Here is a 63,754-nt window from a genome sequence, read left to right as displayed (position 1 = left end):
AGGAGGAGAGGATGTAAGCGTGCGCGCGACACAGAGGGAGAGCTGCGAGCGCGCGACACAGAGGGAGGGAGAGGCGATGGCGCGCGACACAGAGGGAGGAGAGCGAGTCGAGCGCGCGACACAGAGGAGGAGAGAGCGAGCGCGCGAGACACAGAGGGAGGGCAGGGAAGCGAGACGCGCGCGACACAGAGGGAGGGAGAGCGAAGCGCGCGTCGACACAGAGGGAGGGAGAGCGAGCAGCGCGACACAGAGGGAGGGAGAGCGAGCGCGAGCGACACAGAGGGAGGGAGAGTCGCGAGCGCGCGACACAGAGGGGAGGGAGAGCGAGCGCGCGACACAGAGGGAGGAGATGCTGAGCGCTGCGACACAGAGGGAGGAGGAGAGCGAGCGCGCGACACAGAGGGAGGGAGAGCGACGCGCGCGACACAGAGGAGGGAGAGCGAGCATGCGACACAGAGGAGAGCGAGCGCGCGACACAGAGGAGGGAGAGCGACGCGCGCGACACAGAGGGAGAGCGAGCGCGCGACACAGAGGGGAGGGAGAGCGAGCGCGCGACACAGAGGGAGGGAGGCGAGCGACACAGAGGGAGAGCGAGCGCGCGACACAGAGGGAGAGGAGCGCGACCAGAGAGGGACGCGCGACACAGAGGGAGGGAGGCGCGAGCGCGCGACACAGAGGGAGGGAGAGCGAGCGCGCGACACAGAGGGAGGGAGCGAGCGCGCGACACAGAGGGAGGAGTGCGACGCGACACAGAGGAGAGCCGCGACACAGAGGGAGAGCGAGCGCGCGACACAGAGGGAGGGAGGGCGAGCGCGCGACACAGAGGGAGGGAGGGCGAGCGCGCGACACAGAGGAGGGAGGCCGAGCGCGCGACACAGAGGGAGGAGGCGAGCGGCGCGACACAGAGGGAGGGAGGCGCCGGAGCGCGCGACACAGAGGGAGGGAGGGCGATGCGCGCGACACAGAGGGAGGGAGGCGAGCGCGCGACACAGAGGGAGGGAGGGCGAGCGCGCGACACAGAGGGGAGAGGGAGGCGAGCGCGCGACACAGAGGGAGGGAGGGCGAGCGCGCGACACAGAGGGAGGGAGGGCGAGCGCGCGACACAGAGGGAGGAGGGCGAGCGGCGACACAGAGGGAGGGAGGGCGAGCGCGCGACACAGAGGGAGGAGAGGCGAGCGCGCGACACAGAGGGAGGAGAGCGAGCGCGCGACACAGAGGGAGGGAGCGAGCGCGCGACCAGAGGGAGGGAGGCTAGCGCGCGACACAGAGGGAGGGAGCGAGCGCGCGACACAGAGGGAGAGGAGCGAGCGCGCGACACAGAGGGAGGAGAGCGAGCGCGCCACAGGAGGGAGAGCGAGCGCGCGACACAGAGGGAGGAGAGCGAGAGCGCGCGACACAGAGGGAAGGAGAGCGAGCGCGCGACACAGAGGGAGGGAGAGCGAGCGCGCGACACAGAGGGAGGGAGAGCGCGCGGACACAGGGGGAGCGACACAGAGGGAGGGAGAGCGAGCGCGCGACACAGAGGGAGGAGAGCGAGCGCGCGACACAGAGGGAGGAGAGCCGAGCGCGCGACACAGAGGGAGGAGAGCGAGCGCGCGACACAGAGGGAGAGCGAGCGCGCGACACAGAGGGAGGGAGAGCGATCGCGCGACACAGAGGAGAGAGCGAGCGCGCGACACAGAGGGAGGGAGAGCGATGCGCGCGACACAGAGGGAGGAGAGCGAGCGCGCGACACAGAGGGAGGGAGAGCGAGCGCGCGACACAGGGGAGAGAGCGAGCGCGCGACACAGAGGAGGAGAGCGAGCGCGCCACAGAGGGGAGAGCGAGCGCGCGACACAGGGGGAGAGCGAGCGCGCGCGACACAGGGGGAGAGCGATGCGCGCGACACAGGGGGGAGAGCGAGCGCGCGACACAGGGGGAGAGCGAGCGCGCGACACAGGGGGAGAGCGATGCGCGCGACACAGGGGGAGAGCGACGCGCGACACAGGGGAGAGCGAGCGCGCGACACAGGGGGAGAGCGATGCGCGCGACACAGGGGAGAGCGAGCGCGCGACACAGGGGGAGAAGCGAGCGCGCGACACAGGGGAGAGCGAGCGCGCGACACAGGGGGAGAGCGAGCGCGCGACACAGGGGGAGAGCGAGAGCGCGCGACACAGGGGGAGAGCGAGCGCGCGACACAGGGGTGAGAGCAGCGCGCGACACAGGGGGAGAGCGAGCGCGCGACACAGGGGGAGAGCGAGCGCGCGACTACAGGGGAGAGCGAGCGCGCGACACAGGGGGAGAGCGAGCGCGCGACACAGGGGGAGAGCGAGCGCGCGACACAGGGGACAGCGAGCGCGGCGACACAGGGGGAGAGCGAGCGCGCGACACAGGGGGAGAGCGAGCGCGCGACACAGGGGGAGAGCGAGCGCGCGACACAGGGGAGAGCGAGCGCCGACCAGGGGAGAGCGAGCGCGACACAGGGGGAGAGCAGCGCGAGACAGCAGGGGAGAGCGAGGCGCGCGACACAGGGGGAGAGAGCGAGCGCGCGACACAGGGGAGAGCGAGCGCGCGACACAGGGGGGAGAGCGAGCTGCGCGACACAGGGGGAGAGCGAGCGCGCGACACAGGGGGAGAGCGAGCGCGCGACACAGGGGAGAGCGAGCGCGCGACACAGGGGAAGCGAGCGCGCGACACAGGGAGAGCGAGCGCGCGACACAGGGGAGAGAGCGAGCGCGCGACACAGGGGAGAGCGAGCGCGCGACACAGGGGGAGAGCGAGCGCGCGACACAGGGGGAGAGCGAGCGCGCGACACAGGGGGAGAGCGAGCGCGCGACACAGGGGAGAGCGAGCGCGCGACACAGGGTGAGAGCGAGCGCGCGACACAGGGGGAGAGCGAGCGAGCGCGCGACACAGGGGGAGAGCGAGCGCGCGACACAGGGGGAGAGCGAGCGCGCGCGACACAGGGGAGCGAGCGAGCGACACAGAGGGAGAGCGAGCGCGCGACACAGGGGGAGAGCGATGCGCGCGACACAGGGGGAGAGCGAGCGCGCGACACAGGGGGAGAGCGAGCGCGCGACACAGGGAGAGAGCGAGCGCGCGACACAGGGGAGAGCGAGCGCGCGACAGGGGAGAGCGAGCGCGCGACACAGGGGAGAGCGAGCGCGCGACACAGAGGGGAGAGCGAGCGCGCGACACAGAGGGAGAGCGAGCGCCGCGACACAGGGGGAGAAGCGATGCGCGCGACACAGGGGGAGAGCGAGCGCGCGACACGGGAGAGCGATGCGCGCGACACAGGGGAGAGCTGAGCGTGCGCGCGACACAGGGTGAGAGCGAGCGCGCGACACAGGGGAGAGCGAGCGCGCGACACAGGGGAGAGCGAGCGCGCGACACAGGGGAAGAGCGAGCGCGCGACACAGGGGGAGAGCGAGCGCGCGACACAGGGGAGAGAGCGACGCGCGCGACACAGGGGGAGAGCGAGCGCGCGACACAGGGGAGAGCGAGCGCGCGACACAGGGGGAGAGCGAGCGCGCGACACAGGGGGAGAGCGAGCGCGCGACACAGGGGGAGAGCGAGCGCGCGACACAGGGGAGAGCGAGCGCGCGACACAGGGGAGAGCGAGCGCGCGACACAGGGGAGAGCGAGCGCGCGACACAGAGGGAGAGCGAGCGCGCGACACAGAGGGAGAGCGAGCGCGCGACACAGAGGGAGAGGCGAGCGCGCGACACAGAGGGAGAGCGAGCGCGACCAGAGGGAGAGCGAGCGCGCGACACAGAGGAGAGCGAAGCGCGCGACACAGAGGGAGAGCGAGCGCGCGACACAGAGGGAGAGCGAGCCGCGACACAGAGGGAGAGCGAGCGCGCGACACAGAGGAGACGAGCCGCGACACAGAGGGAGAGCGAGCGCGCGACACAGAGGGAGAGCGAGCGCGCGACACAGAGGAGAGTCGAGCGCGCGACACAGAGGGAGAGCGAGCGCGCGACACAGAGGAGAGCGAGCGCGCGACACAGAGGGAGAGCGAGCGCGCGACACAGAGGAGAGCGAGCGCGCGACACAGAGGGAGAGCGAGCGCTGCGACACAGAGGGAGAGCGAGCGCGCGACACAGAGGGAGAGCGAGGCGCGCGACACAGAGGGAGAGCGAGACGCGCGACACAGAGGAGAGCGAGCGCGCGACACAGAGGGAGAGCGATGCGCGCGCGACACAGAGGGAGAGCGAGCGCGGCGACACAGAGGGAGAGCGAGCGCGCGACACAGAGGGAGAGCGAGCGCGCGACACAGAGGGAGAGCGAGCGCGCGACACAGAGGGAGAGCGAGCGCGCGACACAGAGGGAGAGCGAGCGCGCGACACAGAGGGAGAGCGAGCGCGCGACACAGAGGGAGAGCGAGCGCTGCGACACAGAGGGAGAGCGAGCGCGCGACACAGAGGAGAGCGAGCGCGCGACACAGAGGGAGAGCTAGAGCGCGCGACACAGAGGGAGAGCGAGCGCGCGACACAGAGGGAGAGCGAGCGCGCGACACAGAGGGAGAGCGATGCGCGCGACACAGAGGGAGAGAGCGAGCGCGCGACACAGAGGAGAGCGAGCGCGCGACACAGAGGGACGAGCGAGCGCGCGACACAGAGGGACGAGCGAGCGCGCGACACAGAGGGAGAGCGAGCGCGCGACACAGAGGAGAGCGAGCGCGCGACACAGAGGGAGAGCGAGCGCGCGACACAGAGGGAGAGCGAGCGCGCGACACAGAGGGAGAGCGAGCGCGCGACACAGAGGGAGAGCGAGCGCGCGACACAGAGGGAGAGCGAGCGCGCGACACAGAGGAGAGCGAGCGCGCGACACAGAGGGAGAGCGAGCGCGCGACACAGAGGGAGAGCGAGCGCGCGACACAGAGGGAGAGCGAGCGCGCGACACAGAGGGAGAGCGAGCGCGCGACACAGAGGGAGAGCGATGCGCGCGACACAGAGGGAGAGCGAGCGCGCGACACAGAGGAGAGCGAGCGCGCGACACAGAGGGAGAGCGAGCGCGCGACACAGAGGGAGAGAGCGAGCGCGCGACCACAGAGGGAGAGCGAGCGCGCGACACAGAGGGAGAGCGAGCGCGCGACACAGAGGGAGAGCGAGCAGCGCGACCACAGAGGGAGAGCGAGCGCGCGACACAGAGGGAGAGCGAGCGCGCGACACAGAGGAGGAGCGAGCGCGCGACACAGAGGGAGCGAGCGAAGCGCGCGACACAGAGGGAGAGCGAGCGCGCGACACAGAGGGGAGAGCGAGCGCGCGACACAGAGGGAGAGCGAGCGCGCGACACAGAGGAGAGCGAGCGCGCGACACAGAGGGAGAGCGAGCGCGCGACACAGAGGAGAGCGAGCGCGCGACACAGAGGGAGAGCGAGCGCGCGACACAGAGGGAGAGCGAGCGCGCGACACAGAGGAGAGCGAGCGCGCGACACAGAGGGAGAGCGAGCGCGCGACACAGAGGGAGAGCGATGCGCGCGACACAGAGGGAGAGAGAGCGCGACACAGAGGGAGAGAGAGCGTGACACAGAGGGAGAGAGAGCGCGCGACACAGAGGGAGAGCGAGCGCGACACAGAGGGAGGCGAGCGCGACACAGACAAAGGTCAGGGAAGTGTAAAAGAGAATGGGATGGGAGGGGGCATACTAGCAGGTGACTTTTTACCCAACTGGAGCGCAGCATCAGCATGCATCAGTGCAGAGGGATCTGGGGGTCCGAGTGGACAAATCAGAGGACAGCTAATAAGGAACGGAATTTTGCCCTTTCTTGTGAAAGGACGGTTGAAATCCCTTACCGGTGCACTTGGGGAGTTGCTGTGACTCGGTACTTGACCACTGACGAGCCCGCTTTCTCACACGAAATCCTCCTGTGTGGCGTGACCGTGGCGAGACCTTCTTCAAACCCGTCCGTCTCTTCATCTCCAGTGTCATGCTCGTCTCCTGGCAGAGAACCCAAGTTAGTCAGTCGCTCGGTCAGAACGCGAGGGCAAAGGGGCACCAGGAATAGCTGGACACATATGAAGGGGCGAGGGTGGGGCGCAGGTTCATAGTTCCTCAAGGCAGGAAGAGTGGGGGGAAAAAAAAGCACGTCTCTGGCAAAGCTTGAGAGAATGACTGGTCCAGCCGGAAACTGGCAGAGACTGCACGGGTTCCACAGAGGGGAAGGAGCAGATAACTTCTGGAAAACGCAAGGGGCAACGGAGGAATTGACAGAAATGAGCAATCGGCCAATCACACCGGTGAAACAACTGGGGCCGAAGGCAGGCAATGAAAGCAAGATGGCGGACGGGCTCGGTTCTAAAGCCTTCCAAGTTTCCGTAGGTTCTCACACAGCGGACTGGAGAGGGGCAAACGTCATCCCATGACTCTGAAAGATACAACGTGGGGGAGGGGGCAGAACTGAGCCCTTCGGATCTGCCAGCCTGCTTCGCCATTCTGGAATCGAACTCCACATTCCCAACCATCCTGGCAGTAGCCCTACCTGACAAGATTCACCCAAGGCCAAATGCCCTACTCTTACGTTGGTTTGTATTTCTCTGCGCAGGACTGGCTCCGGAAGGTGCAGGAGAAAGGCCGCAGAAGGGATTCATGGGAAAGGGATGAGCAGCTCCAGTACCATGGTTAAACTGGAGAGCCAGGGAAGGACTTGAAGCAGACAACATTGGGACAGGAGATTTGATAGAGGTGTTCAAGATCATAAAGGCGTCTGGAGATAGCAGTTAGGTCCCAACATGAGCGGCAAGGTGGCTCAGTGGTCAGCACTGCTGCCTCACGGCGCCAGGGTCCCAGGTTCAATTCCAGCCTCGGGCGACGCTAAATAACCCCATCGTGCTCACCCTGACCTACACACCCCAGGGCACTATGGGTAATTTAGCACAGCCAATCCACCCTAACCTGCACATCCCTGGGCACTATGGGTAATTTAGCATGGCCAATCCACCCTAACCTGCACATCCCTGGGCACTATGGGTAATTTACCACAGCCAATTCACCCTAACCTGCACATCCCCGAGCACTATGGGTAATTTAGCATGGCCAATCCACCCTAACCTGCACATCCTGAGCACTATGGGTAATTTAGCATGGCCAATCCACCCTAACCTGCACATCCCTGAGCACTATGGGTAATTTAGCATGGCCAATCCACCCTAACCTGCACATCCCTGAGCACTATGGGTAATTTAGCATGGCCAATCCACCCTAACCTGCACATCCCTGAGCACTATGGGTAATTTAGCACGGCCAATCCACCCTAACTTGCACATCCCTGAGCACTATGGGTAATTTAGCATGGCCAATCATGGAATGATGTAGGTTAGATGGGCTTCAGATTGGTTCCACAGGTCTGCGCAACATCGAGGGGCTGAAGGGCTTGTACTGCGCTGGAATGTTCTATGTAAAACTGCACTTGTTGCATGCTCAGGCAAACTCAAGGCTGGCGCTGGATACAACTTAACAGGAGATTTGTGAGCGTTGTCGGAGGCGAACAAGCATAGGATTACCCGTTTGTTCGGAAAGAGACAGGCCCATCGCAAGGCCTGCACAAAGGGCCCCGATGACTCTGTTTGCAAGAACGCATTCGTCAGCTTGAGCATCTGGAGAGTATCAGCTGAAACAGTCGCTTCCCTCACACGCTGCGGCCAATTCCTTTACCAACTGACACAACCAGACTCTCTGGCCCCACTGTTTATCTTAAACGCAGGTCAGCACACTCTTTCACAAGACGGGAGGAGCAAATGACCAACGGCAGATTGAATCCATCTGTGAGCCGCACAGACCAAAATTCCCTGGAGGTCATCTGCAACAGAGCTCCCCTCCTCCCACACCGCAGGGAGTTTACACACACTCACTGGGACGTCACTGCTGGCCCACAGTCACCAAGTAACTGGGGCAAAAGCTGACCGAAGGCAGTTGGTCGCTGCCCAAGATTTGCTGGCATTTCTATGACACCGAAGAGGCCGACTGACCTCTCCAGTATGTGCTGGCCAATCTCATTTCCCAGCATTCAGCCCTGAATGCCCCGACATTTCCAGTGCTCACCTACCCGGTTGGAAACGTGAGCCACCTCACTCCTTTCGGAGCTGCGGTCTGATTTGCAGTCAAATCGGGGTCTGACAACAGCACAGCCGATTGTATCTGAAGCCCAGGAAGCCAGAGCAAGCAACCTCCTGAACAATTTATTCAATATTTGAGAAAGAGACGGCGGGGGAGAGAGAGAGAGAGAGAAAAAGAGAGAGAGCGAGCACGCGGGAGGAGAGAGAGCGCAAGGGGGGGGGGGGCACCCGGGGGGAGAGCGAGCGAGAGCGCGCACGGGGGGGGGGGGGAAGAGCGAGCGAGAGCGCGCACGGGGGGGGGGAGAGGGGGAGAGCGAGCGAGAGCGCTCACGGGGAGGGGAGGGGGGGGGGGGGGGGGAGAGCGAGCATGGAGGGGGGGGGAGAGCGAGCGAGAGAGCGCGCACGGGGGGGGGGGGGGAGAGCGAGCAAGAGCGAGCACGGGGGGGGGGGAGCGAGCAAGAGCGCGCACAGGGGGGGGGGGGGGGGGAGAGCGGGCGAGAGAGCGCGCGGGGGGAGAGCAAGAGAGAGAGAGTGAGCGCGTGCACGAGAGAGAGAGTGCGAACGCAAGAGAGAGATACGCCAGATACAAAAGATTCACATACCCAAAGTGCATTTGTCAGCTTCTCCATCCGTAGCCCTACAGGTTACAGCCCCTGAAGAGTAAATCAAAGTGTTGCTTCAATATGAGGAAGCTTTGTACAGTTTCAACAGAGTCTGGGCCCCTACCACCCAATAACGTTCCCTGTAGCCCGTCTCGCTAACCCTTCTTATCTACAGCCCCCTGGGCTACTTGTCCTTCAACTAATAGCAGGACATCCTTCTCTGTCCACGCACCCTCAGGAATTTCAGGCACCCAATTAGTCCTTTCCACTCAGCCACCCGGCTCCAAAGAAATTCCCAAGCTGGTCCACTCTCTCCCAACAACTACATTTTTCTTTTAAAAAAATCATTCATGGGATATGGAAAGTGAATCAATCCACTCCCGAAAAAATAGCGTTAAAGAGAATCCAAAGGGTTTTTATAAATACATTAAGGACAAAAAGGGTAACGAGGGACAGAATAGGGCCCCTCAAAGATCAGCAAGGCGGCCTTTGTGTGGAGCTGCAGGAGATGGGGGGAGGTGCAATACGAGTATTTTGCATCAGTATTTACTGGGGAAAGGACTGATTAGGGATAGTCAACATGGCCTTGTGCGTGGGAAATCATGTCTCACAAACTTGATTGAGTTTTTGAAGAAGTAACAAAGAGGGTTGATGGGGGCAGAGCGGTAGATATGATCTATATGGACTTCAGTAAGGCATTCGACAAGGTTCCCCATGGGAGATTGATTAGCAAGGTTAGATCTCATGGAATACAGGGAGAACTCGCCATTTGGATACAGAACTGGCTCAAAGGTAGAAGGCAGAGGGTGGTGGTGGTGGGTTGTTTTTCAGACTGGAGGCCTGTGACCAGTGGAGTGCCACAAGGATCAGTGCTGGGCCCTCTACTTTTTGTCATTTACATAAATGATTTGAATGTGAACATAAGAGGTACAGTTAGTAAGTTTGCAGATGACACCAAAATCTGAGGTGTAGTGGGCAGCGAAGAGGGTTACCTCAGATTACAACAGGATCTGGACCAGATGGGTCAATGGGCTGAGGAGTGGCAGATGGAGTTTAATTCAGATAAATGCAAGGTGCTGCATTTTGGGAAAGCAAATCTGAGCAGGACTTATACACTTAATGGTAAGGTCCTGGGGAGTGTTGCTGAACAAAGAGACCTTGGAGTGCAGGTTCATAGCTCCTTGAAAGTGGAGTCGCAGGTAGATAGGATAGTGAAGGCAGCGTTTGGTATGCTTTCCTTTATTGGTCAGAGTATTGAGTACAGGAGTTGGGAGGTCATGTTGCGGCTGTTACAGGACATTGGTTAGGCCACTGTTGGAATATTGTGTGGAATTCTGGTCTCCTTCCTATCGGAAAGATGTTGTGAAACTTGAAAGGGTTCAGAAAAGATTTACAAGGATGTTGCCAGGGTTGGAGGGTTTGAGCTACAGGGAGAGGCTGAACAGGCTGGGCTGTTTTCCCTGGAGCGTCGGAGGCTGAGGGGTGACCTTATAGAGGTTTATAAAATCACGAGGGGGCATGGATAGGGTAAATAGACAAGGTCTTTTCCTTGGGGTGGGGTAGTCCAGAACTAGAGGGCGAGAGGGGAAAGATATAAAAGAGACCTAAGGGGCAACGTTTTCACGCAGAGGGTGGTACGTGTATGGAATGAGCTGCCAGAGGAAGTGGTGGAGGCTGGTACAACTGCAACATTTAAGCGGCATTTGGATGGGTATCTGAATAGGAAGGGTTTGGGAGGGATATGGGCCGGGTGCTGGCAGGTGGGACTAGATTGGGTTGGGATATCTGGGTCGGCATGGACGGGTTGGACTGAAGAGTCTGTTTCCATGCTGTACATCTCCATGACTATGACTCCACGTGGGTGTTGCTGGCTGGATACAGCATTTACTGTCCACGCTCCCCCCAATTGCCCCCTTGAGAGGGTGGGGGAGAGCTGCCATCTTGAACTGCTGCAGTCCCGTGTGGTGTAGGGACCCTCCTCACACAGCACCCTCAGGGAGGGAGTCCCGGGATTCTGACCCAGCGACACTGAAGGAACGGCCGATATATTTCCGAGTCGCGGACGGTGAGGGGCTCGGAGGGGAACTTGCAGGGGGGGTGGTGTTCCCATGTACCTGCTGCCCCTTGTCCTTCCCGATGGAAGTGGCCGTGGGGTTTGGAAGGTGCTGTCTGAGGAGCCTGGGGGAGTTGCTGCAGTGCGTCTTGTAGATGGTACCCACTGCTGTTACTGAGCGTCGGGGGGGTGGAGGGAGTAGGGGTTTGTGGGGGTGGGGACAATCGAGCGGGGCTGCTTTGTCCCTGGATGGTGTCGAGCTTCTCGAGTGTTGTCGGATCTGCCTCCCATCCAGGGCAAGTGGGGATTATTCCATCACACACTCCATACTTGTGTGCCTTGTTGATGGTGGGAACAGGCTTTTGGGGGGGGGGGGGGGTGAAGTGGGGAAGAGAGTCAGGGCGTGAGTTACTCGCTGCAGAATTCCTACCATCTGACCTGCTCCTGCAGCTGCTGTGTTTATGTGGTGAGTCCGGTGGAGTGTCTGGTCAGTGGTAACTCCCAGAATGTTGGTCGTTTGGGAGGGGGGGATTCAGTGATGGTAACACCATCAAGGGGCTGTGGTTAGATGGTCTCTCATCGGTGACGATCATAGCCTGGCGTTTGGGTGGCACGAATATTACTTGCCACTTGTCAGCCCAAGCCTGGACATTCGAGACAAGGAAAAGCCTGCAGTTGTTGGAGTCCGAGGTGGACAGGCAGGAGGCTGGAAGGACCACAGCAAGCAAAGCAGCATCAGGAGGTGGAGACGTCAACGTTTCAGGACGAGCATTGGATATCGCCCAGATCTGGTTGTTTTTGAACACGGACTGCTTCCGTACCTGAGGAGTCGCGAATGGTGCTGAACACTGTGCAATCATTGACGGACATCCCCACGCCTGACCTTGTGACTGAGGGAAGGCCATTGAGGAAGATGGTTGGGCCTATGACCCTACCCTGAGGGACTCCAGCAGAGACGTCCTGGAGGTGAAACGACTGACCTCCAACAACCAACTCGCTGTGTGCCAGGTAGGACTCCAACCAGCGGGGAGCTTGCCCCCTGGTGCCCACTGATTCCAGTTTTGCCAGGGCTGTTTGATGCCACACTCGGTCGAACGCAGCCGTGATGTCAAGGGCCGCCACCTCTCCCCTCCCCTCTGGAATTCGGCCCCTTTTGTCCGTGTTGGAACCAAGGCTGTAATGAGGTCAGGAGCTGAGTGACCCTGGCGAAACCCAAACTGGGGGGGGGGGGGCGGTCACTGAGCAGGTTATTGCTGAGCGAGTGCTGCTCGATAGCCCGGTTGGTGATCCCTCGCTTTACTGATGACTGAGAGGAGACCGATGGGGTGGTAACTAACTGGCCAGGTTGGATTTGGTCTGCTCGCTGTGCAGTCTGCTCTGTCCCCCCCCCCGGCCGATGTGGCTTTATTTCCAACTACGCCGTCCACTTAGCTGCCAAGGGAAATGCCTAACCCTTCAAGTTGGCTCAGGTGGTCTCTCCCTTGTCCTCAGAAGCTGCAACCATCTCCGACACCCCCTACCCCCCCCCCCCCCCAAAACGGTTTCGGGCACGCCCGTGACGCAGCGGTAATGCTTGAAAAGAGAGGCGCCCCACTGTTGCCGGTCACTCTGACGGCCCGTAGCGCGGGCTCAGGGCTGCGGAGTTACCTGCAGAGGCCGACAGAGCGTTCGCGTTCCTCATGATGGCTTCCACCAGCGCAGACCGCAACTCTTCGACGGGCTGAAAGACAAGGCGGGCAGGGGTCAGCTTTCAGAAGGATGGCCAGTTTTAACAACTCTTCAGAAAAAAAATACATGGTGGGGGCGGGGCAGGGCGGGGGGAACCCTGGATCAGCAACAGCTGCAAACTGCTGCCCTGAAGTCTCGCTCCTTCGGTGCAACGGGTCAGTGAAAGCATGTGTCCCAGCCTCCACTCTCGGCAATGGGCCCTCCCCCACACAATGAAAAATTGGCCTTTTCTTCTGGCCCACTGATTCACACGCAGGTTAAGTGAACCACCCCGCTGCGGTTCAGTGCATCTTGCGACTGGAGAAGTGGCCGTGTTTACCCAGCCGACTTCCCACGTCGCTGCCTCGGGCTCTTCGTGGGAAGAGGTGCGGGCAGACCGATGACTAACCCTCTCCACCCCCACAGGCTTGCTGCCTTCAGGCACGTCCGCCACACACACCGCAGAACTCGAGGGTGAACCCGGGGGCAAGGTGCCGCAGAGGCAGGGGCCCGCTGGCTGTGTTGTGCTCACTCTGCTTTCGGAGGCACGAAGCCCCAGACATTTCTAAAGGGCCTCTGTAGAGTCTTTCAGCACTGACCTCCGCCCCACTGTGCACAGCCTGCTCATACAGTGCGATGACAGCTTCCAGCGGACCGGTCCTTTCCAGCAAGTGGGCCCGACAGATCCAGAACTTGGCGAACCTCTCCCCTTCCGGGACAGCCAGCAGCGCTGCGGCCACTTGCTCAGGAGGGGAGCCCTGTGTGCGCAAACAAAGCCAGACGGTGAAAGCTGCCCACTCCCCCCCCCCCCCCCCCCACACACCCCATCCGACAGGCCGTCTCCCCTACGCCGTGAGAGACCAGCGCCCTCACAGCCTGCCGCAGACCCAGTCGGTCAACCGTGTCCTCGAGGACGCCATCAGCTCGGTCAGTACCAGTGCTTCCAATGCCCAGCGTGTGCCTCCCCCGCCCCCCCACCTCCAGAGCCTTGGCATTGAGAGTGCCCCACCTAAATCCTCCTTTGACGTGATCAGGGTTTCTACTCAATCGATAGCCGCCCCACCCCCCCCCCCCCCCCCCAACCACTTTTCCGGAACATTGATCTCCAAAAGCGCAGCGTTACACACTTTCCTGGATTAAACTCTGGGTGCTATTTTGCCGCCCATATCTGCAGCTGGTCTATATCCTGCTTGACAACCTTCTACACCCCCCCCACAACTCCACCGATCTCGGTACTGTCTGTACACTTACTAACCCACCCATCTATATATACCATAAACAGTAGAGATCCCAGGACGGATCCCTGCGCAACACCACTAGTCAGGCACCTCCAGTCTGAAAGACACCCTTCCACCAGTACCCTCTGTCTTCTCTGGGCCAGCCAATAGCGAATCCACACACATTAATCCATCTCAATCACGTCCCCTCTCCATCTCCTTTGCTCTAGTGAAAACTGCCTCAGTCTGATCCCTCTTCACGAACTGAAACTCTCCAGCCCCCACCATGAGGCACCATCCTGGTAAATCTCCCTCCTATAACGTGGATGCCAGAACTGCCCGCAATACTCTCTCTGTGTGGCCTCACCCACCTGTGTAGAGTATCCAGCCAAACCCTCACTGTTCATAAACTCGACGCCTCGGTTAATGAAGGCAAGTATCCCATAATCCTGCTGAACCACTTTATTCCCCCCGCTGTCCCACTACGTTAAGGGACTGGTGTACATGTACACCACGCTCCTCTGACTCGGAGTGCTTCCCAGGGTCCTGGTGTCGGTTACCGCTTTGTCATGTTTGCCCCGGCCAAGCGACATTCCCACTGGTTCATATCGATTCAGCCCATCTACATTCTCCTGGAATCGAAGGCTATCCTCCTCATTGTTTACCACCCCCACCACTCCTGGCCCTCTCTGCAAACTCGCCGATCGACCGTCCAACGGTCAAGTCTACACAAACCACAGATGACAAGGGGGCCCCCACACTGAGCCCTGGGAGGGGGGGGGGGGGGGGGGGTGTAGGATGTTATACACCCTCCTCTCAGCCAAACCAGGGTGGGGAGGGGGGGGGTCTCACATGGTGGGGATCTGAACCGGCGTCTACAAGCCCAAGGGAGATCACCCAGTGATCCAGCAGGCGGCCCACCGTGAGGGAGACAAAGAGATAATGCCCCCCGGCCCCCACCAAACCCGGTGAAACAGCTGCATCCTCTCGGGTGCAGCAACAGCAGGCTGGCCAGGATGCTTTCCATTTCTCACACACACCACCCCCACCCCCCCAAACCCCTCGCATGGCTCTCGATCCTTCCACCATCGGGGGGGGGGGGGGTGGATTGGGTGGGGGAAGCTGCCATCTTATCTGCTGCCCAGAGCCCGTTTTGGAATACCGCCCCTTACTGGCTTCCCCTGTCAACCCCTCCAATTGACTCATGCAGCACAAAACATCGGTGTGGTCCGGACACAAACCTCATCTTCCACCTCGGCACCGTCCAACCCCAGGGCATCAATGTGGACTTCACCAGCTTCCTCATTTCCCCTTCCCCCCACCTCACCCCAGTTCCAACCTTCCAGCTCAGCATCGTCCCCATGAGCTGTCCTACCCGCCCCACCCTCCCCTCTGACCTCTCACCTCCATCCCCACCCCCACCCACCCATTGTACTCTATGCTACTTTCTCCCCCATTTCTCTCTCCATCCTGCAGGCTCTCTGCCTGTATTCCTGACGAAGGGCTGCTGCCTGAACCGTTGATTTCCCTGCCCCTCGGATGCTGCCTGAGCTGCTGTGCTTTTGCAGCCCCACTCTGATCTCGACAGTGGACACAAACCCCGCGGTGTGCCTCGATTGCAGGAGCCCGGCGACTCGGTGCGACCTTTCCGTCAGTTGGGCCATACTCGGGTCGCTAGCCCCGTACCTTCTGCAGTAACTGCAGGCAGCCGTCCAGTGCGTGATCCACCCGGGCCTTGAGGCTCCGCTGCTCGTCCTGCTCCTCCTCCTCAATCGCCTCCCAGAAGGACAGCTCCAAATTCTTCTTGACGGACTGGGCCGATCTGGTGAATGGGGTGGGCATGGCCGGTCGTTTGTAGGTCCTCCCTTTGGACGCCAACCACTCGTCCAGGAGTCTCCTGAGAAAGGAGACCAGGAGGAGGAGACGTCAGTGAAAACAGACACGGGGGCGAGCCTCCGAAACAGGGACCCGTGCACATGACCCCTCCCCGCAGACAGACAGAGACAAGCCCAGTTATTGCTTCAGGTCAGCGGCCTTACAGCAGGGAGGGCCAGGACGGTGAGGGGCTCGGAGGGGAACTTGCAGGGGGGTGGTGTTCCCATGTACCTGCTGCCCCTTGTCCTTCCCGATGGCCGTGGGGTTTGGAAGGTGCTGTCTGAGGAGCCTGGGGGAGTTGCTGCAGTGCGTCTTGTAGATGGTACCCACTGCTGTTACTGAGCGGTGGGGGGTGGGGGGGTTTGTGGGGGTGGGGACAATCGAGCGGGGGCTGCTTTGTCCCTGGATGATATCAAGCTTGAGTGTTATTGGAGTTGTCCCCCCCGCCCCCCCCAACCCCCACCATCCAGGGCAAGTGGGGAGTATTCCCTCACACACCCTCCTGACTTGTCGATGGCTTATCTTTTGAAAATACTGGAAATGAAATGAGTGTGTAAAAATGCAGAAACAAGTTTTGAAACCATGCAGGGTATGGTGGAGATAAATCCACGGGGCTCCATCGCTGCCCCCAGAATCAAACTTTGTTCGGTTCTGTATGTTCCTGAAGAAGGGCCTGTGCCCGAAACGTCGAATCTCCTGTTCCCTGGATGCTGCCTGACCTGCTGTGCTGTTCCAGCAATCAAGTTTCAACTTGATCTCCAGCATCTGCAGACCTCACTTTCTCCTCTGTATGTTGTTTGTCAACAAGACAGCGGATGCCAGGAAGACGGACGAACGTGAAGAGATTGTATCTCTGCATGCAGCAGCCTGATTCCATCTGGTGGGGGTGGGTTACAATGGTTTAAACTTTTGCCTCTCACAACACATTTGTGAGAACTTGTAAGAACTTGCCAGAACCAGGAGCTGAAACAGCACAAGTTATTTGGCTGAAAGGCAGAGAGGTAAACACATAACAGGAAAGCAGGTTGGAAGATTGCGCCGTCTAGCGAGACCGAGAGGGGGCGAGCGCGCGAGAGAGACGGGCTACGGAGAGCGCGCGAGAGAGACGGGCTACGGAGAGCGCGCGAGAGAGACGGGCTACGGAGAGCGCGCGAGAGAGACGGGCTACGGAGAGCGCGCGAGAGAGACGGGCTACGGAGAGCGCGCGAGAGAGACGGGCTACGGAGAGCGCGCGAGAGAGACGGGCTACGGAGAGCGCGCGAGAGAGACGGGCTACGGAGAGCGCGCGAGAGAGACGGGCTACGGAGAGCGCGCGAGAGAGACGGGCTACGGAGAGCGCGCGAGAGAGACGGGCTACGGAGAGCGCGAGAGAGAGACGGGCTACGGAGAGCGCGAGAGAGAGACGGGCTACGGAGAGCGCGAGAGAGAGACGGGCTACGGAGAGCGCGAGAGAGAGACGGGCTACGGAGAGCGCGAGAGAGAGACGGGCTACGGAGAGCGCGAGAGAGAGACGGGCTACGGAGAGCGCGAGAGAGAGACGGGCTACGGAGAGCGCGAGAGAGAGACGGGCTACGGAGAGCGCGAGAGAGAGACGGGCTACGGAGAGCGCGAGAGAGACAGAGCGCGAGACAAAGAATGCCAATAAAAGTGAGGGAGGTTTGAGGATAAGTGATCCAGAGGGGGTGGTGGTAGGTTGTAGGCTCCTTGCCCGTGAACCGACCATGTCTTTTGCGCATCACCAAATCCCAATAGCCTGTCAATCTTCTCCCTTTCAGATGGAGGAACAGCCTCTCCCTTTGTGACTGTATCCAGCTCACGCATGCTTTTGAAAATCTCGATCTAACCTCTTCTTCTCTCCAATGAAACCAGTCCCAACATTTGTAACTGACACGTTCCCGTTTATCAAACTGTCCGTATAAATGGCTCTCTTCCCCCCCCCCCCCACAATGCGTTCACTCTCCTGCTGTAATGTGGCACCCCCAACTGGACACAATCCTTCAGCTGAAGTCCCTCCAGCTCCCTGCTCTTGGGCTCCGTGCCCCGTTTCATGAAGCCAAGGACACTGGGTGCTTTATTCACTGCCCTCTCCTGCAGTCCTGCCACCTTCAGTGATCGGTGCAGATACAGAGGAACCTCTATTATCTGAAGGACAAAGGTGGGGAGCATTTCAATCGGTTCATCAAATATGAATGCCGGAAAGACAATCGAATGCCGGATAACACAATCAGCCAAGAATCGGGACGTTGCAAAGTTGTTCGGATCATCCGGAAATCGGTTCCTGAATGCCGGATAATCGAGGTTCCTCTGTGCCCCCTCAGCTCCCTCTACTCCCAAGTTCTGCCAAGACCTGGACCATCTGCACGCCGACACCCAGATCACCAACATTGAAAGCAGGAAAAACAGAAGGTCCCTGGGGAATTCCACCACAAACCGCCATCCATTGCCCGTCACCCTGGCTCCAATCACTCAGCCAGCTTTGGATCCATGCTTGCTACAGTGTCAACTGCGTTCTGAAGGGCCACACGCACCATTACCACATTACCGTCAACAAGCATCCAGCCTCATCAACCACCAGCAGAGTACAAAAGGGGAAGAGCTTGTTAAAACGACCCAACACACGGGGGCTCAGTGGTTAGCACCGCTGTCTCACGGCGCCTGGGACCCGGATTTGATTCCAGCCTCGGGCTTCGGGCATCTATCTGTGTGGAGTTTGCACGTTCTGCCCCCCAACACTGCCGCCACCGTGTCTGTGTGGGTGTGCTCCACTTTCCTCTAAAGATGTGCAGGTTAGGGAATTGTCCATGCTAAATTACCCATAGTGCTCAGGGATGTGCAGGTTAGGGTGGATCAGCCATGCTAAATTACCCATAGTGCTCAGGGATGTGCAGGTTAGGGTGGATCGGCCGTGCTAAATTACCCATAGTGTTCAGGGATGTGTAGGTTAGGGTGGATTGGCCGTGCTAAATTACCCATAGTGCTCAGGGATGTGTAGGTTAGGGTGGATTGGCCGTGCTAAATTACCCATAGTGTTCAGGGATGTGCAGGTTAGGGTGGATTGGCCATGTTAAATTACCCATAGTGCTCAGGGATGTGTAGGTTAGGGTGGATTGGCCGTGCTAAATTACCCACAGTGCTCAGGGATGTGTAGGTTTGGGTGGATTGATCATAATAAGCTGCCAATAGTGTTCAGGGATGTGTAGGTTAGGAGCACTAGTGAGGGGTTAACGTTGAGTAATGGGTCCGGGGAACAAGTGTGGGTAGGTTACCCATCGGAGGGTCAGTTTGGACTTGTTGGGCTGAAGGGCCTGTTTCCACACCGCATGCGGATTCTATGATTCCACTGGTCAGACCACCCCTGGAAAACTGACGCAGCTTTTGGGCCTGTTTAAGGATGTTTGTCAGGGCTGAGAACGACACATTCGGGATAAGGCCTGCAACATGGAGCTGGCGATAGTCAGATTGGCCGTGATCTCCTCGAATGGCAGCGCAGACTCAATGGGCTGAATGGCCTAGCAACCGTTTCGAACTGTAGCTTCAGTGATTTCCTACCTCCTCTCATCCTGTCCCTTTGCTGTTTTGCGAACAGTGCTTTCACCTCCCCGACATTTGGCGGTGCTGATTACCGACTTGCTTGCACTCTGTACTGCTCCTCTCCTGCCCCTCAGGCTCCTGGGCGCGGACCACAAAGCAGGATGTGCTTTCGGAGCAGACCTGGTGAAAGGTCGCCAGATTGGCGCCGGCTGGTTTCCAGTCGGACTCGCCCCATTCTGTGGCTTGGTTGTGGCGCTTGGCGCCCGTCGCGCGGATTTACTCAATCTCTGGTAGTCATCGTTCTTCACCGGGTCGGCATCTATCAACTGCTTTTGTACAATCACCACACTCGCAGGTTCCGCTGCACGGGGGCCTGGTTTCGCTGCGTTAGCGACTGGCTTTGCCAACCCAGCAAGTTTTGCTGCATTGGGGCCTGGTTTTGCCAATCCTGCAGGTTTCACAGCATTGGCGCCTGGTTTTGCCAATCCTGCATGTTTCACTGCATTGGCGCCTGGTTTTGCCAATCCTGCAGGTTTCACAGCATTGGCGCCTGGTTTTGCCAATCCTGCATGTTTCACTGCATTGGCGCCTGGTTTTGCCAATCCTGCAGGTTTCACAGCATTGGCGCCTGGTTTGGCCAATCCTGCAGGTTTCACTACATTGGAGCCTGGTTTCGCCACATTGGAGCCTAGTTTCACCAATCCTGCAGGTTTCGCTGCATTGGGGCCTGGTTTGGCCAATCCTGCAGGTTTTGCTGCGTTGGAGCCTGGTTTTGCCGCATTGGAGCCGAGTTTCACCAATCCTGCAGGTTTCGCGGCACTGGGGCCTAGTTTTGCCAATCCTTCAGGTTTTGCCGCATTGAGGCCGAGTTTCGCTGCATTGGGGCCTGGTTTGGCCAATCCTGCAGGTTTCGCTGCACGGGGGGCCGCTCTGACTACGCCAATAGCCCATATCGGATTGTAGGAAGCATTTGACGTGCTGACTCGCGTTTGAACTGCCTGGTCTGGATAAGGTTTAGTGAAAGCCATACCGGTGGAGTGCCCAGCGTTGGGAGCTGTGCCCACAGTGGTCTCTTGGCCGTCCACGTGAGGGCTGCTTTTAGCACAGACTGTGGGGCATTGTCCCGAACCGGCGTTCCGACCGGCAGTAGCGTTGTTGTTGGCGGGATTTGACTCCGCTGGGAATGAAGTGGAGACGCTCTCGTCGCTGGTGATGCTTCCTCGGGAAAAGGCAGGCAGAGCTTTGGCGAGGGTCTGCTCGGCTTCAGAGGTTTTCGCCTCGGGATGAGTTTTGGACCTTGTAGCCACTGAGATGGCATGGTTCGATGATGTGAGGTGACTGGTGCCTTTGTATTTAGCTGGCTTGGCCAGAGGACCAGCTTTCAGATTTCCCTTCTGAAACAAGACAAGAAGAAAAAAAAAGCTCGTGCAAAATGGATTCAGAGAAGCCAATTTCACCGCCCAAACACGTGGACTCCAACTAAAACTTTGAATGTAAATACTGAGCCTTATTCTTGTTAACAGGAAGTGAGGAGGTGGTGGGTGAGGAGGTGGTGGGTGGGTGAGTGAGGAGGTGGTAGGGAGAAAATGCTTGAATCTTTTGGCTACCTTAACAATTTCTGCTTTTCATTTGCAACGTCCCCCCCGCCCCAGCCGAGTCGAGAGAGTGTGGGGGCAGAGCCTAAATAAATGGCGTGGTGCAGAAATAGCCAGGAGGGACCCTGGCAAGGCTCAGCCAAGCGTCCCAGAAAGAGGGAGGGCAGCGGGACACGCTGGCCGGGGCACACCGGGCCAGGACCGGCTGCGGGATTCGCTTCGCTTCGGGCCAGTAAAGGGCGGACCGAACGTGTCGCCAGCAGGTGCCTTTCCCGAAAACCACCGCTCAAAGAGTCCATTCAACCGACACTTGGCTCCTTCTACCCAGGCACTCGGAGTGGCACGCCAACTCAAAAAGGTGTTTGCTTGGTTACATGGCGGGGGGCGGGGGGAGGACCGTTTGCGGAAAACATTGGGACTTACCGAGCCAAAGTCCAATGCTGCCGCCGCCACCGGCGGTGCTTTCCGGTTTGTCCTGTCTCCTAAGTAGGACCTGGGAAGAGAATCAAACCGGACTCAAATACAGACACGGGTTTCACTCAGAGATGGGGTTTAAATGTCTATTGGGGGGGAGAGGGGGGAAGAGAGGGGCGGGGGGGGGGGAAGAGAGGGGCGGGGGGGGGGAAGAGAGGGGCGGGGGGGGGGAAGAGAGGGGCGGGGGGGGGAAGAGAGGGGCGGGGGGGGGGAAGAGAGAGGGGCGGGGGGGGGGAAGAGAGAGGGGCGGGGGGGGGAAGAGAGGGGCGGGGGGGGAAGAGAGAGGGGCGGGGGGGGAAGAGAGGGGCGGGGGGGGGAAGAGAGAGGGGCGGGGGGGGGGAAGAGAGAGGGGCGGGGGGGGGGAAGAGAGAGGGGCGGGGGGGGGAAGAGAGAGGGGCGGGGGGGGGAAGAGAGAGGGGCGGGGGGGGGAAGAGAGGGGCGGGGGGGGGAAGAGAGGGGCGGGGGGGGGAAGAGAGGGGCGGGGGGGGGGAAGAGAGGGGCGGGGGGGGGAAGAGAGGGGCGGGGGGGGGGAAGAGAGGGGCGGGGGGGGGAAGAGAGGGGCGGGGGGGGGAAGAGAGGGGCGGGGGGGGGAAGAGAGGGGCGGGGGGGGGGAAGAGAGGGGCGGGGGGGGGAAGAGAGGGGCGGGGGGGGGAAGAGAGGGGCGGGGGGGGGAAGAGAGGGGCGGGGGGGGGAAGAGAGGGGCGGGGGGGAAGAGAGAGGGGAGAGAGGGAGGGAGGGGGGAGAGAGGGAGGGAGGGGGAGAGAGGGAGGGAGGGGGGAGAGAGGAGGGGGGAGAGAGGGAGGGGGGAGAGAGGAGGGGGGAGAGAGGAGGGGGGAGAGAGGAGGGGGGAGAGAGGAGGGGGGAGAGAGGAGGGGGGAGAGAGGAGGGGGGAGAGAGGAGGGGGGAGAGAGGAGGGGGGAGAGAGGAGGGGGAGAGGGGAGAGGGGAGGGGGAGAGAGGAGGAGGGGGAGGGGAGAGAGAGAGAGGGGGAGGGGAGAGAGAGAGAGGGGAGAGAGGGGGAGGGGAGAGAGGGGGAGGGGAGAGAGGGGGAGGGGAGAGAGGGGGAGGGGAGAGAGGGGGAGGGGAGAGAGGGGGAGGGGAGAGAGGGGGAGGGGAGAGAGGGGGAGGGGAGAGAGGGGGAGGGGAGAGAGGGGGAGGGGAGAGAGGGGGAGGGGAGAGAGGGGGAGGGGAGAGAGGGGGAGGGGAGAGAGGGGGAGGGGAGAGAGGGGGAGGGGAGAGAGGGGGAGGGGAGAGAGGGGGAGGGGAGAGAGGGGGAGGGGAGAGAGGGGGAGGGGAGAGAGGGGGAGGGGAGAGAGGGGGAGGGGAGAGAGGGGGAGGGGAGAGAGGGGGAGGGGAGAGAGGGGGAGGGGAGAGAGGGGGAGGGGAGAGAGGGGGAGGGGAGAGAGGGGGAGGGGAGAGAGGGGGAGGGGAGAGAGGGGGAGGGGAGAGAGGGGGAGGGGAGAGAGGGGGAGGGGAGAGAGGGGGAGGGGAGAGAGGGGAGAGGGGCGAGGGGGCGAGGGGGCGAGGGGGCGAGGGGGCGAGGGGGCGAGGGGGCGAGGGGGAGAGGGGGAGAGGGGAGAGGGGGAGAGGGGGGAGGGGAGAGGGGAGGGGAGGGGAGAGGGGAGGGGAGAGGGGAGAGGGGAGGGGAGGGGAGAGGGGAGGGGAGGGGAGAGGGGAGGGAGAGGGGAGGGGAGGGGAGAGGGGAGGGGAGAGGGGAGAGGGGAGAGGGGAGGGGAGAGGAGAGGGGAGAGGGGAGAGGGGAGGGGAGGGGAGAGGGGAGGGGAGGGGAGAGGGGAGAGGAGAGGGGAGGGGAGAGGGGAGGGGAGAGGGGAGGGGAGAGGGGGGGGAGAGGGGAGGGGAGAGGGGAGGGGAGAGGGGAGGGGAGAGGGGAGGGGAGAGGGGAGGGGAGAGGGGAGGGGAGAGGGGAGGGGAGAGGGGAGGGGAGAGGGGAGGGGAGAGGGGAGGGGAGAGGGGAGGGGAGAGGGGAGGGGAGAGGGGAGGGGAGAGGGGAGGGGAGAGGGGAGGGAGAGGGGAGGGGAGAGGGGAGGGGAGAGGGAGGGGAGAGGGGAGGGGAGAGGGGAGGAGGGGAGGGGGGAGGGGAGAGGGGAGGGGAGAGGGGAGGGGAGAGAGGGGGGGGAGAGAGGGGGGGGGAGAGAGGGGGGGGGAGAGAGGGGGGGGGGTGAGAGGGGGGGGGAGAGAGGGGGGGGAGAGAGGGGGGGGAGAGGGGGGGGGGAGTGAGGGGGGGGGTGAGGGGGGGGGGAGAGAGGGGGGGGGAGAGAGGGGGGGGGAGAGAGGGGGGGGGAGAGTGGGGGGGGGAGTGAGGGGGGGGGAGAGAGGGGGGGGGGAGAGGGGGGGGGGGGGTGAGTGGGGGGGGGGGAGAGTGGGGGGGGAGTGTGGGGGGGGGTGAGTGGGGGGGGTGAGAGGGGGGGGGAGAGAGAGGGGGGGGGAGAGGGGGGGGGGGTGAGAGGGGGGGAGGTGGAGTGGGGGGAGGTGGAGGAGAGGGGGGAGGAGGAGGAGAGGGGGGAGGAGGAGGAGAGGGGGAGGAGGAGGAGGGGGGGAGGGGAGGGGTGGCGGGAGGGGTGGCGAGAGAGGGGAGGGGGGGGCGAGAGAGGGGGGGGGGCGAGAGAGGGGAGGGGGGGGCGAGAGAGGGGAGGGGGGGCGAGAGAGGGGAGGGGGGGCGAGAGAGGGGAGGGGGGGGGGCGAGAGAGGGGAGGGGGGGGGCGAGAGAGGGGAGGGGGGGGGCGAGAGAGGGGAGGGGGGGGGCGAGAGAGGGGAGGGGGGGGGCGAGAGAGGGGAGGGGGGGGCGAGAGAGGGGAGGGGGGGGGCGAGAGAGGGGAGGGGGGGGGCGAGAGAGGGGAGGGGGGGGCGAGAGAGGGGAGGGGGGGGCGAGAGAGGGGAGGGGGGGGCGAGAGAGGGGAGGGGGGGGCGAGAGAGGGGAGGGGGGGGCGAGAGAGGGGAGGGGGGGGCGAGAGAGGGGAGGGGGGGGCGAGAGAGGGGAGGGGGGGGCGAGAGAGGGGAGGGGGGGGCGAGAGAGGGGAGGGGGGGCGAGAGAGGGGAGGGGGGGGCGAGAGAGGGGAGGGGGGGGCGAGAGAGGGGAGGGGGGGGCGAGAGAGGGGAGGGGGGGGCGAGAGAGGGGAGGGGGGGGCGAGAGAGGGGAGGGGGGGGCGAGAGAGGGGAGGGGGGGGGCGAGAGAGGGGAGGGGGGGGCGAGAGAGGGGAGGGGGGGGCGAGAGAGGGGAGGGGGGGCGAGAGAGGGGAGGGGGGGGGCGAGAGAGGGGAGGGGGGGGGGGAGGGGAGGGGGGGGCGAGAGAGGGGAGGGGGGGGCGAGAGAGGGGAGGGGGGGGGCGAGAGAGGGGAGGGGGGGGCGAGAGAGGGGAGGGGGGGCGAGAGAGGGGAGGGGGGGGGCGAGAGAGGGGAGGGGGGGGCGAGAGAGGGGAGGGGGGGGCGAGAGAGGGGAGGGGGGGGCGAGAGAGGGGAGGGGGGGGCGAGAGAGGGGAGGGGGGGGCGAGAGAGGGGAGGGGGGGGCGAGAGAGGGGAGGGGGGGGCGAGAGAGGGGAGGGGGGGGGCGAGAGAGGGGAGGGGGGGGCGAGAGAGGGGAGGGGGGGGGCGAGAGAGGGGAGGGGGGGGGCGAGAGAGGGGAGGGGGGGGCGAGAGAGGGGAGGGGGGGGCGAGAGAGGGGAGGGGGGGGCGAGAGAGGGGAGGGGGGGGGCGAGAGAGGGGAGGGGGGGGCGAGAGAGGGGAGGGGGCGAGAGAGGGGAGGGGGCGAGAGAGGGGAGGGGGGGCGAGAGAGGGGAGGGGGGGCGAGAGAGGGGAGGGGGGGCGAGAGAGGGGAGGGGGGGCGAGAGAGGGGAGGGGGGGCGAGAGAGGGGAGGGGGGGCGAGAGAGGGGAGGGGGGGCGAGAGAGGGGAGGGGGGGCGAGAGTGGGGAGGGGGCGAGAGTGGGGAGGGGGCGAGAGTGGGGAGGGGGCGAGAGTGGGGAGGGGGCGAGAGTGGGGAGGGGGCGAGAGTGGGGAGGGGGCGAGAGTGGGGAAGGGGCGAGAGTGGGGAAGGGGCGAGAGTGGGGAAGGGGCGAGAGTGGGGAGGGGGCGAGAGTGGGGAGGGGGCGAGAGTGGGGAGGGGGCGAGAGTGGGGAGGGGGCGAGAGTGGGGAGGGAGGGGGGGAGGGACGGGAAGGGGGGGGAGGGACGGGAGAGGGGGGGGAGGGACGGGAGAGGGGGGGGAGGGACGGGAGAGGGGGGGGAGGGACGGGAGAGAGGGGGAGGGACGGGAGAGAGGGGGAGGGAGAGGGGGAGGGACAGAGGGAGAGGGGGTAGTGAGAGGGGGAGGGACGGAGGGAGAGGGGGGAGTGAGAGGGGGAGGGAAGGAGGGGGGGGGAGGGAAGGAGGGAGAGAGGAGGAGGGGGAGGAGGGAGAGAGGAGGAGGGGGGGAGGGACGGGGGGTGTGGGGGGGGGAGAGAGAGGGGAGGGGGCGAGAGTGGGGAGGGGGCGAGAGTGGGGAGGGAGGGGGGGAGGGACGGGAGGGGGGGGGGAGGGACGGGAGAGAGGGGGAGGGACGGGAGAGAGGGGGAGGGACGGGAGAGAGGGGGAGGGACGGGAGAGAGGGGGAGGGACGGGAGAGAGGGGGAGGGACGGGAGAGAGGGGGAGGGACGGGAGAGAGGGGGAGGGACGGGAGAGAGGGGGAGGGACGGGAGAGAGGGGGAGGGACGGGAGAGAGGGGGAGGGACGGGAGAGAGGGGGAGGGACGGGAGAGAGGGGGAGTGAGAGGGGGAGGGACGGAGGGAGAGGGGGTAGTGAGAGGGGGAGGGACGGAGGGAGAGGGGGGAGTGAGAGGGGGAGGGAAGGAGGGGGGGGGGAGTGGGAGGGGGAGGGAAGGAGGGGGGGGGGAGTGGGAGGGGGAGGGAAGGAGGGAGAGAGGAGGAGGGGGAGGAGGGAGAGAGGAGGAGGGGGGGAGGGACAGGGGGTGTGGGGGGGGGAGAGAGAGGGGAGGGCGGGAGAAGAGAGAGAGAGAGAGAGAGAGAGACCAATTTACAAGCACAGCAGCTGTCGACATTTCTCGAAAGTATGTAAAAACCTATCAGTGAGAAGTGGAGATTCATTGTCTTGGTGGAGTAAGTAAGGGATTTTGTGGGCCCACAGCCAAAGCCTGTCCAGTTGGACATCTGCACCTTCTGTATTGGCATACTGAGGGTTTAGGGAGGGCCACTAGGGAGAGAGAGGGAGCTACCGAAAACCATTGGTCAAAGAGGATCAAGAAAAAAATGTCGTCAAGGAAAGAATGTACACTTTTTCTCAATAACGCCAAATAAATCCTGCAAAGACTGCAAATGCAGATACATCCCACCCGGACCTTCAGCATTTATAAACGTGGATAAAGGGTTAATGTTGGGCAATGGCAGGATTAGGTGATGAATAATGCCCTGACAAAGACTGTGACTGACTGCCCACACCCACCAATGACAGACCCACTTTGAAGCAGTGTTAACCATGCAATTAACCAGAAGGGTTGAAGCTGGTGACTGCAGCTCAAGGCGATGACAACTTTGTCACTCTGATCGGTAGGATTACGGTTTCCGTCCCAGACCGGGTAAGCTTTAGCGAATGACAGATTTCTGCAGAGTCAGATCCCAATTGGCAGCAGGTACTTGAATCGCTTCCTTTCCTCAAACCCTTCGTTCCTGGCCACATCAGGTCCCTCACCGGACAACCTGTTCTCATAACTGATGAAAAACAAACCTGGCATTGGGAGCTGGGTTCTTCAGCTTCCCTTTTCTGGAGAGATAGGCTTCAAGCTGTTGTCTTCGGCATTCTGTTTTCAAAGATAGAATTAGGAATCAACATGATAAGACATTGCTTCGATTCTCTCCGAACTCCATAAGACCATAAGACATAGGAGTGGAAGTAAGGCCATTCGGCCCATCAAGTCCACTCCGCCATTCAATCATGGCTGATGCGCATTTCAGCTCCACTTACCAGCGTTCTCCCGGTAGCCCTTAATTCCTCGAGACAACAAGAATCTATCAATCTCGGCCTTGAAGACATTTAGCGTCCCGGCTTCCACTGCACTCCGTGGCAATGAATTCCACAGGCCCACCACTCTCTGGCTGAAGAAATGCCTCCGCATTTCTGTTCTGAAATGACCCCCTCTAATTCTAAGGCTGTGTCCACGGGTCCTAGTCTCCTCGTTTAACTGAAACAATTTCCTAGCATCCACCTTTTCCAAGCCATGTATTATTTTGGAGGGTTATGTGACGTGCTGGAGACATCGTCCAAGTTTACAAACTCGCTCACAGAAAGCCCAACATTAAGATGTCTCAGTGAGATAGTGAAGTGGTTGTACACCTGGATTTACATCAGCTTGAATGTCTGTCCCCTCCATGCCCCCTCTAATGTCTGCTGGATTTTCCAAGCAAATAAGTGGCAGTTGAGTGTAGCATCATTTTCGAGTCAGAGCTATACAGCATGGAAACAGACCCTTTGGTCCAACCCATCCATGCTGTCCCAGATATCCCAACCCAATCTAGTCCCACCTGCCAGCACCCGGCCCATATCCCTCCAAATCCTTCCTATTCATATACCCATCCAGATGCCTTTTAAATGTTGCAATTGTACCAGCCTCCACCACATCCTCTGGCAGCTCATTCCATACACATACCACCCTCTGTGTGAAAAGGTTGCCCCTCAGGTCCCTTTTATATCTTTCCCCTCTCACCCTACGCCTATGCCCCTCTAGTTCTGGACTCCCCCAGCCCAGGGACATGGACCTTGTCTATTTACCCTATCCATGCCCCTTATGATTTTATAAACCTCTATAAGGTCAGCCCTGAGCCTCCATCACTGCAGGGAAAATAGCCCCCGGCCTATTCAATAGCCTCTCCGTATAGAGCCAGCCCTCCAACCCCAGCAACAACCTCTGATGTTATGTTGGCACAATAATTCCACAGGGAGGATGGTCAAATAAAGAATGTTCCACACGTTCAAGAACCACCTCCATTGGCTTTTCGGAATAATTTTGTTACGTTAGTTACCCATGGTGGTGAGAGACGCTTTTGTGAATTTTTATAGCCTGCATACTTTAGGTGAGGGCGTTACGGGGCACTGTTACAGGGGAAGTAACCAGATTTTTCCAGGAATATTTTTCCGAGTCACTGAAAGGTGTGGTAGGGCTGTAGTGTTTCACCCACTGACTGTCTTTGACCTTCTAAGTAGAAGAGGTCATGGATCTGGAAGGAGACTCAGTGAGCTGTGACAGTGTATCCTGCAGGTGGTACCCACTGCTGCTCCTGAGCGTCAGGGCTGGAGGGAGTGGATGTCGAAGGTGGTAGACAGGGTATTGATCAAGCAGGGGCCGCTTTGTCCTGGGTGGTGTCAAGCTTCTCAAGTGCTGTTGGAGCTCTATCCACGTGGGGAGTATTCCATCACGCTTCTGACTCGCACCTTGGTGATGTTGGGGACAGGCTCTGGGGAGTTACTGGCTGCAAAGTTCCCAGCCCTCTGACCTACTCCTCCTTATCTGGCTGCACCTCTCAGTTTGAATACCGGGGCAATTCAGAGATGGCAACACCTTTGAATATCGAGGAAATGATAGGCAGATTCTCTCTTGCAGTGTAAACGTTTATTGCAAATGATCAGTTCAAGCTTGAATGCTGTATGACGCTACCGCGTTTGGACACTGACCACAGAAGCAGTCTATGGTGTTGAGCATTATACAACCAGGAGCATATATAGATCACAGAACAATACAGCACAGAACAGGCCCTTCGGCCCTTGATGTTGTGCCGACCTGTGAACTACTCTCAGCTCGTTCCCCCTACACTATCCCATCATCATCCATGTGCTTATCCAAGGATTGTTTAAATCTCCCTAATGTGGCTGAGTTGACTACATTAGCAGGTAGGGCATTCCATGCCCTTACCACTCTCTGTGTAAAGAACCTGCCTCTGACATCTGTCTTAAATCTTTCACCCCCCCTCAATTTGTAGTTATGCCCCCTGGTACAAGCTGACATCATCATCCTAGGGAAAGGTCTTTCACTGTCTGCATTCTGACGTTATAATGGAGGGATGGTCATTGATGAAGCAGTTAAAATGCTTCAATCTCAAGCATCACTTTGAGGAATTCCGACAATGAGGGGCTGGCTGCTGAGGTGATTGGTTTCTAACAACTGGAACTATCTTCCTTTGTACAAGGTATGGCCCCAACCAGCAGAGTGTGTTCCCTTGATGGCGAGAGCTCGCTGACCCACATTCAGTCAAACTCATGTCAACGGCAGTCAATCTCTAGCATTCAGCTCTTTTGCGCATGTTCAAACTGATGGGATCAGGAGCTGAGCGAGGCGAGTGGAAGCCAGACCAGGTTTCGGGGAGGTGGTTATTGCTAACACTGATTAAGATGAGACTGGAGGGCTGCAGGTTAGCTGGGATGGATTTGTCCCGCTTTTTGTGCACCGGTGATATCCAGACTATCTCCTACATTGTCGGATAGATGGCCATGTTCGAGCCGAGCCGAGCCGAGCCGAACCGGAACAGCTTGGCGAGGGGCACAGCAAATTCCACATCACACGTCATGAGTACCATCACTGGAATATGGTCAGGGCCCAGCGCCTTTGCAATACCAAGCTGCCAACTGATCCTGCTCACAGCACCTCATGGATGGCCAGCCTTCTGTCGCCACATTTGTTTGTTTTCTATCCCATCCTGACAGGGTTAGTAGATCCATCACACCATTAGACAGGGAGCTCCATGATTTTGACAGGTTGGTGAGTGGCGTTTGGGTGGGGGGGGGGGCGGTGATGGTGGTACAGAGAGACTGGCAAGGGCTAATCTTCCTTCTATCTGCTGCCCGTGCCCTTCTAGATGGGAGCAGTCACCAATCACAACTTCTCAGCGACTGCACCAATCCATGCCAGCACACAGAAAGACCTGAACAACACTCAGGCGTGGCCTATTAAGACCAAATGCCAGGCAATGCCAATCACCAAGAACAAACCGCAAGACCTTCCTGTGAGCAAGGTCCTTTGAGTTATCACTGAGCTGAACTGAACTACCACTGAAACTGAAGTGAACTAGCCGTATAAGCACTGTGTCGAGAGCGTGGTGCTGGTGAAGTCCACATTAATCCTGTGGAGTTGGAGGGTCCAAAGGTGGAAGATGAGGCGTTCCTCCTCCAAGCATCTGGTGGTGAGGGTTTGGCGATGGAGGAGGCCCAGGACTTGCATGTCCTTGGCGGAGTGGGAGGGGGAGATAAAGTGTTTGCCCACAGGGCGGTGGGGTTGCTTTGTGCGTGTGTCCACCAGAGATGTTCTCTGAAGTGTTGTGCAAGTAAGTATCCGGTCTCCTCAGTGTAGAGGGTTCCACATCGGGAGCGATGGAGACAGTAAATGCCATGTGTGGAAGAGCAGGGAAATCGAGGGTGGATGTAGAAGGCTCCTTTGGGACCTTGGGCAGAGGTGAGGGGGCAGGTGTGGGCGCAGGCTTTGCAATTCCTGCAGAGACAGGGGAAGGGGCCAGGAGGGGACGGAGGAATATGACATGAGAATTGCAGAGGAAATGGTCTTTACAGAATGCAAGTAAGTGTGGGGAGGGTAATAGATCACTGGGGATGGGGTCAGTTTGTAGGTGGCCCCTCCCACAGCGACCAGGGACCGCCCTGCCCCTTACCCCACCCCTCCCACAGCGACCAGGCACCGCCCTGCCCCCGTACCCCGCCCCTCCCACAGCGACCAGGCACCGCCCTGCCCCCGTACCCCACCCCTCCCACAGCGACCAGGCACCGCCCTGCCCCCTGACCCCGCCCCTCCCACAGCGACCAGGCACCGCCCTGCCCCCGTACCCCACCCCTCCCACAGCGACCAGGGACCGCCCTGCCCCTTACCCCACCCCTCCCACAGCGACCAGGCACCGCCCTGCCCCCGTACCCCGCCCCTCCCACAGCGACCAGGCACCGCCCTGCCCCCGTACCCCACCCCTCCCACAGCGACCAGGCACCGCCCTGCCCCTTACCCCACCCCTCCCACAGCGACCGGGCACCACCCTGCCCCTTACCCCACCCCTCCCACAGCGACCAGGCTACACCCCCACCCCTCTCACAGCGACCAGGCACCGCCCTGCCCCCGTACCCCACCCCTCCCACAGCGACCAGGCACCGCCCTGCCCCCGTACCCCGCCCCTCCCACAGCGACCGGGCACCGCCCTGCCCCCGTACCCCACCCCTCCCACAGCGACCGGGCACCGCCCTGCCCCCGTACCCCACCCCTCCCACAGCGACCGGGCACCGCCCTGCCCCCTTACCCCACCCCTCCCACAGCGACCGGGCACCGCCCTGCCCCCGTACCCCACCCCTCCCACAGCGACCGGGCACCGCCCTGCCCCCGTACCCCACCCCTCCCACAGCGACCGGGCACCGCCCTGCCCCCGTACCCCCCCCTCCCACAGCGACCAGGCACCGCTCTGCCCCCTTACCCCGCCCCTCCCACAGCGACCAGGCACCGCCCTGCCCCCGTACCCCACCCCTCCCACAGCGACCGGGCACCGCCCTGCCCCCGTACCCCACCCCTCCCACAGCGACCGGGCACCGCCCTGCCCCCGTACCCCGCCCCTCCCACAGCGACCAGGCACCGCCCGGCCCCCTTACCCCACCCCTCCCACAGCGACCGGGCACCGCCCTGCCCCCGTACCCCCCCCTCCCACAGCGACCAGGCACCGCTCTGCCCCCTTACCCCACCCCTCCCACAGCGACCAGGCACCGCCCTGCCCCCTTACCCCACAGCGACCGGGCACCGCCCTGCCCCCGTACCCCGCCCCTCCCACAGCGACCAGGGACCGCCCTGCCCCCGTACCCCACCCCTCCCACAGCGACCGGGCACCGCCCTGCCCCCGTACCCCGCCCCTCCCACAACGACCGGGCACCGCCCTGCCCCCGTACCCCGCCCCTCCCACAGAGACCGGGCACCGCCCTGCCCCCTTACCCCGCCCCTCCCACAGCGACCGGGCATCGCCCTGTCCCCGTACCCCACCCCTCCCACAGCGACCGGGCACCGCCCTGCCCCCTTACCCCGCCCCTCCCACAGCGACCGGGCACCGCCCTGTCCCCGTACCCCACCCCTCCCACAGCGACCGGGCACCGCCCTGCCCCCGTACCCCACCCCTCCCACAGCGACCGGGCACCGCCCTGCCCCCGTACCCCACCCCTCCCACAGCGACCGGGCACCGCCCTGCCCCCGTACCCCGCCCCTCCCACAGCGACCAGGCTACACCCCCCCCCTCCCACAGCGACCAGGCACCGCCCGGCCCCCTTACCCCACCCCTCCCACAGCGACCAGGCACCGCCCTGCCCCCGTACCCCACCCCTACCACAGCGACCGGGCACCGCCCGGCCCCCTTACCCCACCCCTCCCACAGCGACCAGGCACCGCCCTGCCCCCTTACCCCACCCCTCCCACAGCGACCAGGCACCGCCCTGCCCCCTTACCCCACCCCTCCCACAGCGACCAGGCACCGCCCTGCCCCCGTACCCCACCCCTCCCACAGCGACCGGGCACCGCCCTGCCCCCGTACCCCACCCCTCCCACAGTGACCGGGCACCGCCCTGCCCCCGTACCCCGCCCCGCCCACAGCGACCGGGCACCGCCCTGCCCCCGTACCCCGCCCCTCCCACAGCGACCAGGCTACACTCCCCACCCCTCCCACAGCGACCGGGCACCGCCCAGCCCCCTTACCCCACCCCTCCCACAGCGACCGGGCACCGCCCTGTCCCCTTATCCCGCCCCTCCCACAGCGACCGGGCACCGCCCTGTCCCCTTACCCCACCCCTCCCACAGCGACCAGGCTACACCCCCCACCCCTCCCACAGCGACCGGGCACCGCCCAGCCCCCGTACCACACCCCTCCCACAGCGACCAGGGACCGCCCTGCCCCCGTACCCCACCCCTCCCACAGCGACCGGGCACCGCCCTGCCCCCGTACCCCACCCCTCCCACAGCGACCGGGCACCGCCCTGCCCCCGTACCCCACCCCTCCCACAGCGACCGGGCACCGCCCTGCCCCCGTACCCCGCCCCTCCCACAGCGACCGGGCACCGCCCTGCCCCCGTACCCCGCCCCTCCCACAGCGACCGGGCACCGCCCTGCCCCCGTACCCCGCCCCTCCCACAGCGACCGGGCACCGCCCTGTCCCCTTACCCCACCCCTCCCACAGCGACCGGGCACCGCCCTGCCCCCGTACCCCGACCCTCCCACAGCGACCGGGCACCGCCCTGCCCCAGTACCCCACCCCTCCCACAGCGACCGGGCACCGCCCTGCCCCCGTACCCCACCCCTCCCACAGCGACCGGGCACCGCCCTGCCCCCGTACCCCACCCCTCCCACAGCGACCGGGCACCGCCCTGCCCCCGTACCCCACCCCTCCCACAGCGACCGGGCACCGCCCTGCCCCCGTACCCCCCCCCTCCCACAGCGACCGGGCACCGCCCTGCCCCCGTACCCCACCCCGCCCACAGCGACCGGGCACCGCCCTGCCCCCGTACCCCCCCCCCCCCAACAGCGACCGGGCACCGCCCTGCCCCCGTACCCCGCCCCTCCCACAGCGACCGGGCACCGCCCTGCCCCCGTACCCCGCCCCTCCCACAGCGACCGGGCACCGCCCTGCCCCCGTACCCCGCCCCACCCCACCCACAGCGACCGGGCACCGCCCTGCCCCCGTACCCCGCCATTTCCACAGCGACCGGGCACCGCCCTGCCCCCGTACCCCGCCCCTCCCACAGCGACCGGGCACCGACCTGCCCCCGTACCCCGCCCCTCCCACAGCGACCAGGCACCGCCCAGCCCCCTTACCCCACCCCTCCCACAGCGACCAGGCACCGCCCTGCCCCCTTAACCCACCCCGCCCACAGCGACCGGGCACCGCCCTGCCCCCTTACCCCACCCCTCCCACAGCGACCGGGCACCGCCCTGCCCCCGTACCCCGCCCCTCCCACAGCGACCAGGCACCGCCCTGCCCCCATATCCCCCCCCTCCCACAGCGACCGGGCACCGCCCTGCCCCCGTACCCCACCCCTCCCACAGCCACCAGGCACCGCCCTGCCCCTTACCCCACCCCTCCCACAGCGACCAGGCACCGCCCTGCCCCCGTACCCCACCCCTCCCACAGCGACCAGGCACCGCCCTGCCCCCGTGCCACCCCCCCCCCACAGCGACCAGGCACCACCCTGCCCCCTGACCCCGCCCCTCCCACAGCGACCAGGCACCGCCCTGCCCCCGTACCCCGCCCCTCCCACAGCGACCAGGCACCGCCCTGCACCCTTACCCCACCCCTCCCACAGCGACCAGGCTACACCCCCCACCCCTCCCACAGCGACCGGGCACCGCCCTGCCCCCTTACCCCACACCTCCCACAGCGACCAGGCTACACCCCCCACCCCTCCCACAGCGACCGGGCACCGCCCTGCCCCCTTACCCCACCCCTCCCAGAGCGACCAGGCTACACCCCCCACCCCTCCCACAGCGACCAGGCACCGCCCTGCCCCCTTACCCCACCCCTCCCACAGCGACCAGGCTACACCCCCCACCCCTCCCACAGCGACTGGGCACCGCCCTGCCCCCGTACCCCACCCCTCCCACAGCGACCAGGCTACACCCCCCACCCCTCCCACAGCGACCGGGCAACGCCCTGCCCCCTTACCCCACAGCCACCAGGCACCGCCCTGCCCCCGTACCCCACCCCTCCCACAGCGACCAGGCACCGCCCTGCCCCCGTACCCCACCCCTCCCACAGAGACCAGGCTACACCCCCCACCCCTCCCACAGCGACCGGGCACCGCCCTGCCCCCGTACCCCGCCATTTCCACAGCGACCAGGCACCGCCCTGCCCCCGTACCCCACCCCTCCCACAGCGACCGGGCACCGCCCTGCCCCCGTACCCCACCCCTCCCACAGCGACCAGGCACCGCCCTGCCCCCGTACCCCACCCCTCCCACAGCGACCAGGCACCGCCCTGCCCCCTTACCCCACCCCTCCCACAGCGACCAGGCTACACTCCCCACCCCTCCCACAGCGACCGGGCACCGCCCTGCCCCCTTACCCCACCCCTCCCACAGCGACCAGGCTACACCCCCCACCCCTCCCACAGCGACCAGGCACCGCCCTGCCCCCTTACCCCACCCCTCCCACAGCGACCGGGCACCGCCCTGCCCCCTTACCCCACCCCTCCCACAGCGACCAGGGACCGCCCTGCCCCCGTACCCCGCCCCTCCCACAGCGACCAGGCTACACCCCCCGCCCCTCCCACAGCGACCGGGCACCGCCCTGCCCCCGTACCCCACCCCTCCCACAGCGACCGGGCACCGCCCTGCCCCCGTACCCCTCCCCTCCCACAGCGACCAGGCTACACTCCCCGCCCCTCCCACAGTGACCGGGCACCGCCCTGCCCCCGTACCCCACCCCGCCCACAGCGACCGGGCACCGCCCTGCCCCCGTACCCCCCCCCCCCCAACAGCGACCGGGCACCGCCCTGCCCCCGTACCCCGCCCCTCCCACAGCGACCGGGCACCGCCCTGCCCCCGTACCCCGCCCCTCCCACAGCGACCGGGCACCGCCCTGCCCCCGTACCCCGCCCCTCCCACAGCGACCGGGCACCGCCCTGTCCCCGTACCCCGCCATTTCCACAGCGACCAGGCACCGCCCTGCCCCCGTACCCCACCCCTCCCACAGCGACCGGGCACCGCCCTGCCCCCGTACCCCGCCCCTCCCACAGCGACCAGGCACCGCCCAGCCCCCTTACCCCACCCCTCCCACAGCGACCAGGCACCGCCCTGCCCCCTTAACCCACCCCGCCCACAGCGACCAGGCACCGCCCTGCCCCCTTACCCCACCCCTCCCACAGCGACCGGGCACCGCCCTGCCCCCGTACCCCGCCCCTCCCACAGCGACCAGGCACCGCCCTGCCCCCATACCCCCCCCCTCCCACAGCGACCGGGCACCGCCCTGCCCCCGTACCCCACCCCTCCCACAGCCACCAGGCACCGCCCTGCCCCTTACCCCACCCCTCCCACAGCGACCAGTCACCGCCCTGCCCCCTTACTCCCCCCCTCCCACAGCGACCAGGCACCGCCCTGCCCCCGTACCCCCCCCCTCCCACAGCGACCAGGCACCGCCCTGCCCCCGTACCCCACCCCTCCCACAGCGACCAGGCACCGCACTGCCCCCTGACCCCGCCCCTCCCACAGCGACCAGGCACCGCCCTGCCCCCGTACCCCGCCCCTCCCACAGCGACCAGGCACCGCCCTGCACCCTTACCCCACCCCTCCCACAGTGACCAGGCTACACCCCCCACCCCTCCCACAGCGACCGGGCACCGCCCTGCCCCCTTACCCCACACCTCCCACAGCGACCAGGCTACACCCCCCACCCCTCCCACAGCGACCGGGCACCGCCCTGCCCCCTTACCCCACCCCTCCCAGAGCGACCAGGCTACACCCCCCACCCCTCCCACAGCGACCAGGCACCGCCCTGCCCCCTTACCCCACCCCTCCCACAGCGACCAGGCTACACCCCCCACCCCTCCCACAGCGACCGGGCACCGCCCGGCCCCCTTACCCCACCCCTCCCACAGCGACCAGGCACCGCCCTGCCCCCGTACCCCACCCCTCCCACAGCGACCAGGCACCGCCCGGCCCCCTTACCCCACCCCTCCCACAGCGACCAGGCACCGCCCTGCCCCCGTACCCCACCCCTCCCACAGCGACCAGGCTACACCCCCCACCCCTCCCACAGCGACCGGGCAACGCCCTGCCCCCTTACCCCACAGCCACCAGGCACCGCCCTGCCCCCGTACCACACCCCTCCCACAGCGACCAGGCACCGCCCTGTTCCCGTACCCCACCCCTCCCACAGAGACCAGGCTACACCCCCCACCCCTCCCACAGCGACCGGGCACCGCCCTGCCCCCGTACCCCGCCATTTCCACAGCGACCAGGCACCGCCCTGCCCCCGTACCCCACCCCTCCCACAGCGACCAGGCACCGCCCTGCCCCCGTACCCCACCCCTCCCACAGCGACCAGGCACCGCCCTGCCCCCGTACCCCACCCCTCCCACAGCGACCAGGCACCGCCCTGCCCCCTTACCCCACCCCTCCCACAGCGACCAGGCTACACTCCCCACCCCTCCCACAGCGACCGGGCACCGCCCTGCCCTCTTACCCCACCCCTCCCACAGCGACCAGGCTACACCCCCCACCCCTCCCACAGCGACCAGGCACCGCCCTGCCCCCTTACCCCACCCCTCCCACAGCGACCGGGCACCGCCCTGCCCCCTTACCCCACCCCTCCCACAGCGACCAGGGACCGCCCTGCCCCCGTACCCCGCCCCTCCCACAGCGACCAGGCTACACCCCCCGCCCCTCCCACAGCGACCGGGCACCGCCCTGCCCCCATACCCCACCCCTCCCACAGCGACCAGGCTACACCCCCCCACCCCTCCCACAGCGACCAGGCACCGCCCAGCCCCCGTACCCCACCCCTCCCACAGCGACCGGGCACCGCCCTGCCCCCGTACCCTGCCCCTCCCACAGCGACCAGGCTACACCCCCCACCCCTCCCACAGCGACCAGGCACCGCCCAGCCCCCGTACCCCACCCCTCCCACAGCGACCGGGCACCGCCCTGCCCCCGTACCCCCCCCTCCCACAGCGACCAGGCACCGCTCTGCCCCCTTACCCCACCCCTCCCACAGCGACCAGGCACCGCCCTGCCCCCTTACCCCACAGCGACCGGGCACCGCCCTGCCCCCGTACCCCGCCCCTCCCACAGCGACCAGGGACCGCCCTGCCCCCGTACCCCACCCCTCCCACAGCGACCGGGCACCGCCCTGCCCCCGTACCCCGCCCCTCCCACAACGACCGGGCACCGCCCTGCCCCCGTACCCCGCCCCTCCCACAGAGACCGGGCACCGCCCTGCCCCCTTACCCCGCCCCTCCCACAGCGACCGGGCACCGCCCTGTCCCCGTACCCCACCCCTCCCACAGCGACCAGGCACCGCCCTGCCCCCGTACCCCACCCCTCCCACAGCGACCAGGCACCGCCCTGCCCCCGTACCCCACCCCTCCCACAGCGACCAGGCACCGCCCTGCCCCCTTACCCCACCCCTCCCACAGCGACCAGGCTACACTCCCCACCCCTCCCACAGCGACTGGGCACCGCCCTGCCCTCTTACCCCACCCCTCCCACAGCGACCAGGCTACACCCCCCACCCCTCCCACAGCGACCAGGCACCGCCCTGCCCCCTTACCCCACCCCTCCCACAGCGACCGGGCACCGCCCTGCCCCCTTACCCCACCCCTCCCACAGCGACCAGGGACCGCCCTGCCCCCGTACCCCGCCCCTCCCACAGCGACCAGGCTACACCCCCCGCCCCTCCCACAGCGACCGGGCACCGCCCTGCCCCCATACCCCACCCCTCCCACAGCGACCAGGCTACACCCCCCACCCCTCCCACAGCGACCAGGCACCGCCCAGCCCCCGTACCCCACCCCTCCCACAGCGACCGGGCACCGCCCTGCCCCCGTACCCTGCCCCTCCCACAGCGACCAGGCTACACCCCCCACCCCTCCCACAGCGACCAGGCACCGCCCAGCCCCCGTACCCCACCCCTCCCACAGCGACCGGGCACCGCCCTGCCCCCGTACCCCCCCCTCCCACAGCGACCAGGCACCGCTCTGCCCCCTTACCCCACCCCTCCCACAGCGACCAGGCACCGCCCTGCCCCCTTACCCCACAGCGACCGGGCACCGCCCTGCCCCCGTACCCCGCCCCTCCCACAGCGACCAGGGACCGCCCTGCCCCCGTACCCCACCCCTCCCACAGCGACCGGGCACCGCCCTGCCCCCGTACCCCGCCCCTCCCACAACGACCGGGCACCGCCCTGCCCCCGTACCCCGCCCCTCCCACAGAGACCGGGCACCGCCCTGCCCCCTTACCCCGCCCCTCCCACAGCGACCGGGCACCGCCCTGTCCCCGTACCCCACCCCTCCCACAGCGACCGGGCACCGCCCTGCCCCCTTACCCCGCCCCTCCCACAGCGACCGGGCACCGCCCTGTCCCCGTACCCCACCCCTCCCACAGCGACCGGGCACCGCCCTGCCCCCGTACCCCACCCCTCCCACAGCGACCGGGCACCGCCCTGCCCCCGTACCCCACCCCTCCCACAGCGACCGGGCACCGCCCTGCCCCCGTACCCCACCCCTCCCACAGCGACCGGGCACCGCCCTGCCCCCGTACCCCGCACCTCCCACAGCGACCAGGCTACACCCCCCCCCTCCCACAGCGACCAGGCACCGCCCGGCCCCCTTACCCCACTCCTCCCACAGCGACCAGGCACCGCCCTGCCCCCGTACCCCACCCCTACCACAGCGACCGGGCACCGCCCGGCCCCCTTACCCCACCCCTCCCACAGCGACCAGGCACCGCCCTGCCCCCTTACCCCACCCCTCCCACAGCGACCAGGCACCGCCCTGCCCCCTTACCCCACAGCGACCAGGCACCGCCCTGCCCCCGTACCCCACCCCTCCCACAGCGACCAGGCACCGCCCTGCCCCCGTACCCCGCCCCTCCCACAGCGACCGGGCACCGCCCAGCCCCCGTACCCCACCCCTCCCACAGCGACCGGGCACCGCCCTGCCCCCGTACCCCACCCCTCCCACAGCGACCGGGCACCGCCCTGTCCCCTTATCCCGCCCCTCCCACAGCGACCGGGCACCGCCCTGTCCCCTTACCCCACCCCTCCCACAGCGACCAGGCTACACCCCCCACCCCTCCCACAGCGACCGGGCACCGCCCAGCCCCCGTACCACACCCCTCCCACAGCGACCAGGGACCGCCCTGCCCCCATACCCCACCCCTCCCACAGCGACCGGGCACCGCCCTGCCCCCGTACCCCACCCCTCCCACAGCGACCGGGCACCGCCCTGCCCCCGTACCCCACCCCTCCCACAGCGACCGGGCACCGCCCTGACCCGTACCCCACCCCTCCCACAGCGACCGGGCACCGCCCTGCCCCCGTACCCCGCCCCTCCCACAGCGACCGGGCACCGCCCTGCCCCCGTACCCCGCCCCTCCCACAGCGACCGGGCACCGCCCTGCCCCCGTACCCCACCCCTCCCACAGCGACCGGGCACCGCCCTGTCCCCTTACCCCACCCCTCCCACAGCGACCGGGCACCGCCCTGCCCCCGTACCCCGACCCTCCCACAGCGACCGGGCACCGCCCTGCCCCCGTACCCCACCCCTCCCACAGCGACCGGGCACCGCCCTGCCCCCGTACCCCACCCCTCCCACAGCGACCGGGCACCGCCCTGCCCCCGTACCCCACCCCTCCCACAGCGACCGGGCACCGCCCTGCCCCCGTACCCCGCCCCTCCCACAGCGACCAGGCACCGCCCTGCCCCCGTACCCCGCCATTTCCACAGCGACCAGGCACCGCCCTGCCCCCGTACCCCGCCCCTCCCACAGCGACCGGGCACCGCCCTGCCCCCGTACCCCGCCCCTCCCACAGCGACCAGGCACCGCCCAGCCCCCTTACCCCACCCCTCCCACAGCGACCAGGCACCGCCCTGCCCCCTTAACCCACCCCGCCCACAGCGACCAGGCACCGCCCTGCCCCCTTACCCCACCCCTCCCACAGCGACCGGGCACCGCCCTGCCCCCGTACCCCGCCCCTCCCACAGCGACCAGGCACCGCCCTGCCCCCATACCCCCCCCCTCCCACAGCGACCGGGCACCGCCCTGCCCCCGTACCCCACCCCTCCCACAGCCACCAGGCACCGCCCTGCCCCTTACCCCACCCCTCCCACAGCGACCAGGCACCGCCCTGCCCCCTTACTCCCCCCCTCCCACAGCGACCAGGCACCGCCCTGCCCCCGTACCCCACCCCTCCCACAGCGACCAGGCACCGCCCTGCCCCCGTACCCCACCCCTCCCACAGCGACCAGGCACCGCACTGCCCCCGTGCCACCCCCCCCCCCCCCACAGCGACCAGGCACCGCCCTGCCCCCTGACCCCGCCCCTCCCACAGCGACCAGGCACCGCCCTGCCCCCGTACCCCGCCCCTCCCACAGCGACCAGGCACCGCCCTGCACCCTTACCCCACCCCTCCCACAGCGACCAGGCTACACCCCCCACCCCTCCCACAGCGACCGGGCACCGCCCTGCCCCCTTACCCCACACCTCCCACAGCGACCAGGCTACACCCCCCACCCCTCCCACAGCGACCGGGCACCGCCCTGCCCCCTTACCCCACCCCTCCCAGAGCGACCAGGCTACACCCCCCACCCCTCCCACAGCGACCAGGCATCGCCCTGCCCCCTTACCCCACCCCTCCCACAGCGACCAGGCTACACCCCCCACCCCTCCCACAGCGACCGGGCAACGCCCTGCCCCCTTACCCCACAGCCACCAGGCACCGCCCTGCCCCCGTACCCCACCCCTCCCACAGCGACCAGGCACCGCCCTGCCCCCGTACCCCACCCCTCCCACAGAGACCAGGCTACACCCCCCACCCCTCCCACAGCGACCGGGCACCGCCCTGCCCCCGTACCCCGCCATTTCCACAGCGACCAGGCACCGCCCTGCCCCCTTACCCCACCCCTCCCACAGCGACCGGGCACCGCCCTGCCCCCGTACCCCACCCCTCCCACAGCGACCAGGCACCGCCCTGCCCCCGTACCCCACCCCTCCCACAGCGACCAGGCACCGCCCTGCCCCCTTACCCCACCCCTCCCACAGCGACCAGGCTACACTCCCCACCCCTCCCACAGCGACCGGGCACCGCCCTGCCCCCTTACCCCACCCCTCCCACAGCGACCAGGCTACACCCCCCACCCCTCCCACAGCGACCAGGCACCGCCCTGCCCCCTTACCCCACCCCTCCCACAGCGACCGGGCACCGCCCTGCCCCCTTACCCCACCCCTCCCACAGCGACCAGGGACCGCCCTGCCCCCGTACCCCGCCCCTCCCACAGCGACCAGGCTACACCCCCCGCCCCTCCCACAGCGACCGGGCACCGCCCTGCCCCCGTACCCCACCCCTCCCACAGCGACCGGGCACCGCCCTGCCCCCGTACCCTGCCCCTCCCACAGCGACCAGGCTACACCCCCCACCCCTCCCACAGCGACCAGGCACCGCCCTGCCCCCGTACCCCACCCCTCCCACAGCGACCGGGCACCGCCCTGCCCCCGTACCCCACCCCTCCCACAGCGACCAGGCACCGCCCTGCCCCCGTACCCCGCCCCTCCCACAGCGACCGGGCACCGCCCTGCCCCCGTACCCCGCCCCTCCCACAGCGACCGGGCACCGCCCTGCCCCCGTACCCCACCCCTCCCACAGCGACCGGGCACCGCCCTGCCCCCTTACCCCACCCCTCCCACAGCGACCGGGCACCGCCCTGCCCCCGTACTCCGCCCCTCCCACAGCGACCGGGCACCGCCCTGCCCCCGTACCCCACCCCTCCCACAGCGACCGGGCACCGCCCTGCCCCCGTACCCCACCCCTCCCACATCGACCGGGCACCGCCCTGCCCCCTTACCCCACCCCTCCCACAGCGACCGGGAACCGCCCTGCCCCCTTACCCCACCCCTCCCACAGCGACCAGGCACCGCCCTGCCCCCGTACCCCACCCCTCCCACAGCGACCAGGCACCGCCCTGCCCCCGTACCCCACCCCTCTCACAGCGACCAGGCTACACCCCCCACCCCTCCCACAGCGACCAGGCACCACCCTGCCCCTTACCCCACCCCTCCCACAGCGACCAGGCACCACCCTGCCCCTTACCCCACCCCTCCCACAGCGACCGGGCACCGCCCTGCCCCCTTACCCCACCCCTCCCACAGCGACCAGGCACCGCCCTGCCCCTTACCACACCCCTCCCACAGCGACCGGGCACCGCACTGCCTCCGTACCCCGCCCCTCCCACAGCGACCGGGCACCACCCTGCCCCTTACCCCACCCCTCCCACAGCGACCAGGCACCGCCCAGCCCCCTTACCCCGCCCCTCCCACAGTGACCAGGCTACACCCCCCACCCCTCCCACAGCGACCAGGCACCACCCTGCCCCTTACCCCACCCCTCCCACAGCGACCAGGCTACACCCCCCACCCCTCCCACAGCGACCAGGCACCGCCCTGCCCCCGTACCCCACCCCTCCCACAGCGACCAGGCACCGCCCTGCCCCCGTACCCCACCACTCCCACAGCGACCAGGCTACACCCCCCACCCCTCCCACAGCAACCAGGCACCGCCCTGCCCCCGTACCCCACCCCTCCCACAGCGACCGGGCACCGCCCTGCCCCCGTACCCCACCCCTCCCACAGCGACCAGGCACCACCCTGCCCCTTACCCCACCCCTCCCACAGCGACCAGGCACCACCCTGCCCCTTACCCCACCCCTCCCACAGCGACCAGGCACCACCCTGCCCCTTACCCCACCCCTCCCACAGCGACCAGGCACCACCCTGCCCCTTACCCCACCCCTCCCACAGCGACCAGGCACCACCCTGCCCCTTACCCCACCCCTCCCACAGCGACCAGGCACCACCCTGCCCCTTACCCCACCCCTCCCACAGCGACCAGGCACCACCCTGCCCCTTACCACACCCCTCCCACAGCGACCAGGCACCACCCTGCCCCTTACCCCACCCCTCCCACAGCGACCAAGCACCGCCCTGCCCCCGTACCCCGCCCCTCCCACAGCGACCAGGCACTGCCCCGCCCCTTTACCCCACCCCTCCCACAGCGACCAGGCTACACCCCCACCCCTCCCACAGCGACCAGGCACTGCCCCGCCCCTGTACCCCACCCCTCCCACAGCGACCGGCCACCGCCCTGCCCCCTTACCCCGCCCCTCCAACCACAAGCAGGGCACCTCCGCCATCGAGTTTAACAACAGATCGTGGGAGGAAATCCACGCAGACTCGGGGAGAATGTGCAAATCCTGTGGTGAACAACCTCACCTCTCATCTCATCTCCCCAAAGCCTATCCACCATCGACAGGTCAGGAGTGAATACTTCCCATTTGTCTGGAGGGCCGCAACACTCGAGGAGCTCGACTCCATCCCGGATGAAGCAGCCTGCAAGACTGGTCCCCGTGTACCATCTGAAAAATTCAGTCCCTCCAATCGCTGGTGTGTGTGTGTGTGTGTACACAAGACGCAATGCACAACTTGCAATTGCAACATTTAAGAGGCATCTGGATGGGTATATGAATAGGAAGGGTTTGGAGGGATATGGGCCGGGTGCTGGCAGGTGGGACTAGATTGGGTTGGGATATCTGGGTCAGCATGGACGGGTTGGGCCGAAGGGTCTGTTTCCATGCTGTACATCTCTATGACTGTATGACAACGATTGACAGTGACGTCGAAACCCACAAGCTGTACCATCTAGAAGGACAAGGGTCGCAGACACTTCAGAAACCCACCACTTTGAAATACACCAATGCTGTTCCACTGTTGCTGGAACGCTGGCTCAGACTCCTGGAACCCACCTCCCTCAGCGGTGGCTTTACCCCAAATGGACTTTAGTGATTTAAGACGCCACCACCTTCCCTGGGGTAATTAGAGGCAGGTAATATCTGCCCACAAAGTCACATTCTGAAAGCAAAATCTACACGGCAAATCTCAAAAAATTAAGCATACAATCAAAACATGAGCCAACATATTTTAAATTTGCCTCCAGGTAATGTAGTACATAACAGTTTGACAGCAATTGTCCTCGTAATCAGTCAAATGAATGCATAATTCCTCATATCTCACAACTGCCCTCACAAAGACCTAATACTGTTCAAGATGGTCCAGCCAGATGCCTTTTCAGTTTGTATAAAAAGAACAGTTGCTGCATGATGTGTAATATCAGGTAATCTGTTGTATGGACCTCAGGGCTCAGGTATGTAATTCTTTGAAGTTTGCATCACAGGTAGACATGGTGGTTAAAAAGGCTTTTAGCACACTGGTCTTCATTGCTTAGACCTTTTGAGTATTGGAGTCACGTCGAGGCTGTACAGGACATTGGTGAGGCCTCTTCTGGAGCACTGTGTCCAGTTCTGGTCACCCCGTTATAGGAAGGATATTATCAAGCTCAGATGAGATTTACCAGGATGTTGCCAGGTACGGGACATTCGCGTTATTAAGAAAGGCTGGGACTTTATTCACTGGGGCGGAGGAGGCTAAGGGGATGCCTTATAAAAGAATGAGGGATGTGGATAGTGTTAATAATGGCAGTTGCCTTTTCCTCAGGATGGGGGGGTTCAAGACTTGGGGGCACATGTTTAAGGTGAAAGGAGGGAGATTTGGAAAAGAAGGCAGGAGGGACAAATTTTATTCCACGGAGGGTGGTTCACATGTGGAATGAATTTCCTGAGGAAGTGGGTACAGTTACAACATTTAGAAGACACTGGGATAAGTTGGTGAGTAGGGACAAGGGCCAGGAGCAGACAGGTGGGTCTAGTGTGGGATTATGATCGGCATGGACTGGATTGGACTGAAGGGCCGGTTTCCATGCTTTACGACTGTGTGATTACAGCGACTGCTCCATTCTCAGAGCAACATATTACAGTTCCGTGATAATTATCTGAAAGGCAGAAACAGTTCAGGGAACTAATACAACTCTGCTTCTTAGCACAATGTGTTTTTAAATAATTGCTTTTGGGGGCCGCCCTTAGAGGATGCAGAGACCGTACAAATCCAGCAATAAAGCCATGGATTGAAAAACAAATTGACGACCTATCCAGCACAATTTGCACAGAATCTTACATTCCGCTGAATGCAGGCAGACCATCACGTTACGGCTGAACACAGGGCTGCAGCCAATGGTACACCAGGTCACTAGCCCTGCTTTCCGGGAGAAGCTGGGAAGAGAAACATTCTGTTTGGGTGTCTCCCGCAAACACAGAAGGCAGCACGGTGGCTCAGTGGTTAGCACTGCTACCTCACAGTGCCAAGGATCTGGGTTCGATTCCAGCCGCGGGCGACTGTGTGTGTGGAGCTTACCCCCGTGTCTGCTTGGGTTTCCTCCGGGTGCTCCAAAGTGCAGGTTAGGGTGGATTGGCCATGCTAAATTACCCATGATGTTCGGGGATGTATAGGTCAGGGTGGATTGGCCATGCTAAATTACCCATGATGTTCGGGGATGTATAGGTCAGGGTGGATTGGCCATGCTAAATTATCCATAGTGCTCAGGGATGTGCAGGTTAGGGTGGATTGGCCATGCTAAATTACCCATGATGTTCGGGGATGTATAGATCAGGGTGGATTGGCTGTGCTAAGTTACCCATAGTGCTCAGGGATGTGCAGGTTAGGGTGGATTGGCCATGCTAAATTACCCATAGTGCTCAGGGATGTGCAGGTTAGGGTGGATTGGCCGTGCTAAATTACCCATAGTGCTCAGGGATGTGCAGGTTAGGGTGGATTGGCCGTGCTAAATTACCCATAGTGCTCAGGGATGTGCAGGTTAGGGTGGATTGGCCGTGCTAAATTACCCATAATGCTCAGGGATGTGCGGGTTAGGGTGGATTGGTCGTGCTAAATTACCCATAGTGCTCAGGGATGTGCGGGTTAGGGTGGATTGGTCGTGCTAAATTACCCACAGTGCTCAGGGATGTGCAGGTTAGGGTGGATTGGCCATGCTAAATTACCCATAGTGTTCAGGGATGTGCAGGTTAGGGTGGATTGGCCGTGCTAAATTACCCATAGTGGTCAGGGATGTGCAGGTTAGGGTGGATTGGCTGTGCTAAATTACCCATAGTGCTCAGGGATGTGCGGGTTAGGGTGGATTGGTCGTGCTAAATTACCCACAGTGCTCAGGGATGTGCAGGTTAGGGTGGATTGGCCGTGCTAAATTACCCATAGTGCTCAGGGATGTGCAGGTTAGGGTGGGTTGGCCGTGCTAAATTACCCATAGTGCTCAGGGATGTGCAGGTTAGGGTGGATTGGCCGTGCTAAATTACCCATAGCGCTCAGGGATGTGCAGGTTAGGGTGGGTTGGCCGTGCTAAATTACCCATAGTGCTCAGGGATGTGCAGGTCAGGGTGGATTGGCTGTGCTGAATTACCCATAGTGCTCAGGGCTGTGTAGGTTAGGGTGGATTGGCCGTGCTAAATTACCCATAGTGGTCAGGGATGTGCAGGTTAGGGTGGATTGGCTGTGCTAAATTACCCATAGTGCTCAGGGATGTGCGGGTTAGGGTGGATTGGCCGTGCTAAATTACCCATAGTGCTCAGGGATGTGCAGGTTAGGGTGGGTTGGCCGTGCTAAATTACCCATAGTGCTCAGGGATGTGCAGGTTAGGGTGGGTTGGCCGTGCTAAATTACCCATAGTGCTCAGGGATGTGCAGGTCAGGGTGGATTGGCCATGCTAAATTACCCATAGTGCTCAGGGATGTGCAGGTTAGGGTGGGTTGGCCGTGCTAAATTACCCATAGTGCTCAGGGATGTGCAGGTTAGGGTGGATTGGCCGTGCTAAATTACCCATAGTGCTCAGGGATGTGCAGGTTAGGGTGGATTGGCCGTGCTAAATTACCCATAGTGCTCAGGGATGTGCAGGTTAGGGTGGATTGGCCATGCTAAATTACCCATAGTGCTCAGGGATGGGGGGGGGAAGGTTACCCTTCGGTGGGTCAGTGTGGACCCATTGGGCTGAAGGGACTGTTTCCACACGGTGGGGATTGTATGGAATATTAAAATAAATACCCAGGACAGCCAGCAGACATGACAGCAGCACAGGAAGCGAAGGGAATATTGTCAGGCTGTCAAAAGCCTAGTTTTGCATCTGTTTTACAGTCTCCCACCTGACCAGAGAACACCTGGGCAGACAATGGGTGTTGTTTTTAAAAAAAAAACAAAGCAGATTTTCCACAATTGTCTTCACCAGAAGGGGCTGGTTTTCCCAAAACCTCGAATGTGCCTGGACGAGGCAGAGTGAGGACCAACAGGCGAGTGTTTCATGTGGGGTTGCTGTCAGTGAGGCCACTCAGCCCATCCAGGTTGATGCTGCTGTCAACGCCAGCCAACTGCGCAGCCGCAGTAACAGCAGAGGGGCGCGGGGGGGGGGGGTGCTGGCCGGCTCCAGACGTGGAGGGGGCTTCAATACCCACCATCCCAACGGCAGGCGATGGACCCGGCTCCTACCTGACTCCTGAAGCCGAGAGCAGCCTCCCCGCCGCCGCCGCTTCTCCTCCGCCGCCATTTTCCAACCGCCGCTTTCAAACCCAACCGCCGGCGCCGACGCCCCGCCCACCACCAACCTCACAGGAGTGGGCGGGGTCCGCGTGACGCTTTTCGAACTCCGCCAATCGAAGGCCGCGCCGGCCGAGACCCCGCCTCCCGCTGGTCCTTTCGCCCCCGCCCCCTTCTTATCCCGCGTGACCCAATCACAGCCCGCTCTGACCTCGCCCAATCAGCCGCTGTCTCCACCCCGCCCTCAGGCCACGCCCCCCTACCGACGAGCCCGCTCGTTCCCTCCGTCCAATCCGAAGCCGCTGTAGCCCCGCCCCCCCGCTGCAACCCCAAGCTCTCGCCCCGCCCCGTACTGCCCGCCCTGTTGGCCGCGCCCCTGAACTAGCCACGCCCCACCTGAACTGGCCACACCCTTCCAAACTTAGCCCCGCCTTGGAAAGCAGCCAGCCTCCCCCCCCCCAACCCACCAGGTCACCTGACCTGGAGGACACCCTCAGGAAAATGGTCAACTTTAGCCATGGCCAATTCCGCCATGTCACTGCGAGAAACCACAATGGTCGCCTCAAGGGACAGACCGCGGGCATGTGAGCGGGAGGATCCCCTGCCATTATCCCCACTGCTCACCCTCGGGATACAGACAGACTCCAATCTCACACCTTTACTGCATTGTCTGAGCTGAGATGTCACCTATTCTTTGATCCACTGATAAGACCTTAAGTTACCTCGGGGCTGTGTACCAAAAGAGATTCTAGGATTTACACATTCATCAATCGAAAGCTGCGACCCCATCCTCAAGACATAACAGCAATCTCGATTTGCCTAACACATCACATGAGTTGTAAGACACTCGGGTCTTTTACTATAAATTCCGGGTCCTATGATCCTGCTGCTCCTGACAAGGGAGCAGCGCTCCAAAAGCTAGTGCTTCCAAATAAATCTGTTGGCGTATAACCTGGTGTTGTGTGATATTTAACTTTGTCCACCCCAGTCCAGCACCGTCATCTCTGTATCACGGCACCCCATATTAGCCCTGCCCACCTACACTAGCCCTAAAACCTGATGTAGCCCCACACTTAGGGCCATACAACTTGTACAAATGAATTGAACACATCCATGATGGCTCTTAAATCTTCAATCAGTTAGAATGGAGGTGCAGGTTTCGATTGATTAATATGCACATCACAGAATTTCTTTCATGGTAAGGTCCTAGGGAGTGTTGCTGAACAAAGAGACCTTGGAGTGCAGGTACATAGCTCCTTGAAAGTGGAGTCGCAGGTAGATAGGATAGTGAAGAAGGCGTTTGGTATGCTTTCTTATATTGGTCAGAGTATTGAGTACAGGAGTTGGGAGGTCATGTTGCGGCTGTACACGACATTGGTTAGGTCACTGGTGGAATATTGCGTGCAATTCTGGTCTCCTTATCATCGGAAGGATGTTGTGAAACTTTAAAAGGTTTAGAAAAGATTTACAAGGGTGTTGCCAGGGCTGAAGAATTTGAGCTACAGGGAGAGGTTGAACAGGCTGGGGCTGTTTTCCCTGGAGCGTCGGAGGCTGAGGGGTGACCTTATAGTGGTTTACAAAATCATGAGGGGGCATGGATAGGGTAAACAGACAAGGTCTTTTCCCTGGGGTGGGGGAATCCAGCGTAGGTTTAGGGTGAGAGGATATAGGGACATAAGGGGCAACGTTTTCAGACGGAGGGTGGTACGTGTATGGAATGAGCTGCCAGAGGAAGTGGTGGAGGCTGGTACAATGACAGCATTTAAAAGGCATCTGGATGGGTCTGTGAATAGGAAGGGTTTGGAGGGATATAGCAGACGTGGGTACTGCAGATGCTGGAGATTACAGTCACGATTAGAGTGTGGCGCTGGAAAAGCACAGCAGCTCAGGTAGCATCCATGGAGCAGGAAAAATCGATGTTTCGGGCAAAAGGATTCAGCCATCAGATTCCTGATGCAGGGCTTTTGCCCGAAACGTCAATGTTCCTGCTCCTCGGATGCTGCCTGACCTGCTGTGCTTTGCCAGCACCACACTCATCTTAGAGGGATATGGGCCAAGTGCTGGCAAATGGGACTAGATTAGGTTAGGATATCTGGGTCGACATGGATGAGTTGGACCGAAGGGCCTGCGTCTGTGCTGTACATCTCTTTGATTCTGTTTCCGAAGGATATGAGAGTTTATAAAATGCCACAGAGACTGACCGTCTACAAATTATGCCCACGTCAGAGCTTAGGAGGGTCCTGGGGGAAAGCAACCCCTCCTCATCCTGGGAGGTGGAGTCAGAAGTCACATGTCACCGGCTCGCAGTCCGAAAGGTCCCGTTCGACATGGCAAGTTCTCATGGCACTGCCCCTCTGCCCCAGGCACATTTGAGACATTGGCACCATGCCACTTTGTCCACCCCAATCTCAGCGCCTGCCGCACATAGGTCCGTTTCTCGTCAAAGTCTGGGCCGTAGAGGACGCAGGGGGTGTTGTTTCGGCAATGCTGGGAGCCGGTATCGGCCAAATTGCCGGCGGGAGAGAGGGAGGGGGAGAACGGCCGACACGTCCGAGAGCCGCGCGACGGAAAGTGTGAGCGTGCGGGGCGTCGTCGGAGTGAACGCGACGGAGCTGGGGAGACTGGGAGAACGGGAATGGGCTCCCAGCAGGAAAACCCGTGCGAGGGAAGTCGGGCATCAGGACTATCCTCCGAAACCGGAACTGAAAATCCGAGGAAGGAGCGAGGCAGAGACAGACCAGGCCAAGGTGGAAGTTGGCACGTGGAACGAATGGACTCTTCCAGGGCAGCAGCAGGAAGTCATAGATTCACAACACGCGGAAACAGGCCCTTCGGCCTAACCAGTCCATAATTCCGAACTAAACTAGTCCCACCTGCCTGCTCTTAGCCCATATCCCTCCAAACCTTTCCTATTCATGTACTTATCCAAATATCTTTTAAACATTGTAACTGTATCCCTATCTTCCACTTCCTCTGGAAGTTCATTCCCCACACAAACAACCTCTGTGTAAAAGATAATCGCCCCACAAGTCTTTTTTAAATCTCTCTCCTTAAAAATGTGTCCCCTTGTCTTGAACTCCCTCACCCTGGGAAAAAGACACCATCCATTAATCATATCTGTACCCCTCATGATTTTAGATTAGATTCCCCGACAGTGTGGAAACAGGCCCATCGGCCCAACAAGTCCACACCGACCCTCCACAAAGTAGCCCACCCAGACCCCTGACTAATGCACCTAACACTATGGGTAATTTAGCATGGCTAATCCACCCTAACCTGCACATCCCTGGGCACTATGGGTAATTTAGCATGGCTAATCCACCCTAACCTGCACATCCCTGAGCACTGTGGGTAATTTAGCATGGCTAATCCACCCTAACCTGCACATCCCTGAGCACTATGGGTAATTTAGCATGGCCAATCCACCCTAACCTGCACATCCTGAGCACTATGGGTAATTTAGCATGGCCAATCCACCCTAACCTGCACAACTTTTGAGTGTGGGAGGAAACCTGAGAACCTGAAGGAAACCCATGCAGACACGGGGAGAATGTGCAAACTCCCGCACAGACAATCACCCGAGGCTGGAATCGAACCTGGGTCCCTGGCGCTGTGAGGCAGCAGTGCTAACCACTGAGCCACCGTGTTACCCCTCTGTAAGGTTTATAAACCTCTGTAAGGTCATCCCTCAGCCACCTATGCTCCAGGGGTAAAAACGTCCAAGCCTCTCGTTATAACTCAAACCGTCCACTCCCGGGCAATATCCCAGTAAATCTCCTCTGAGCCCTCTCCAGCCTAATAACATCCTTCCTTTAACAGAACTAGACACCGTGCTCCAGACGAGACTTCACCAATGTCCTGTACAACCCCAACATCCCAACTCCCGTACTGAGCGATGACGGCAAGCCGTGCCAAACGCCTTCTTAAACGCTGGCTTCGGGGAACTTCGTGGGGCCCCTCTTTGCGCCGTCGCCGGTTCGTCGGAGAAAGAGCCGAGGGTGGAGGGATATTTCCCGTTCTCGGCTAAGGGAGCACGCAGCAGGTGAGGTGGGAAGCAATGGGTCCAGAGGGCAGGACCAGGATAGGTCTGCCATGTCGGGAGATCTCTCAGAAGTAGGTCGATTTGTGCTCTGTGGATGAATTCAAACGAGTTAACTTAATAATTCCCTGATGAAGGACTTATGCCCGAAACGTCGACTCTCCTGCTCCTCGGATGCTGCCACAGTCTTGACTCATTGACTCTATATCCTTTGATATTTTTGAAGTTTCTCTCAATTGTGAACTCTGATGCCCCCTGGTGTTCTTTCTGTGCAGGTTGGAAATGCGATACAACGCCCCTCCCCCAAGTCCCTCCTCCCTACCTTTTATCTTAGCCTGCTGGGCACACTTTCCTCATTCCTGAAGAAGGGCTTATGCCCGAAACGTCGATTCTCCTGTTCCCTGGATGCTGCCTGACCTGCTGCGCTTTTCCAGCAACACAGTTTCAGCTCTGATCTCCAGCATCTGCAGCCCTCACTTTCTCCTCGCAATTTTAGCACAGCTCATCCACCTTAAACCGCGCATCTTTCGACTCTGGGAGGAAACCAGAGCACCCAGAGGAAACCCATGCAGACGGGGGGAGAATGTGCAAACTCCACACAGACAGCCGCCCGAGGCTGGAATCGAACCCGGGTCCCTGGTCTGTGAGGCAGCAGTGCTAACCACTGAGCCACTGGGGCAAGAGAGGCAAATTAGAGTCATAGAGACGTACAGCATGGAAACAGACCCTTCGGCCCAACCGTCCATGCTGACCCAGATATCCTAACCAAATCTAGTCCCATCTGCCAGCGCCCAGACCATATCCCTCCAAACCCTTCCTATTCATATACCCATCCAAATGCCTCTTAAATGTTGCCATTGTACCAGCCTCCACCACTTCCTCTGGCAGCTCATTCCACACCCGTACCACCCTCTGTGTGAAAAAGTTGCCCCTCATGTTCCTTTTATATCTTTCCCCTCTCACCCTAAACCTATGCCCCTCTAGTTCTGGACTCCCCGACCCCAGGGAAAAGACCTTGCCTATTTACCCTATCCGTGCCCCCTCATAATTTTATAAACCTGTATTAGGTCACCCCCTCAGCCTCCGACGCTCCAGGGAAAACAGCCCCAGCCTGTTCAGCCTCTCCCTGTAGCTCAAACCCTCCAACCCTGGCAACATCTTTGTAAATCCTTTCTGAATCCTTTCAAGTTTCACACCATCTTTCCGATAGGAAGGAGACCAGAATTGCACGCAATATTCCAACAGTGGCCTAACCAATGTCCTGTCCAGCCGCAACATGACCTCCCAACTCCTGTACTCAATACTCTGACCAATAAAGGAAAGCATATCAAACACCTTCTTCACTATCCTAAATTGAATTCACTTATTTAGTTTTCTGCCCGTAATTTTACAATTCATTTTTTCTGCTTCCGTCTCCTCCTTGGGAGACTGACCCTCTGGTTGGGAATGGCCCACAGCGCACTCTTCAGGTTTAAAAGGGGAAACATCCAGGTGCTCTGGTTTCCTCCCACAGTCCAAAGATGTGCAGGTCAGGGTGAAATGGCCGTGCTAAATTACCCATAGTGCTCAGGGATGTGCAGGTTAGGGTGGATTGGCCATGCTAAATTACCCATAGTGTTCAGGGATGTGCAGGTTAGGGTGGATTGGTCGTGCTAAATTACCCATAGTGCTCAGGGATGTGCAGGTTAGGGTGGATTGGCCATGCTAAATTACCCATAGTGCTCAGGGATGTGCAGGTTAGGGTGGATTGGCCATGCTAAATTACCCATAGTGTTCAGGGATGTGCAGGTTAGGGTGGATTGGTCGTGCTAAATTACCCATAGTGCTCAGGGATGTGCAGGTTAGGGTGGATTGGCCATGCTAAATTACCCATAGTGCTCAGGGATGTGCAGGTTAGGGTGGATTGGCCATGCTAAATTACCCATAGTGTTCAGGGATGTGCAGGTTAGGGTGGATTGGTCGTGCTAAATTACCCATAGTGCTCAGGGATGTGCAGGTTAGGGTGGATTGGCCATGCTAAATTACCCATAGTGCTCAGGGATGTGTAGGTTAGGGTGGATTGGTCATGCTAAATTACCCATAGTGTTCAGGGATGTGCAGGTTAGGGTGGATTGGCCGTGCTAAATTACCCATAGTGCTCAGGGATGTGCAGGTTAGGGTGGATTGGCCGTGCTAAATTACCCATAGTGCTCAGGGATGTGCAGGTTAGGGTGGATTGGCCGTGCTAAATTACCCATAGTGCTCAGGGGTGTGTAGGTTAGGATGGATTGACCATGCTAAATTACCCATAGTGCTCAGGGGTGTGTAGGTTAGGTACATTAGTCAGGGGGAAATATAAAGTATTAGGGTAGTGGGGAATGGGTCTGGGTGGGTTACTCTTCGGAGGGTCGGTGTGGAGTTGTTGGGCTGAAGGGCCTGTTTCCACACTTTTCCTATTCTCAGCCATTGGCGAGGCAACAGATCTGGCCGTCCTGCTATAGGAAGGATCTTATTAAATTGGAACGGGTGCAGAAAAGATATACAAGGATGTTACCAGGGTCGGAGGATTTGAGCTACAGGGAGAGGCTGAACAGGCTGGGGGCTGTTTTCCCTGGAGAATAGGAAAAGTGTGGAGTGTCGGAGGCTGAGGGGGTGACCTTATAGAGGTTTATAAAATCATGAGGGGGCATGGATAGGGTAAATAGACAAGGTCTTTTCCCTGGGGTGGGGGAGTCCAGAACTAGAGGGGCATAGGTTTAGGGTGAGAAGGGAAAGATATAAAAGAGACCTGAGGGGCAACTTTTTCACACAGAGGGTGGTACGTGTATGGAATGAGTTGCCAGAGGATGTGGTGGAGGCTGGTACAATTGCAACATTTAAGAGGCATCTGGATGGGTATATGAATAGGAAGGGTTTGGAGGGATATGGGCCGGGTGCTGGCAGGTGGGACTAGGTTGGGTTGGGATATCTGGGTCAGCATGGACGGGTTGGACCGAAGGGTCTGTTTTCCGTGCTGTTTGACTCGGTGACCCTTTCTCCTTGATCATCTTCGAGCTGTTCCTGGAGACTGGCTTCTCCGAGTGAACGCTGTGCGGATTGGTCTCAACATCAGCCGGAATTGTGTGCTGGCCCACTCTCCGTGACCTGCAGTCTGAGTCTAACTCACACACACATAGACGCACACACACCCACACAGACACACACACACTCACATACACACAGACACAGACAGACACACACACACTCACACACACATACACACTCACACATACACACACACAGACACACATACACACTCATAGACACATAGACATACACATACACACACACACTCACACACACATACACACACTCACACACACATACACACACACATACACATATAGACACACACACACAGACACACAAATACACACACAGACACACACACACACAGTCATACACACTCTCACACAGTCATACACACTCTCACACACATACACACACAGACACACACACATACACACACTCACACACATACACACACAGACACACACACATACACACACTCACACACAGACACACACACTCACACACACATACACACACAGACTTACACACACATATACACACAGACATACACACACACTCACAAACACACACACACATACACACTCACACACATTCTCACACAGACACTAACATAAACACAGTCACACACATACACACACAGTCACACACTAACATACACACACTCACACACATACAGACTCACACACACATACAAACACTCACACACATACACACAGACTCACACACACATTCACACAGACGCACACATACTCACACACACACACACTCACATACACACAGACACATACACATAGATGTACACACTCACACACATACACACACACACACAGACGCATACACACACATTCAGACATACACACACACAGACACACACACGCTCACACACAGACGCACACACACATACACACACACTCACAAACACACACACATACACACTCACACACATCACACACAGACACACAGACACACACTCACACAGACACACACTCACACAGACACACACACACTCACACAGACACAGACACAGACACATTTACAGACGCACACACTCATACACACACACTCACACACAGACAGACAGACACACACACATACACACACATACACACACACACAGACACAGACACACACACAGACACACAGTCACACACAGACATACACACACACAGACTCACACACACATACACACACTGACATACATACACACAGACACACATAGACTCATACACACACAGACACACACACAGACGCACACACACATACGCACACATACACACACACACTCACTCACACAGACACACAGATACTCACAACAGACACACATACTCACACACACAGACACACCCACACCCACATATACACACAGACACACTCACACAGACACACACACATACACACACTCTCACAAACACACAGTCACACACACTCACAAACACACACTCACACACACTCTCACACAGACACACACATACACACAGTCACACACAGACATACACACACACACACATACACACACAGACTCACATAAACACACACATATACACACAGACTCACACACTCATACACACAGACACACACATACTCACAGACACACACATACTCACACACACACACTCACACACACAGACACATATACGTAGACGTACACACATACAGACTCACACACACAGACACACAGACACACACACATACACACTCACACACAGATACACATAGACAAACACACTCACACACAGACACACGCTCACACACAAACTCACACACAGATACACATATACTCACACACACAGGCGCACACACACACACACTCACACACAGACACACACACAGACACACATACACACACACTCACAAACGTACACACACACGTACACACATACACACACACTGACACACACTCACACACTCACACAGATATACACACACTCACAGGCAGACACACACACACATCCCCGATCACTATGGGTAATTTAGCATGGCCAATCACCCTAACCTGCACATCGCTGGAGACTATGGGTAATTTAGCATGGCCAATCCACCCTAACCTGCACATCCGTGAACACGATGGGTAATTTAGCATGGCCAATCCACCCTAACCTGCACATCCGTGAACACGATGGGTAATTTAGCATGGCCAATCCATCCTAACCTGCACATCCCTGAGCACTATGGGTAATTTAGCATGGCCATTCCACCCTAACCTGCACATCCCTGAGCACTATGGGTAATTTAGCACGGCCATTCCACCCTAACCTGCATATCCCTACCACTATGGGTAATTTAGCATGGCCATTCCACCCTAACCTGCACATCCCTGAGCACTATGGGTAATTTAGCACGGCCAATACACCATAACCTGCACATCCCTGAGCACTATGGGTAATTTAGCATGGCCATTCCACCCTAACCTGCACTTCCCTGAGCACTATGGATAATTTAGCATGGCCAATCCACCCTAACCTGCACATCCCGGAACACTATGGGTAATTTAGCATGGCCAATCCACTCTAACCTGCACATCCCTGAGCACTATGGGTAATTTAGCATGGCCAATCCACCCTAACCTGCAGATCCTTTGGATTGTGGAAGGAAACCGGAGCACCCAGGTCCCTGGCGCCGTGAGGGACTGATCCACAGGGCAGGTTCAATTTTCATCACTGGCTGAGGTAACCATGACGACCCTCGACCACGCCCCTCGCCTCGTCACTCCTGGGGTTAAACTGCACCCGCCCCCAGTCCCCAGAGGAGAGACAGTGGGAACTCGGGTGGCACCAACTCAGTTGAGTGTCAGTTCTGTTTCTGACTGCAACCACCAGGTGGCAGTGCTCACCATGGCAAGCAATAGGCTTGGGCCCCGTTGACATCCAGGGTGCAGGAGGCCACTCAGCCCATTCAGTTCAGCCTATCCCAGCCCTCGCTAATCATTTGTTGTTCCTCGCGCGATCAAAGCACCTCATGGGTTGTTTTATCGCTCTCCTCAATCAAAGGCTTGGCGTACAGACCACTCTGTCTGGGCTGAAGAAGGTGGTTAAAACAAAATGGAGGTGGACAAAAGACGGGGAATGAGGGACCAGTTAGCGTAATCTCTGTGGTGGGGAGAATACTTGAGTCTATTATCGAGGAAGGAATTGCAAGGTTTCTAGTCAGAAATTCTCCCGTTAGGCCGACGCAGCACGAGTTCATGAAGGCCAGGTCTTGCTTAACTAATCTCCCAGAATTCTCGGAAGATATTACGAGCTTGGTGGACAATGGGGCCCCAGTAGATGTGGTGTATCGAGATTTACAAAAGGCATTTGACACAGTGCCACACAAGAGGCTGCTGCGGAAGATAAAGATGTAAGGCATTATGGGCAATGTATTAGCACGGGTATGAGATTGGTTAATCAACAGGAAGCAAAGATAAGTGAGTGCTTCTCTGGTTGAATAAAATAGAATCCGCGACAGTGTGGCCCCTTCGACCAACTCGTCCACACCGACCCTCCGAAGAGTAACCCATCCAGACCCATTCCCCTGTCTTATGTTTACCCCTGACTAATCCACCCTAACCTGCACATCCCTGAGCACTATGGGTAATTTAGCAATGGTCAATCTACCCTAACCTACACATCCCTGAGCACTATGGGTAATTTAGCATGGCCAATCCACCCTAACCTGCACATCCCTGAGCACTACGGGTAATTTATCACGGCCAATCTACCCTCACCTGCATTCCCTGAGCACTATGGGTAATTTAGCATGGCCAATCCACCCTAACCTGCACATCCCTGAGCACTATGGGTAATTTAGCATGGCCAATCCACCCTAACCTGCACATCCCTGAGCACTATGGGTAATTTATCACGGCCAATCTACCCTCACCTGCATTCCCTGAGCACTATGGGTAATTTAGCATGGCCAATCCACCCTAACCTGCACATCCCTGAGCACTATGGGTAATTTAGCATGGCCAATCCACCCTAACCTGCACATCCCTGAGCACTATGGGTAATTTAGCATGGCCAATCCAACCTAACCTTCACATCCCTGACCACTATGGGACAAACTAGCATGGCCAATCCACCCTAACCTGCATATTCCTGGAGACTATGGGGAATTTAGCACGGCCAATCCACCCTAACCTGCACATCACTGAGCACTATGGGTAATTTAGCATGGCCAATCCACCCTAACCTGCATATTCCTGGAGACTATGGGGAATTTAGCATAGCCAATCCACCCTAACCTGCACATCACTGAGCACTATGGGTAATTTAGCATGGCCAATCCACCCTAACCTGCACATCCCTGAGCACTATGGGTAATTTAGCATGGCCAATCCACCCTAACCTGCACATCCCTGACCACTATGGGACAATTTAGCATGGCCAATCCACCCTAACCTGCACATCCCTGACCATATGGGACAATTTAGCACGGCCAATCCACCTTAACCTGCACATCCCTGACCACTATGGGTAATTTAGCATGGCCAATCCACCCTAACCCGCACATCCCTGAGCACTATGGGTAATTTAGCACGGCCAATCCACCCTAACCCGCACATCTTTTGGACTGTGGGAGGAAACCAACACACAGACACAGGGGGGAGAACATGCAAATTCACACACACGCAGACAGTCGGCCGAGGCTGGAATCGAACCCGGGACGCTGGCGCCGTGGGGCAAGCAGCGCTAACCACTGAGCCACCGTGTCGCCCCCGGGCGAGCAGATGACTCTCCCCCCACTGAACACTGCTGGTCCAAACACTTGCAACAATTCCCTCCAAACCCTCCCTTTTGGCACGAAATGGTCAAATCGAACTCAGGGAGAGAAGGCCGAGAGATAGAGAGAGAGAGAGAGAGAGAGAGAGAGAGGATCAGCGTGCTCCTGTCTGCTGACCAGCATTTTCAAACAGGCTGTGTGCTAACACCCAAGTGAGAGAACTGGCCCCCCCCCCCCCTGTCACTGCACAAGCGCTTATTCCACAACCCTGGAAACGTTTCGTCGGAGGGAGCTATCTGCCAGCGAGGATCTAAGTGGCCGTAAGATGGGTTTCCGATCGATTGCCTCAGGTACGTTACTGGGGTAAGGTTAACTCTGACACGAAGTCAGCTAAAAGTCTCCTGCTCAACCGGTGAACATTTCCGCCGACAATTACGCAACATCCTGGAGAAATACCCAAGAGAGTCTTTCTAGCTTCTCGTCGTCTTCCTGTCAGAGTACAGCCCCGCATCGATAGCCACTTTGAATGGCTTCGGGTGTGGTCAGTACCGGGGCAGTGGTGAACCCAAGTTTCGGGCTGCCGATTGCCTTCCCATAGTTCATTGTCCTCTGAAACCTCTACCCTTTCTTTCGCAATTCACTGAGCGGCCTAAGATTTGGGATGAATCTTCGATAAAATCCACTCCATCCCAGGAACCACTCGTTTCGTTGATGGTACGGGAAACCTCCCCAGTTAGCACTGTACCCTGTATTCCGCGTCCATGTCCAATAACGTAGCGTTCCCTTTTAGCCGGGTTTATCGCCGAACCTGCCTCCCGGAGTCGATCGAACAATTGGAATGTTGCGCGCAGTTCTGGTCTTCTTCCTATCGCAAAGACGTTGTGAAACTTGAAAGGGTTCAGAAAAGATTTGCGAGGATGTTGCCAGGGTTGGAGGGTTTGAGCTACAGGGAGAGGCTGAACAGGCTGGGGCTGTTTTCCCTGCAGCGTCGGAGGCTGAAGGGTTAGGTTTATAAAATCATGAGGGGGCATGGATAGGGTAAATAGACAAAGTCTTTTCCCTGGGGTGGGGGAGTCCAGAACTAGAGGGTTGAGGGTGAGAGGGGAAAGATATAAAAGGGAGCTAAGGGGCAACTTTTTCACACAGAGGGTGGCACATGTATGGGATGAGCTGCCAGAGGATGTGGTGGAGGCTGGTACAATGACAACATTTAAGAGGCATTTGGATGGGTATATGAATAGGAAGGGTTTGGAGGGATATGGGCCGGGTGCTGGCAGGTGGGACTAGATTGGGTTGGGATATCTGGTTGGCATGGACGGGATGGGCCGAAGGGTCTGTTTCCATGCTGTACGTCTCTATGACTCTATGACTCTAAATGGGACTATCTGGGTCAGCATGGACGGGATGGGCCGAAGGGTCTGTTTCCATGTTGTACATCTCTATGACTCCATCTATGACTCTAATTCCTGACAACTGTTGCAAAGAATTCTTCAACGTGTGACTGAAAATCACCAGGCCGTCGATGTATGCCACACGGGTCGGCTAAACCGCCAATGACCTGATTGGTCAGTCCCTGAACCCTGGCCGACACATTTTTCATACCAAACGGCCTGACGCCTACCTGACGCAGCCCATTCAGCGCTACGGAAGCCGCAATTGCCTTCCCACCCTCTGAGAAAGGGCACCCGCCAGAATCCACACCCGACTTAGAGAGACGCGTTGCTTGTCCCACCTTCTCAACACGGTCTTCCAAGCGCGGAATCGAAGGGGAATCGGTCTTTGCAATGGGGTTGACTTGGCGATAGTCCACACATGACCGTTGGGTACCATCTGACTTTGGCACCATGACACTGGGTGAGCTCCAATCACCTCAACTCACTTGGGTTATGCCATCTTGGAACAAGCGCTCAATCTCCTTCTGAACCTGTGCCAACCTTAGGCGGGTTATACCTATAAGGATGTTGCTTAATCAGAACAGTACCTCCTATATCTACGTCATGCATAATTAGATTCATACTTGCCAGTTTATTTCCACATATCTCCCCGTGCGATAGCAATAACCCTTTCGGGTCGTTTTGCTTTTTTCTCAGGAAGGTAACTCAATCATTTATCCCAATGGTTGACGACTTCCTCCTCGTCCAATATAATTTGAGGAATGCCCAATTCCGAATCCTCTGACCCTGGCTCTTCCCTCTCCCTTTGGCTTTCTCTCCCTGTCAAGCTCCCCTTTATGATTCGGAGATGCCGGTGTCGGACTGGGGTGGACAAAGTTAAAAATCACGCAACACCAGGATATAGTCCGACAGGTTTCATTGGAAGCACACTAGCTTTCGGAGCGACGCTCCTTCGTCAGGTTAGTCCGCACTTGGAATACTGCGTCCAGTTCTGGTGGCCCTATTGTAGGAAAGATGTGGGATGCTTTGGAGCGGGTTCAGAGGAGGTTTACCAGGATGCTGCCTGTACTGGAGGGTTTATCTTATGAGGAGAGGTTGACTGAGCTCGGACTTTTTTTTTCATTGGAGAAAAGGAGGAGGAGAGGGGACCTAATTGAGGTATACAAGGTAATGAGAGGCATAGATAGAGTCGATAGCCGGAGACTATTTCCCAGGGCAGAAATGGCTAAGGCGAGGGGGTCATAGTTTTAAGCTGGTTGGAGGAAAGTAGAGAGGGGATGTCAGAGGCGGGTTCTTTACACAGAGGGTTGTGAGAGCGTGGAATGCGTTGCCAGCAGCAGTTGTGGAGGCAGGGTCATTGGGGACATTTGAGAGACTCCTGGACACGCATATGGTCACAGAAATGTGAGGGTGCAGACATGAGGACCAGTGGTCGGCACAACATCGTGGGCTGAAGGGCCTGTTCGGTGCTGTACTGTTCGATGTTCTATGTACCTTTCTGTCTGGAGTCCTTAGTTCACTTCACTCAACCTCCTTTCGGCTGGACAAGGTCCACTAAACCTTGCTTTTCAAGGTTCACCTGTTACTGGGAGTAACACTAACACCTTCTCTCAGAAAGCAAAGTTTCAGATTTCTCATCTGCTGCCTGTTTCACTGTGTGCTGCGATACTTTGAAATGCGGTCTCTGTTTCACTGTTCTGGATAACTTGACACCTACGCGGTCTCTGAGTTCGGGCTTAATCAATTTCTTCTTAATTAATTTTTCGTGGCCGGCTCACTTCACGCCGGAAGACATCGCTTGGTCGGTCGTTTCCGCTGTGAATCGTACCCCTTTTTAATTCCTCAGACAGTGTTTGAACTCCTGTCGAAGTGCCGATTTCTAACAGTCAAAACCCATCCCTCCCCCCCCCCCCTCCTTCTTTTCTCCCTCTTTTTCCCTTCCCTCTGCTTTTCGTCGGAACTCGATCTGTTTCATTTCTGGCTGGCGTTCCTTCTCTTCTGACTCGAATGACACTCTGGTGCGGCCGCACTTGGGAGTACTGCGTACAGTTCTGGTCACCGCATTATAGGAAGGGCGTGGACGCTTCGGAAAGGGTTCAGAGGAGATTTACCCAGGATGTCGCCTGGTATGGGAGGGAAGGTCTGATGAGGAAAGGCTGAGGGACTTGAGGCTGTTCCTGCTGGAGAGAAGGTGGCTTAATAGAGACGTGCGCGATGACCTGTGGGTTCGATAGGGTGGACAGAGAGAGCCTTTCCCCTGGGATGGCGATGGCTAGCACGA

General features: G+C 61.0%; 1 protein-coding gene across 1 annotated transcript; it reads right to left on the bottom strand.

Annotated features, from left to right (window-relative positions):
- Positions 1-5,585: 5,585 nt before the first annotated feature.
- Positions 5,586-48,333, bottom strand: LOC122544828 (uncharacterized). The gene is made up of 10 exons (XM_087984260.1): positions 48,241-48,333; positions 26,819-26,891; positions 21,039-21,108; positions 19,039-20,414; positions 15,301-15,511; positions 12,997-13,155; positions 12,338-12,410; positions 8,638-8,688; positions 5,777-5,921; positions 5,586-5,688 (listed from the first exon to the last, which is right to left on the bottom strand). Exons 1-10 carry the CDS (start codon positions 48,296-48,298, stop codon positions 5,664-5,666), a joined length of 2,241 nt encoding a protein of 746 aa, XP_087840386.1. The 5' UTR covers positions 48,299-48,333; the 3' UTR covers positions 5,586-5,663.
- Positions 48,334-63,754: the final 15,421 nt, after the last annotated feature.

This window comes from Chiloscyllium plagiosum, unplaced genomic scaffold (assembly GCF_037043375.1).
Source record: "Chiloscyllium plagiosum isolate Xiang-an unplaced genomic scaffold, Cpla_swu_hap1 HiC_scaffold_48, whole genome shotgun sequence".
Classification (NCBI taxonomy): Eukaryota; Metazoa; Chordata; class Chondrichthyes; order Orectolobiformes; family Hemiscylliidae; genus Chiloscyllium; species Chiloscyllium plagiosum.
This window is presented reverse-complemented; position numbering and strand designations above follow the sequence as displayed.

What these genes read in the sequence shown, in the direction of transcription:
- LOC122544828 (XM_087984260.1), bottom strand. Translation starts at nt 48,298, where the DNA reads ATGGCGGCGGAGGAGAAGCGGCGGCGGCGGGGAGGCTGCTCTCGGCTT. An exon ending in AAGGGACAGGATGAGAGGAG is followed by an intron (nt 15,512 to 19,038) that starts GTAGGAAATCAC and finishes CTCCTTTCTCAG; the next exon opens with GAGACTCCTGGACGAGTGGT. An exon ending in AGCTGACAAATGCACTTTGG is followed by an intron (nt 5,922 to 8,637) that starts GTATGTGAATCT and finishes GTTCTCTGCCAG; the next exon opens with GAGACGAGCATGACACTGGA.